Below are 72,089 nucleotides of genomic sequence, written 5' to 3' on the forward strand. Positions count from 1 at the left end.
AGTCCCTTGCTCCTTGGTACCCTGCATTTCAAAGTGCTGTGGTTTCAGCTGCGTGAACTGGGAAGATCCGTGCTTGGAAGACGGGTTTCCCGAAGGCGAACCCACCTCCCACCCGACGCCGTGGCCAGCTCTCCGGCTTCCCCAGGCGGCGCCTCTCCGGGATGGCAGCGGCGGGGAGCACCGTCCCCTTCGGCCCCTCCGGGGACATCCCCATCGCTCGATGACGGGGACCCCCGCGGCTCCCCTCCACGCAGGGCCCTCCTCGGCTTCTCGGGGCTGGGGCGAGGGCACAAGCGCTGGCGGGAGGGCGGGGAGGCTCCTCCCAGCACCGGGTATAAATCGGGGCGGCGGAATAGGGAGCGGGGCTTGCTCTGCGCCTCGCCCCCGGCTAGGGAGCCAGCCGCCCGCCGCCCGCCGCCACCGCGGGGACAGCAGCACCAGCGCCACTGGACAGCTCCGGAGGCTCCGCCGCGGCCCCAGGGGGCGGCAGCACCGCGCGGGGGGGCCGGGGAGTCCGGAGGGGCGAGGGCAGGCTGCTGTCGTGATGCCTCCTGCTGACCCCCAGGCTCAGGATCTCGCCCTCCTGCATCCCCGGGGAAGGGCTCGTCCACAGAGCTGAAAGGCAGAGGCGTAGTTCTCTCTCTCTCTTTTTTTTTTTTTCTTTTCATTTTTTCCCTATTCCCTCCCCCCCCTTTTTTTTTTTTTCCATTTTTTTTTCTCTCTCTCTCTCTCTTTTTTTTTTTTTTTTTCTCCTTTCTTTCCCTCCCTACTCTGCTGGCAAATGGTGTGCCCTTCACATTTCTGAGCAGACAAACGCTGACAGAGAAAAACGGGGAGGAAGAAAGGCAGAAGGGAAAGGGAATAAAGTTAGTTGACTTGCAGAGAGGTGAAGATTCTCAGTGACTCCCACTGCACTTTACACGGGAGATCTCCACTCTGCCGGGAGGTGAAGGATGGAGGCAGAGCTGCTGTCCGAGCTCACAGCTATGTTCCTTGAGGGGAATGGGAGTGCCCAGCTGGTGCCAGATGCAGTCCTGCTGCCCCCGGGGCAGGGCACAGCCATGTTCACCGTCCGCTGCGTGATCCCTTCACTTTACCTGCTCATCATCACTGTGGGCTTGCTGGGAAATGTCACCCTCATGAAGATATTCATCTCCAACAGTGCCATGAGGAGCGTGCCCAACATCTTCATATCCAGCCTTGCTGCTGGTGACCTGCTGCTGCTGGTGACCTGTGTGCCAGTGGATGCCTCCCGCTACTTCTCCGAGGAGTGGCTCTTTGGGGAGGTGGGCTGCAAGATCATCCCTGCCATCCAGCTCACCTCTGTCGGTGTCTCTGTCTTCACACTCACAGCCCTCAGTGCTGACAGGTAGGAAAGCTGGGCTGCCCTTCCCAGTCCTCTGTGTCTTGGCTAAAGCTAGCCAGTGCTGGCGCGAAAGGTAAGACACCCCTCTGATGAGCTATCCCTGGTTTTCAATCCCCCCAATCCAACCTGTGTTTCACCCATGGGTCTCCTTCCCTCACTGACTGAAGGCATGTCTTGTACTAACTGAAGTTAAAGTGTTTCTGGACATGGGTGTGCCTGTGGCTCCAACTTCCAGGATGCTGGAAGCAGGAACTGGAATTTAGTCCTGTCGTCTGTACCTCTGAGATAACCCAGAGCCATTCCAGAACCTGTGTATTGAAATACAGCCTGTGTATTAGAGGAAAGATTTAGGTCCTAAATGCCAAGCCACAGGGGTATGTCAATGGTCAGCAAGCAGCTTAAATCAAGGAAAGCACAGGGTGATTTTCAATAGATTTATTTCTTCTTGCTGGGAAAGTGTGTGTGAGAGTATGTGTGTGTCTTTGTGTGCTTGAGCCTTAAGAGAACACCAGGTTACCTGAGGTGACTGCCAGAAATTGTGCAGCCCTCTGGGAACTTGGAGGCACCAAACTGTTCTATTGGAATAGTCAGTCTTAAACTTTTTATTCAGACGATCCATTTTGTCTTCTTGGAACTTAAGAAAAAGGGGTGGAGGGCAACAAAACTAGAAAGGAACAAATCCATATCTAGTAATTATCAGTTTAGGAAGAAACAAAGACCTGGACCCAAAACTTTTCCTCACAATTAATTTAAACAGATTTTTAAGTGATTTATAGAAACTGGGTAGCTGTTGAACTGTGCTTCAGGCTCTGAAAGACCTAAGCTGGCAGCATAATTGGCAACCTTAAACTGAATTAAATTATCCTACCCCTCCTATCTAAACACTTTTATTCAGACAGAAATGAAAATGTTAAATTCCTTATTCATAGGAAGTACCCATTTTTTTTTTTTGGATTTTAAGCCAAACATCTGTGTTACATTAGTGCATGAAGTAAACTGACATATCTGCAAACTTATAGTAAAGTTTCCTCAAAACTTTTAGTCTTCTCTTCTCTTCTCTTCTCTTCTCTTCTCTTCTCTTCTCTTCTCTTCTCTTCTCTTCTCTTCTCTTCTCTTCTCTTCTCTTCTCTTCTCTTCTCTTCTCTTCTCTTCTCTTCTCTTCTCTTCTCTTCTCTTCTCTTCTCTTCTCTTCTCTTCTCTTCTCTTCTCTTCTCTTCTCTTCTCTTCTCTTCTCTTCTCTTCTCTTCTCTTCTCTTCTCTTCTCTTCTCTTCTCTTCTCTTCTCTTCTCTTCTCTTCTCTTCTCTTCTCTCCTCTTCCTCTTCTCTTCTCTTCTCTTCTCTTCTCATTGTAACTGTAATTTATTTATTTTTCCCAGACAGTTCAGTAAATCATTTGATTCCACTTAACAATACTCTTCAGTGGCCAACAATTTCACTGGTATTTGAATTAGGACCTGAAATGCTTCTGTATAAAGACTTTATAACTTATGAAAATGTTCTTGTTCTTGTTCAGGAATGTTCTTGTTCTCGAACAAGAGCATGCAAAACATACTTTAAGGTGAACACCTGTAACTCCCTGATTAGCTCAGTTAAGGAATATGTCAAAAACTGTCCTCAGAGAGACAAGCAGACCTTTCATTATCCTTTCTGCTCTATTTTCACTGTTTAAAAAGAATGAATGTGGCATATTACTTGAAATGGAAAGAATTTATTTGCAGAAGAGATATCTCTAGTGAAATATAATGAGAAGGAATGTTGGTGGTTTAATGTTAAGGATTCATTCATTTACTTTTTATAGTTTTGGAACATTTTTTCCCCATATAATTTTATATTATTCTTTTATCATCAGAATAAATTCAAGAGGTAATAACGCTTAATCTGTTTGCACTGAATGCATTTAGAATTACACATCCTACCAAACAGCTATAGATGGTGTGATGTGACCATATAAGCTCATAATAAATGCATTCCTCCAGCAGTTTGAAGTGCACATTATATGCAAGTACCAGAAATGGTTATACAAAGAATTCAGCAACTGTTTCTTTAACCCCTGTAGTTACATTTTCAGTTTTTGAGAAAGCAAAACAAAAAACAGAACAAAACAAAAAATCATCACTTATTTTTCAGTCAGGAAGAGAAGCCACTGACTTCACAAAACAGTCTTTTATCCTGGGGGCCCAGGTCATCTCTCAGTGAAGCTGGGATTGACTCTTAATGGAATTTGAATTGGACTCAGTGCTACTTTTTTAGTACAGCAGAAACTTGTATTAAAAGATTAGGCATTGGTGTGGAGGGGTTTTTGTTATGCTAATATTTGCCCAGATCCTAAGCTGCATCATCTCTACAAGATTCAGTTATGGAGAAATTATGTACAGGCAATTATGTTGGCACATGGGAAGCACTGGAAGCATTCTGCAGCTAAGAGCTGATGAGGAGGCAAGGCCTGGTGGGGACAATATTGTCTCCAGATAGGCAAAATAGGATTTTAGCAATTTGGTAGCTGTGATATGGCTAAAAAGGCTCTGTTATAATCTGGTACAAGTTTGATCCAGCAGACTATATTGTCTTCACAGTGGTTTCTTTCACAGTTAATATTCCAAGCAGGTTTCTATATATGATTGTTTCCTACTTTTTACTCAGTATTACCACAGAAATATATAGAACTGCAGGCAGTGATTGCACAAAGGAAGAGATTTAAAAATATTTACAGTTCTTTATAATTTGCCTGCATGTATTAGGATAACAAAGGATATCTTGGTTTCCACAGTGAATTTAGCATTTACTGTTTATGTGGAAATTTGGCATAGCAAATTACATCTATGTGATATGTTTAGCAGTTAGAGCTATATTAGAAATAAACTTTGATATATCACTTACTACAAACTGAAGCCACAAGGAAGAAGAAATAGCATACATTAAGTACGTCTCTTTTCTAAACTTTCTTAATTTCATATGGCTTTTTGCCACAGAAGCCTCTAGTCAATAGCACATCACTAGTGCTTTTAGTTTGACACCTTCTGTTTTTAAGCTTCATTACCTGATACTGAGATTTGTTTATTTGTCTGCTTATTTACTTATTTTGGTGTACATACATTATATGAAATTTGTAACAGTACTTCCTAGTCTTCCGTAAAGCATGCTTTCAGGTTACAGTCAATAGTACACAACAAATGTGCTCAAGTTTGTCTGTCCCCATCCGAAGACTAGCTGTGGGTTCCAAAGAGACATTTTGTCAGCCTTGGGTTTGTGCAAGCTGTCTCTCCATGTCTGTATGCTGTGGTGAGCAGTAGTGCCCTGCTGTGGCCCCACACTTTGGGGCACGGGAGGGTGGCAGCAGAGACAGTACAGTGTTGGAACTGTTGGTGCAGTGTGTTGGCATAAGAGGTGGGCACAATCTCCACCTCTGGCAGAGGCCTGGAGCTGCAGAATGTGATGCAGGAGCAGTATTGCTGAGCCCTCTCACTGACACAGATGAAATGCAGATGAAATGTACAGGGACAGCACCCCTTCCTCTCATGGCCATTGCTCCTATTGATTTTTCTCTATCACAGAGAAACCAAACCAGCTCTAGGTAACTTAACAATTCCCTATTTAAAACAACAACAACAACAAACACAACCAACCAACCAAACCAACAACAAAAAAACAAAGGTGGATTACAGAAAGAGAAAAAATAATAAGTAGAGTGGATGAAAAATTAAAAAAGTAAGGAGACTGAAGTACAAAATAAATAAATAAAAAATAATGTGAAAGAAAAACAACAACACAAGAGAACCAAGGGGCAAAACAACCCCAATAGCACTCAGCACACCCTGAAGATACATACAGATCTTGTGCATGATGGCCAGGGATGCACTTACTAGAGGAGTGGTGGTCTGAGGAAATGAAAACGGGACCCTTGCCAATGCTTCTTCTCCATGGGCCATGGACCAGTCTTTGACTGGGCCTATGAGTGTTGATGAGGAAGTCCTAGGACTCAGTGTGGTCTTGGATGAGGGTGTTAAGGATAAGTGGTGACAGAATTGTAGCCAGAGGGACTGCAGCATGGCATACATGAAGAAAAGTTGTGCCAGCAACTCCTTGCTTGAAAAAGGACAGAAGTCATAGCTCACCTGACCTGAGCTGTGCCTGACTTGATCTATGGCATGAACTTGTTCACTGTGTTTTTCCAAAACACATCCATGGTAGGACACAAAGTTAGCTCAGAATGTAAATTGGGGCTGTGGGGCTCTTCTCATGGGGCTCTTACCCTCTTCTCAGGGTAAGGGATCTTGCAATGTTGTGCCTGGGAAGTACTCTAGGGTAAGGGAGTGAAACACCAGATAAGTGTTTCCAAAATGCCTCTCAGAGCTAAGGGTGCACAAATTTTGAAGGAATAAATGGCAGCCCCTTACAACAGCTTTAGAATTGTCCCTTTCTCTTTTGCTGTCATTTATGCCTCATTCTTTATGTGAACTATAGAACTAGGATTAAATTTAACTCTGCTACTTTTTCTAGATTTAATTTTCTTTCTAATGAAGGTTTTAAATGTGTTAACTCAAATACAGTCCTGCTGCACTCTAATGAAGACAGTGAAGCTGAACAGTGAAGCAACAGGCCCTAGTGCAATTCAAATAACATCTTAATATTCTTCCCCAAAAATATGGCCTCTGATGAGACATTTACTTGAGTAACCAGGTCACAGAATTATTTTATGAGTTGTATGACACCTTTCCTATATTTTAATAAGAAAGTATTTTAAATATTTAAATTCATACTTATATAACTAGGGTGCCTGAATTAAATGCTTACAAATAAATGCTATAAATGTGAATAGCTGAAGTATTTGATTCTTTGATGATGACGATTATTATTTATTTGATTTAATTTTGGAAGATTGCAATTGGCATTTTTAAAAGTGTACAGAGATTCAAAAACATTCTGTTCAAGTTTAATATCGATGTGCTGACTTCTGACTGCAACAGATGACAAAAAAACGGTCTGGCTCAATTTGCACACCTTGTCTTCTTGTTACTTTTCTTCAGAACTTATTTAAAGTTTCTTCTTTTGTCAGGTGCTGATTAAAGCTGAAACAGTGATTGGAGACCTCTAAAATCCTCATTTCTTATTACAAGTTGTGGAGTAGGTGAAGCAGAAAAGTGGATATGATTTCCTTTTGAGTTCTAATAGCCAACCTCCAATGACTAAAGCACCTTGACGAGGAAAGTAGCATTAAAGGACATCCTGGAAACAACTTTAAATAATTAAAGAAGAAGAAATAAAAAAATATCCAGAAGTAGAATAAGAGTCTATAAGAGTCTATCTGTATAAGAGAGAAAAAAAATACCTATATATAATAGATACAGAACAAAATTATGTGGAGCTAGGAGAACTATGAAATCTGTACATGTAAATCCTGGAAACCCTAACATTTGAAATTAAAATATTGAATGAATGACTTATATTAAACAAAATTGATGGTCCAGATGTTTTTCACTGTAGGCTGTAGCAGTATGGTTATAATTATGTGATAACAGGCAAGGCAAAATAAGTTGAAGAAAGAATGGGTAAGCTTTTACTTTTTTTTCAGCTCACCTTTTAGTTTATATGTGCAAACGTGACTCACAAAATAAAACTTTCCAGACATGAAACTCTGGTTTATTTTGTAGGCATCAAAATGTATCAGAACAGCCTCAATCCTTATCAACCTTTTATTTATGAGAGACGTGGGGTTGGGACTGGACTTTTTCTCAGCTTTTCATACAAAGAAACTCCATCTGTTCATGTGGCTTCTGTCTTGGGAGGCTATATGAATTAGGAGAAGGTAGTGTGAAGCTCATGTAGCAGCAGCAGTCATATAAAACAATTCCTTGCATAAAATTCAAGCATCCAATGGACAATGGCATGATATAAAAGTATCGAATCATAGCACCAGTGATGTGGGAAGGATCCTCTAGAAATTACCTAGTCCAAACCCCTTCTCAGAGCAGAGTCATCTAGTACAGGGTGCTCAGGACAATGGCCATCTGAGTTTTGAATCTCTCCAAGGATGGAGGCTTCACAACCTCTCTGGGAATACCTTTTTGATCACCCTAACAGTAAACATTTATTTTCCTTATGTTTTGAAAGAGATTTTTCTTGTATTTAATCCATAGCTAAATGCCATCACACAGGATAAAGGATGTGTACAGGAGAAAACCCTCTACCTTCCAGCTCAGCTGCTTAGAATGAAGATGATGAGTGATGGGACAGTGTTGTCCCAATCAGAACAAGGTGGTTATCATTACTGGAGCTCTGCCTCTATGACCACCTTTATGTCCTTTGTGTGTTTACAAACCCGGAGGGTTCCTATTGGGCAGAGCTGGGCCTACCCTCTTTGAAAGCTTCTCTCCTTGCCATTACCTCACATATAGGACAAATATTTGTGAAGATGAGTAGCCAGCATGCTGAAAGTGGTGGACCAAGTAACATAGCGCGTTACTAATTGCCCAGCTTTGTGGTTGCACAAGGCAAGCAGGGGCATGGGATATTTGCCCTTAGCAGGACAATTATCATATTAGTCTCACACTTGCCTGCATTACAGTTCATGAGAAGTTTTTATAGATGGTCAGTTGTAAAAGGAAGTTCAGTTTTTACATGTATTGGTCTATTTGCTCTTCTCTGCCTTCTTGCATATAAGATGTCCTTAGGTTGAACTTCACCCAGAAACAGGAGCAATCACTTTTTTCGAGTTAACAGTGAAACCTGTTCTTACTTTTTCCCACCCCAAAATGTTCTAATATGTTTGTAACCATTCCATACAGATAAAATGAATACAATGGAAAATATTTCAGAAAGAAAAAGAGGATGGGAAAAAATGCAGGAGAAATTTTATGTTTGAAGTAGATTCAGGAATTACCTATTCTAGGATAAGTTAGTCTAAGCCAGGCAATTCAGATCAGCTGTTAAAGAAGTTCATCTTTGCACAGCTGAAAGTGATATCTCAAAAATAACATTTTCTACCCACATTAGGCAAACTATGTTTTTCCTATTCTCAAATTTCTCAGACAGAAGCATCTGTTAAACTATTTTCACTGTGTGTGTGTCTTGTGTGTGTTCTTCAACTCATACTGTCGCAGTTCCACTCCAGTGGGCAGCCGAGCTCCACTACAGCCGCTCTCTCACTCCCCCTCCTCAAAGAGGAATGGGGAGAAAATATGTGAAAAGGGCTCAAGGGTTGAGATAAGGACAAGAAAATTATGCAATAATTATTGTAATGGGCAAAACAGACTCAGCGTAAGAAGATAGTAAGATTTATTGCTCATTACTAACAAACTAGAGAAGTGAGAAACAAAGGAAAGAAACCAAAAGCACCTTCCCCCCCCCCATCCACCCTCTTCCACCTCCTCCCTCTGAGCGGCGCAGGGGAATGGGGGTTATGGTCAGTCTACAGCACTTCTCTGCCACTCCTTCTCGGTCACTCTTGTCCCCTGTGCTGTGGGGTCCCACCCACGGGATGCAGTCCTTGATGAACTGATCCGGCGTGGGCTTCCCACAGGCAGCAGCTCTTCCAGAACTGCTCCAGATATGGGTCCGTACCACGGGGTCCATCCCTCAGGAGAAAACTGCTCCAACCTGGCTCCCCCATGGGCAGCAGCTCCTGCCAGGTCACCTGCTCCTGCGTGGTCTCCTCTCCACGGGCTACAGGTCCAGCGCTGGAATCTGCTCTGGCAGGGGTCTTCCACAGGCGGCAGCCTCCATCGGTGCAGGGCCACCTGCTCCACCGTGGTCTCCTCCACGGGCTGCAGCATGGAACCCTGCTCCACCGTGGTACTCCATGGGCTGCAGGGGGACATCCTGCTTCACCACAAGCCGCAGGGGACTTCTGCTCTGGCGCCTGGAGCACCTCTCCCCCTCCGTCTACACTGACCTTGGCACCTGCAAGGCAGTTCCTCACTCCCTTGACTCTTCTGGCTGCTGTGTGGCGCAGCGTTTTTTTTCCCTGTCTTAAATATGCTCTCACAGAGGCACAAAACAACATCGCTTATTGGCTCAGATCTGGAAAACAACGGGGCCCTTCCCAAACATGGGGCGGCTTCTAGATCTTTCTCACAGAAACCACCCCTATGGCTCCCTGCTACCAAAACCTTGCCACGTAAACCCACTACACATACAAAAACAGATTAGTCCTCAACATGGCAAAGTGAGAAATGACTGTGTTGTTTATCCTAGTCTGTGATCAGTGCAATGCCTTTATTGTGCTGACAGCAGCCAACCTAGCTTTGATTAATGTAAATGCCGGTGTCCGATAGCCTTTTGTAGGTTGCAGCCTAAAACCTGGAGAACTGTTACAAAACCATTTTGTCCGTTTCCTGTTTCTTTGATCAGTTCAGTAAGAGCCTATGCCTCTGATGGGTAAAATAGCTACTGAAAAGCAGATCTAGCTGAATTCTTACTAAGCAAGGCTGAACATAGATCTCCATACATTTATTTTGTTTGTTTGCCTTTCCCAACAACATGCTGAACATGATTCCCTTATATACTTTGTTGCAATGTGTTTATCTCAATTGGACTGTTGCAATTGGACTGTTGGAATCCTCAAGTCTGCATTTATCAGGTGCTGAGAAATAATGTGGAAGATCAGATATGCTTTACCAATTCTACCCTGAGGGAAAAGCTTTCACTTGTTTTCTGTGAAGATAAATTTGTTAGAGAATGAGTAATAAATATAATTGTCTATTATAGATGTGCAGAGTGATGGATCACTCGAATGTCCTATCCAAAAGGGACAATTTCATTGAATCCTTGTTTTAAATAGTTTAATTATAGAAGACCTGGTGTATTTCTTACATAGGTTATTGCTGTAGGCCCATTCTTCCAGACTATATATTCCTAGTGCTAAATTTTGCGTGTGTTTTAGTATGTACTAATAAAAAACAACATGTGCAACCACAATTCCTAAGCCTGATTAAGTGTCTCCACTATTAACATTTAGTAGTCCATGACAAGACTGAGCCCAGCTTGACAACATGATCACAAATAGAAAGTTCTTACAAGTTCACAAAAAGTTGTGGAAGGCAAGAAGCAAATTTCTGTCCCTTAAAGAGAAGTTTGTTTTGTAATTATGTTGATAGAAGTTGTCAGATATTAGAGAAAGTAACAGAGACAAATAACCTGTATGCACCTTGGTGCAATTAATTTTGCTGTGTGTAGTATTAATCAAATATTTCCAGCTTTGCACAAGCATACTTACAAATAGTATTATGGTGTGTGTATGAATATGAAAGAAGTGGATTATTCTAATATGTTATCGTATCATATCATATTCTAATATCATTATTCTAATATGTTATCATTCTATTTTGTATGATTCTCTTCTGTCCTTTACATGTCTAACCCATTTTTTTTCCCCCAACTATTTTTCACAGTATTTTTTTAACTTCGTGTTATGTTGGTACTTTGGCTCAAAGTTTGTATGACTGTAATTTAGAGATTTCTATTTTAACTTTTTTTCCCCCATGATTTTTAATATTTAATGCCATCTACATTGATTTCAATGCCAGTTTACAACAGAAGTTACAAATTAAATGGAAATGGAAACAAGCTTTAAAGTGCCGGAGTGGAGCCTCCTAGATGATAATACTGGAACAAATCTATTAAATTGTAGTTTTTTGAATTTAGAAATCAGAGATTTTGGGTCTAGATTTTCAAATGGCAAACTCTAAATCTGTTCCAGATCCATTAATATGTTTAGTTTTTTAATTCTTCCTGGCTTGTATCATTTCTAAAAATCACCTGACAATATAATGTTCTCCTCAACTGCTATCTGCCATAGTCATGAGATATTACTGAATTAATCAAGGAAATAGGTTTTGTAACAACAACAATTTTATAAGGGCAAACTAGCACTGAGCATATTTTACATGTGGGATTTCTGCTTCTGGGCAGAACATTTCTTATTGATCTTCTGCTCCAGCATAAATGATTCTATGAGATAGGACTCATGTTTTTATGAGATAGGAAATGATCTTTTTCATTCAAGTATCTATGGATATCATTGCGGCAAGACATGCAATAAACATAGTTGATATGCAGATAAGTGCACAACTCTGTCTCATCAATCTAAAGGCACAAATATCAACAGGATTTGGACTGAGCCTCATTTGGGAAATGTTTCTTTCCTGAAAATCCTTTGATCTTTCAAGGTCCAGAATATAAACTCAGAAAGAACAAGAGAAAGTTAGGTGTGATTTTCTATGATTTTTTTTTTTTTTTTTTTTAAGAAATGGAATTAGAGAAAGGTAGAAGAAATATCTAAATGGAGAACAAAGAACTGGGAGACAAATCCAAACAGCACTAAGGGACAAACCCATACAGTATGTGAGCTTGTCTAGGCTAAACTTGGCAATGCCTATCCTCTAAATTAGGTGTTGATCTTCCTCTCCTCCTGCCTAACCCTCCCAAGCAGAATCCAAAATCCAAAACTCCAATTAGTGTTGCACTGAGGTAAGGGCTCCAGATAGGCACCAAAAATCAAGAGAAAATACATACTGAGCTGTTTCATACTTCCCAGGGGGAAATGCAAAATCTAGGATTTGTATGCCACAGCCTAGTAAGAATAAGGTTCTCTTGTCATTGATGAAATATTATTTTTACACCACTGTCTGGCAGGCCTGGACAATGAATCTTGGATATGCTGGCTGAATGAGTGCTCCATTTTCTTCTTGGAGAGGCAGGTACCAGAGTTGCCTCTGTCACAGTCACAGCTGTTTTATGAAAGCTGATGCCTTTGGTGGGTTCCAGGCATTATTTAAACCCTACTTTGAGCTCAGGTTCCTCAGCTTCCCTGGGCTTAGTTTCAGGATCCCAGTAAAGTTCAGATGCAAACTAAATAGATCAGAGTCAGGGGAGCTCTCATGCACAGCAGGGGAAATAACAGCTACTTGCATAATTTAAAATTCAAGAAAGGAGGGACAGAGTGGAAGAGGGTAGACCAGCCATTGAGTGAGTTTTTTGGGTGGTTTTCTTGGGATCCAGCACTGGAAAATATATATTTTTTGTTGTGCATGTATGTACATGTGTTCATATATGCATATAGACATATATACACATACAGACATATTCAGCAGTGCCAAAACATAAACCTGAGTGCTGGAAGTCAACTACCTTGTCAAACTGTTATTGCAGCCCACAGTGTGGGCTCCCCTCCCCTCCCCTCCCCGCCCCTTCCCTTCCTGCCCCTCCCTGCCCCCCTCCCCTGCCCCCCCACTCCCATCTCCTCTTCTTTTTCCCTTCAATTCTCTCCTCTTCTTTTCATTCGTCTATCTTAAAAATGTGTAAAAATATTTTCACCAGTGACTCTTTCTGGGCATTATCAAAGTTAAATATTAATCTATCAGAAATACTAATATATACTAACCCTTCTGAATAATAGTCAACGAAGTACTTTACTATTACTCTTCTCAGGAAGACAACTGAACAAATGAATGATGGTGTTTTTAACTAGTGCAGTTACAAGTAAATAGACAAGTAGAAGTAAAAAGCCAGATTGCAGGCAATGAGCTATCATTGCAGGATTTGTACTAGGTCATAATAAATATAGCTACCTAATGTGAGGGGAGTAGCAAGAGAAAGAAATAGCAAGAGATGGGAAAATTAAAAATAAAGATAAAACACAGACAAAAATCAACACTCTCATCTGAAATGCTGATTTGACAGGGCAAGTCATATTTCATGTGGAAAAACAAAAACAGAAACAAAAAACCCTCCAACATCCTGAGAATCTTCTGTTTTCATTATTTTCTAAATCATCATTCAAAAGGCTAAATAAGACTTTTTGTTGAAGTATTACTGACAGTTTTTGTTTCAAAACAGTGCATTTCTATAGAGTGGAAAAATCTTTCCCCTTCAAAAAATGTTAGGAATTTACCCCTGAGAGATACAGAGCACATGCCATTGAGATTCATTTGAATTGTGTTTATATATGGTCTGCTAGTCTTCACTTCAAGCACTGTTTATTATACTAAGCTATCAGACCTTATTCCTGGTGAATGCAATTCTCTGCACTTAAGAGATAAACAAAGAACAAAAATGTTAGCACTAATTATATATACATATATATGTACTTTAAATTGCAAAAATGTAAAAAGAATAAAACAGAATACTCGATAATCTCAGACTTCTTGTATGTTATTAAAGATGTTCCCACAACACTGGACACCAAATGGTTCCATCTTTTTCTCAACTAGTTATATTGTTCTGCTCTTTAAAGATCAACTATTTTGTCAACAGAACTGCCAATACTAGGGAAAGGGATTTGACCCCATGCAAAACTTCATTCTACTTTAGTGGAGTGGACAACTACTGGACATAACTTGAAGGCTGAGGTTTATGGAAAACTGAAGAACTGGGGGTTTTCATTCTGTCAGACTGATGGACTTTGCAGAATGTGAAACTTAAAAAGACATTTCTTAGAGATTAATATGAAAATCACTGTTCTTGGTGAGTATTGCAATTGTTTTCTTGTACAATTAGATAAGATGGTTTTAAGGTTCTACTTGTGTATTCAGTTACTCCCTCAGTCTTTAGTGGTATGAATTCAAGACCTACACATGCCAATTGTGTCAATGATAGAAATACTAGGAAAATTTTGGCATTGCATTTTTGTGAAAAATATTTCCTTAGGCTGGTGCTACATGAAGCAGACATAGCTGGGAAACAAGAACAAAAAGAAACATCACAGACAGATAGAGTGATATTTTCAGTTTATTCTTCTGTGTTGAAACAGGACACTCCAGATGACTGAAGAACATTGGAAAGCTTGAGGTTAGTATGCTTGAGGGCTTTATGAATAAACAGTCTAATCCAGCAGTTAAGAAATGGAAGCATGTAAACCAGCTCCATAACAAGATCTACTATATATCTTTGTATATGAGAGTACTCAGAGCAGCCTAGGGCACAAGCAAGGCATGAGTGCACCACTAGGAGAGGAGACAGACCCTTATGTAGAAGGTGGCTGCAATCGTTGAACCAAACATTTGAAAATGGCAGTTTTTGAAGGAATATATTCCCTTTCTGCTTTATCTTCAGCCAGTTAGAAACTGTTGCTTGGTAAAGAGTTGAAAACAATTAGGAGGAAGAGAAATAGATGTTGTTTTGTATTCAGATTTACTTATATTATCTGATTGATAATATATTACCTTCTACATTTGTTCTCATGGTTTTATGAACAAGAAGAAGAAAGTCACTGACCAAAAAGTTTTTTTATTTTTTATTTTTTATTTTTTATTTTTTTTTAAGTAAGAGAAAAAAAGATACATAAACGAGAGGACAAAGAAATAACCCAGGTTATTATGGTAAGTTGTAATTATAGTCCAGTGGCTTCTTAAGTATTGTCTGTTATTAATTAATTAATTAATTATTATTATTAATGTGTTTTTGAAGGGTATCAGAGCAAAGCACTCTAGAGAAAGAGGTCACAGTGTAATGGAGAGATGGCTTAGGATGAACCATGAAGCAACTTCTTATGAGAGGGGAATAGCATTATGGACTCAGTACAGACAAGTGCTTTTCCCAGTTAGCTTTACATGCTAACTGGGAACTGAGACATACATTTATGAAGGTCTTTGAATATACAGATAGAGAGGAATAGATAACCTATACTTACAGTTTATAAGGTAGCAACAAGTTATAACTCTGTAGGAAGAAGATATTCTTTCTTTCATGATTCATATTTTTTTTTTTTTTTTTGGGTGTGTATGGGAAGAGATTGCTTTGGAGTGAAAAAACACTATACAAATAAAAATAGTATTTGCAGAATGGGCAAATTTTTGCTGGTGTCCATTGGCAGAAACCATAGCTCCAAAGAAAGGAAACTCACTATAAAAATGTTTCCTGAATTGGGATGCCTTTGTCAGCAGCAATAATAACAGAGGATGTAGGAAGACAGAATTTACATGAAAGCATTTAATTAAAACCAAATGCATACTTATAATTATTTCCTGATCCTCATGACAACCTATAATTTTATTTTTTCATCAGTAAAGTAAAGGAAAAGATGGATTTTGCTTACTAATCTGACTAAATAATTTGCTCCTTACTCTGGCTTGCTTGGTTTTATCAGTTATAGAAAATACACACTTTCTAATTTCAACAGTAGGTGATAAGCTTTAGCCTTATGTTGTTTTTATACAAAGAAAGAGGCTTGGTATTCATTCTGGGAACACTTCTAAGTTCACCCAGTTTATATTTGATTTCATCTGTTGCCTGTCTCTACTCTACATCTTTTCAGGGATATAAACAACATGGTAGATTTTGTAAAGTGCTTAGTGCCTTTTTATTCCCATTGACACAGACTACCAAGACCTTAGAAGTAGAGTGCTGTCTTGCAGTTGGCTAGTCAGCTAAAGTACAAGTTTGAAATTTTTTGGACTGAACTGTTTTTATTTATTTATTTTACTATTTTTTTTTTTTTTTTTATATTTGCTGAAACAGCAGTATCTATGAAAGCACAGACATATGCCACCTTTTTTGATATTATAAAGGCTTCTGAAAAGTCTCCCATTTAGATACTAACCAGACAAAATACTGCTTAAACAATAAATTGTGACAAGGTCACTATCTTGAGTGATAGGACAAAAGAGCACAAAGTGGTCAAAATAGCATGAAGTGGCTGGTCACTTGGTTTGTGCAGCCGAGAGAAGAGGAGGCTGAGGGGAGGCCTCACGGTGGCCCACAGTTTCTGTATGAGGAGAATGGGGAGGCAGGCAGTGATCTCTGCTCTCTGGTGACAGTGACAGGACTCAAGGGAATGGCATGGAGCTGTGACAGGGGAGGGTCAGACTGGGTGTTAGGAAAAGGTTCTTCACTGAGAGGGTGGCTGAGCACTGGAACGGGATCCCCAGGGAAGTGGTCATTGTACCGAGCCTGAACCAGAGTTCAAGAAGTGTTGGACAATGCTCTCAGATATGTCTGATTTTTGGGCGGTTGTGTGTGGAGCTAGGCTTGATGATCCTTGTAGGTCCTTTCCAACTCAGGATATTCAATGATTCTCTGATTCTATGAATCACTGCATTGCAAAAAGAGAGAAAAATATTCTAGTACAAAACAGTATACACGTATATATATATTTAATCCAATGCCCTTCCCCTCTAAATTCCCAAACCAGCTCTTCTCCATCAATATAAAGTTTAAAAGAAATGAGCAGGACTTGACGTCACCTAAGTTGAATGAAATGAAATAGAAGGTCTGTCTTCATGTAATGAAATCAAGGCAGACAGCAATAGGAAGCAAATTATTGACTAACAAGGTCACAGTTTATGCTGGGGAGACTGTGCTTTGTGCAGAAGTTTCTATCCTTGCTATGACAGTATAAAGGATTTCTTTACACCTTTGTGTCCAGGGAGTTTCTCACTGTGTATTAGAAGAAATGCTAAACAGCATTTACGGCATTAACAGAAACACTTTCCTGAGTTTAATTTTCCATTTTTATTTTTTTTTCTAATTTTCTAAACTTCTAATTTTCCACAACTTTTCAATTAAAATGAAATGTTTTATTAAATGTTCAGTTTTTAATAGAAGCAAAAACATTAATTTACTTTTTGAAAATAAATAATTTTCAAAATCAGAATTAAAAAAAATAAGCAAAACATTAAGTTATTTTTGAAACATTTCTCTCAAAATACATCTAGCCTTTTAAAACAGACCTTTTCTTGTGGAAATTATCCCTCTGTGTCAACTTCTGCAACATTTTTTTTTTTTTTTATAGAAGAATTCCTAACATGTATCTACTTCTATTATTTTGCTTTACTGTAGTGTGATATTTCCTTCCTCTGCAATGTTTCCTGTTTTCATTGTAATGGTCATGAAATTATCAATACTCCCAAAGTTTATGTGTAATCATATATTATGGGACAGTTTCCCAAAATGTGGAGGCAGCAGTTTCCAACTGTTTATTTGAAAATGTTTACTTTATTTAAGAGTTTAATACTTCTGCCCAGGCTTTTGGGAGTCATTCCTGCCTGAAGAGGCTTATATTCTGAGTGTTGCAGTCAGGACAGTATATCCACGTATACAAAGGTCCTGAGGTGAAAAAACAAAGAGGGGGCTAGTGGAGTGGCACTGATATTGTGAGTGGAAACGAGGTGGTGTCAGGCAGGAGTCCTGGGCTGGAGGAGCTGATGAAGAAAACAAACCCTGTCACGAATGTGCTGGTAGGAGACTCAGATGTAAGTATGGAGGTAGGCTGTGCATTTGGGGATTTACTGGGACAGTCGCAGGAAAGGAAAAATGGAGTGGTGCCTGCTTTTGTGTTTTCACAAGGCTGGCACAGAATGGGCTCCTACAGCCACAGATTGCAACCAGGGCTTCATTTGGCACTTCTAATGGGTATATATGAACTGGAAGCTTAGAGATTTAGAAAATGTAAATTTGTTAAAGATTACACACCCCTTGATGTTTCAAAGAGGAACAAAAAATGACCTTTTTTTAACCAAAGGTATGAAGTGGCCTTATGCATCATACGAAAATATACCTATTAATTTGCATCTGCATTTTGATCACTTTCAGGTACAAAGCAATTGTAAATCCCATGGACATCCAGACCTCCAGTGCAGTGCTATGGACCTGTGTTAAAGCCATTACCATCTGGATAATCTCCATGCTCCTGGCAGTTCCTGAAGCAGTGTTCTCTGAGCTGGCCCATATCAATAACACAGATAATGCCACTTTCAAAGCATGCATACCATACCCCATGAAGGATGACATGCACCCGAAGATCCATTCTGTGCTGATTTTCCTAGTTTATTTTCTTATCCCTCTGACCATTATTAGTATCTACTATTGCCACATTGCAAAGAGTTTAATAAAAAGTGCCCACAACATCCCTGGAGAATACAGCGAGCATTCCAAAAGACAGGTAAGCAGTTTGCTATTTACTTTCCAATGAAAGATTTATCTGCTGTGTACACTTATAAAAAGCACAAAAACTTAAACATCCAAATTGTTGGTTTTTGCAGAGGATTAATTCAGTCTCCACATGTATGAGCTAAGCTCAGGATTATCTGAGAAATCTCCTTGTTTTCACAATTAATTAATATTAGGACCAGTATGTAAATGAATATGAAGAAAAACATAAATTCAATGCCATCAAAGCATATTCCTAAAAAGAAATAGGATTGGTGTACGTATATGTATGTGCTGCTTGTGCTGCTAGTGGAACTGTTGCTTGTGTTCTTACTGAATTCATCTTTTATTTGTACTCGGAAATTTTAAAAAAATGACATAGGAAGGTAAATATTTTCTTAGGGTCTCTGAGGTTCTTCCCAGACCAAGGAGTGCTGAAAATATCAACACAGAGCATGAAATGATTATTTTTTATCTTTCTGAGTAGATTTTTCCTAGATGCAATCCTGATCTAACAACTGAACTTTTCTTAATAGCCTTTCTATTATATTTGCTACAGAACTTTCAGTATAGATTCTGTACACCTTTGAGACAGAGCATTTTAACAGCCAGCTTCCCTGTAATGAGTATCAGGCAGTAAGATCTCAACAGGCTGTTCATTAGCAGGAACATTTGTATATGAACCACAGCTTTTGCAGTAAAGTACCTCAAACAGTTTACAAACACATTGGTATTGAGAGAGAAAAATACTTATGTCCATTAAAACAATTTGGAAGAGTTTTCTCTGACAATATTGTAGAAAACACCTTTTTACTCACTGAGACTTCTTTGCATATATAGAACATACACATTCTTTGAAAAAGAAAAACTGCATTCCCTCATGCCCTTTTTGTTCAACAATTCATTTCTACTCTAGCCTGTTTCTTGTCAAAATGCAAGCATATTAGCACTTCATGTACTATTTTATTTTCCTGTGAGATATAGAGAGAATTTTGGCTGAACCCTCAGGTTAGAAAAAATATTTAATTTATATCACCTTTCTGAACTCACATTCTGAAACGTATTTTCAATTTTTTTTTATCATTCAACTTAGGTTTATTTATTTATTTACGTATTTATTTAATCTATGAGACTCAGGAGAGTAGAAAATTCCAGTGTACTTCCACATCTCTCAGCAAGAAAAAGTAAATTCAGACTATCGTTTTCAACTCAAGTTTCTTTAGGCAATAGCACAAAAGTTTAATATTCACAAAATACCTCTATACCTTTTGGTCTGCTGTTGCCATCTGATATACAGTGCAAATCCTACAGAATTGAAATGTTAGAGTTTTTCCATCCTTTGAGAACTCTTCACTTTTTTTTTTTTTTTTAATGTGGAGCAGAGAAAACTGTACTTACAGATTTATTTCACAGATTTTGAAAACCTATTAAAAAAAAACACTTGATATTGTTCAGGTCACATTTGACAGAAAATTGAGGAAAGTCAGAAAAATTTCCTTTCTGGGAAAGTTTGGTACCTGACATACATAGTAAATATTTTAGAGGAATATATAGAAACGTCCTGCTTCCCTTTTGTACCTTCTACCTGGCCCATTTCTCTCTTTCAGTTTTGGAACCACTGTGTAGCTCATTTCCTTTCAGCTCTTCAACCGCTCTAAATATTTACATTGTAATCCAATTATACTTTAGCATTGCAATTAAGGTACATTTCTTTCAAGTCATTATTGAAGATTGGTCAAGCTTTTCAACTTACCCTGGAATTAAGATGCTTCAGTGTGTATGATGCAAAATTTTACTCATTTCCCTAGGAGACAGGTGCAAGCTGAGTCATTTCAAGCAAAATAATGGGATGCACCTTATAGCTAAAACCCTAGGTGTCAGACTTGCAATGTCTCTACATTTCAAAACCAACAGTTTCTAAATAGCTTTCTAATTAAAGCTAAGTTTCAAGCAAAGTACTGACATCTCATCAGAAAATGTTATATTTTATGGCACCCTTCGGTGCGTGCTTTCAGGCTATACACCAATGCATACTTGGGTCATGAATTGCTCTTGTTGAGTATATCACATAGGAAAACCAAACTTCAGTAACTGCAGACATCTAGGACATTTCTCTGTAAATAAACTGAAAATGGGGAAGGAAAGTAAATAATATAGAAAAATAACTGAGCCCTGGAAGGAAGTATTTTTACTTATGATAATTGTTAAAGTTAATATAAAGCGAAATGCTACGTTTTAATTGTCTGTTATATGCAATAGCAGTTCTATTCCTTGTTGTTCATTTGGGTTCTCTTCATCTTTTTAGATGGAAACTCGGAAACGTCTGGCAAAAATAGTTCTAGTTTTTGTTGGCTTCTTTGCTATCTGTTGGTTTCCTAACCATGTGTTATACATGTACCGGTCTTTTAATTACAATGAGATTGATTCATCAATAGGTCATATGGTTGTTACCTTAGTCGCCCGAGTACTAAGCTTCTGCAACTCTTGTGTCAACCCATTTGCACTGTATTTTCTCAGTGAGAGTTTTAGAAGACATTTCAACAACCAGCTTCGCTGCAGGAAGAAATCTCAGCAAGAGAGATCTGCCAGTTACTCGCACAACTCTTCTGCTGTTCAGATGACTTCCCTGAAAAGTAATACCAGGAACACAGTGACTAGTGTGACACAACTGAATGGGCACAACTTGAAACAAGAAATGTCATTATGATTTAATAGGTGTGATCTTTGACTGTGGAACAAATCTGAACTTTTTGTTTGTGGCTAGTAGCTCAATTTTGGCTTGCATATGCTTAGATGGTCTAAACAGAGGATCTACTGAAGTCTGTCCAATACAAGCTTGTTTCACATTTTGTTTTACTTTTAGACAGATGTGAAGAGAAGACAAAGCTGACTGGCTCCATTTTGTATGTTAAAGGAGATGACAGTATAGAATTAACATATAAGAAAAAAAAATAATGGTGTGAATATTAGTATAGCTTATTAAATGCTTGGAAAAGTATAGATTTTATGATCTAAAAAATATGTATTTTTAAGCAAATATTCATCCAGGCTTATGTCTTACCCTAATAGACTGTTGCATGATTTTAGTTGTGCTGTTTATAGAAGCATTTCTCATTGAAGACTTTTAGGCATTTTTGGGCGAATTAAGGAGCCATTTGAAGGCATAGATTCTAGTTTCAGATAAAAAATATTAAAGCATCAAGTGCCAGGTCTGTGCTTCATTTAAATCTGCCTTGTTTATTCATTTTGGCAGATATAAAGATGGGAATTTACTTTTTGGGGTATTTGTTTACCGTTTTCCGTAGTGGTCATAAGTTTATCTGCTAAAATTTCATTCTTGTCAAGAATAACAACTCAGAAGAAAAATGTTGTGTGTGACATGCAGAACTCATTGTCTGAATCCTCATTTCTCTAATTTGTCAATTCTACAACAACCTTGGCTTAGAGTAATTACGTGCTTTATATTTGCTACAAGCTACAGATCATTCTGATATCACCACACAGCTAAGAAGGACACTAAATGGAATGGAACATTCAGAAACGTAAAGTTCAGAGTGGCTTTTTCAAAGGGTCTGTGGCAAGGCTTCCTACAACTACTATAAACTTAAACCAATATTAAAATTAAAAAGCAATAATAAGATTGTTCTGAAATTAATTGGCCTGAGGACCAAGTCTAATTTAGGACAGTTATAACCAGGAAGTTAGGTACTCGCATGCATGTCTGTGTTTGAGCTGAAACAAGAGAAACTCCTTTAAAGCAAATTTCCCAGTCATCATTTATTTCTGGTTTTCAGTTTACATCTCAGAGTGGTCTCATTATATAGAAACCAGATCACATCCAGGCAAAACCAAATTAAAGGATGGCCTGCAGATACACACCTACATTCTCTGACCGTTAATGATCATCCAGCCCATGGGACCAGACAAGCTCTAATATGAAATAATGCCCAAGTGAAACATAAACAGCCAGCATTTGATGCTCAGTCCTCTTGCACAAGGTGTTTACCAGTCTAAACAAAATGTAAATACAGTTATAAATCTCACCTTTAAAAGGCATTTATTTTCCTGAAGACCCTTGTGTATAAATAACCAATGCACTTCTGAAAATTCTAGATGGGTTGCCTATAATAAAGATTTACATTATTATTATTATTATCATAATTATCATCATCATCATCATCATCATTATCATTATCATTATCATTATCATTATCATTATCATTATCATTATTATTATTATCATTATTATTTTGGAGAATCATTTCCCAGTGCCATGAACAATGCATACCATTTTGTGGTTAGGGAAAGCTGTTCTTTGTTAGTATTCTGAAAATCACCTCACAGGTCATGACAAGTAGTAAAATAGACACAATGACTGAAGTTTGTTGCTGCAACAAGTCAGGTAAGGGCATCTATATGAACGTTTCTAAACTGTAACATGACTACACGAAATCTTGTTCAAATAGATGATGGGGTAGGAGTTGATTCTCCCCTTACACAGCTGTGTACTATCATTCTCCATCCCACATGAAAGGTTAAGGAGACACTTAAAATGTTCTTACAAGAGGAGTCTGTAGTGGCAGACAAAGGCACTTTCTGGAAGTTTTTTTTTTTTTTTTTTTGTGGCTAGTTCATGAGGCAAAGGTGATTTTAGCTCTTCCTTTCAAATTGGACAGAACTGCTCCATCACAGATCTTCTGTTGCAACGTTTTAACCTGCACTTCTGCAGCAACTTTAAATTGAATAGTAGAAATGACACCAGAAGTTTTGATTGGTTTCAAAACTTGGTTTCAAAAACCTTATAAATTCAAAAGCTGAAGTGTAGTAGCTTACATTTCCTTTTGTCCTTAATAGTGCACTTGCTGTTACTTCCATCTGTAAATCCGTGGAATGAGCTGAAGTTCAAAATTTCTTCACTAGGTCCCATAACTTTAAGGATAGTCATCATCCAACTGCTATTTTTAAAACAACAAGAAGTATATTGTTATAACCTTCACATGGTTTGAGCTGGCAAAACCTGTAGTATGTAACAGCTGTAGCCAAAATTGTGCCCATTGTAGACAAGCTCCATACTGCTTGCCCTACCTGACTGCAGTATCTCAATAACTACAGTGGATCCATGCGAGACTTTACACGAAGATGCAGATTGACAAAATCTTGTAACTCTATCTGGAATAGTTAAGGAAACTGCCATCCATAACTGTGTGATACTGTTTCATCCTCCCGATATCTCCATTTCTCCTCTTCTCTCCCTCTATGCCTTAACTCTGCATGAGCTAACATGTTCTCAGGACTTGTCTTTACTGCACTAATTCCTGGATGTCAGCCAGAGTTTTCAGTTCCCCTATTCTGGTCAGTCTTGAATAAATTTTTAGCTCCAGATATTTTGCACCCACAAAACACAAAAGCTTGAAGCCTTCCTTTATCAATTTTCAATGGTTGCCATTGACATTGATTAAGTTTCCCTTTTATTTCTGAATTTTATTTTTCTGGTTCTCTGCCTGTCGTTTTATTTGGCAATCTCTGCACAATATAACATTTCATAGGACTTTTAAATCCACTGTGGCTTTATTTATTTATTTATTTATTTATTTATTTAATTAATTTCCTAGAGGCATTTATCTGATATAGACATTCCCAGATGATACAGATAGATACCCTACCAAAAAAAAAAAAAAATCTAATTTACAGTAGATTTGATGTTTATGTTTGATTGATATTCCTTTCACTCAGCACCTTAAATTGTTATGTGTGTTATGGACAGTGTGACTGTGCCTTCTGGCAGAACTGCAAGGTGCAACCTGTTCTTTTTAATTGTGTGGGAAAGGTACTCCCAGGTAGACTGTAACTCCTTCTTGTCAGGAAATCAGAACATAATTTTGCTTCATTATTTCCTAAGGCTAATATTCAAAGCTGGTTTTGATTAAGTAATCTGAATTGTATATGTCTCTTCTCAAATTCCTGTAGCACAATGTGAGAGAATTATTTAATCTGTCTGGAGCTTTGCTAGGCATATTGCTAATACAACTTGAACATTTTGGAAGTTACTGTTACTGTGCTTTCATACACATTGAGTACAAATACAGCTGTATATATGTTGCTATTATATTTCCAGAAAACACTGCTTCCTAACAATGAAAGAGATGGTTGTAGAATGGAGTACTAAAAGGAATATTTTCTTCTAATTTTGAAGTCAAACAAAGGAAATCTGTCAATCAGTTAGTTAATGGCAATTTTTCAGGTGTTACATTGAGATCTATGCCAAAATAGTGGTTAAAAGGCCATCTTATTCTTCTTCTATTGTGATATTTTTACTTATTTCAGAAACACCATTTCTCTTTTTGTCTCTCTCCTGAGTTTTGCTAGCATCTTTCACTAATATTGTTTTCAATTTTTGACAAAACTACCACACAGTCTCTGAAAAATAAGACAAAATAAGAAGTAATTACTCTTTCCTCTGTGTAAGACTTTTTTTTTTATTTCCCAGACTAGAATTAGTTCAAAGTAAGTCTGACAGCATGTTTTCACCCCACCAACTTGTAATAGAAACACTACAATGCTGAATTCTGAGGATGGCAGTATGGTTAAATTCTCAATAGACCTGAGACCTGACAGACCTCAGGTATGTTGTGAAGTGAAACTGTCTTCAACAGAACCACTTTAGTTATAATACAGAACAATGTATTTTTGTTTCATAAGACATCTGACCCATTTATATATATTTTTTTTTCTCTCATTGAAAACAGATTAACAGAAACATAGGCACAAAAAGAGTAAATTTGGGAGTAGGAGAGAAAAGATATTTTCTCATAATCTAAATAGACTCATATTAACTTGAAGACTTGCAGTGTTGATTTCCAGTACCATTTGTTTTGTCACTTATTTCTAAAATAAGAGTCTGTCACATATTAGTCAGCCTTTCAAAGATGTTGCAGTTGGAGCCTAAAAAAATAATTCAAAAATCCACCTGAATGCTTTTAGTACTTGCAACAAACACAGGGTTCTACACTGATGCTCAGTATTACCTGCTACTGCTTTCTTCCCTCTTTCTGGTACCATGATGAGTCTTCACATTCTCCTCCCTGAGAAAGACTAAAGGGACCCTATCTGCCAGGCCAAAAGACAGTATGGGAAGAGGAAAGAATGAGAACAAAGATAGACCAAAAATAAGCCTTCAAGTGGCCTTTACTGGTTCCAAGATTGCCAGCATGACCACATCTTGGCAAACACAGTTTGAAAGCATAGAAACTTTTAATAGTTAGAGGACCCTTGGGATCTAGGAATTATGAACAGGAAGAAAGACATCTAAAAATGTGGCTGCTGTAGCTCAAGAGATGTAGCTTTCCAAAAGAGAATGAAAGTTTTATATTTTAAGTTGTGGAAATACACAATGAAGGTAGAACTAACTACAATTCACTAGTTCATTCAGACACTTCTACAGCTGGTCTTGGTCCAGTGGAGAGGGGATCTTTCAAAAGCAAACCAACATTACAGCAATAAGTCAAATCTGTGAAGGGAGAAGTCTGAGCAAAGAACTTGATTCCATACTATGCATAACAGTGTGTTTTGTAGCTGCTAAACTGGCAGCATGACACCAAAAACATGGTTTAGTCAGATATTTTTAATTTAGACAACTGTCTAATTAATTTTGGACAGGTTACCTTCATTTCTGGTTGTTTCTGACTTATTTCTGTCTCCAAGTACTACTTCTATCTTGGCAAATAGCAGTAATGCAAAAGAATTATTTTTACTTTTAAATAAACATCCATTAATGACCTTTATGACCTAAGTCAAAAGGAAAATAAAAATATACTGGAGCTGAAAATGTTTTTTTTTTTTTTTTTTTTTTTACTCTTCTTTTTGTCTTTTAGGATGTACAGTTGAGGGATTGTCATTGAAGAAAGTAAATTAGAGAAGTTTGGGTTTTATATTATGCTGATACACTTTGTAAATTTCCGTAGCATTGGTTTTGAATAGAAAAGGTAAAATCTATGCCCTTACTCAACTAATATGTTGAACTGTTTTTAATCTATCAGTCAGGAGAGGGATTTTATTACTTCATTCTTTAAACAAGGGGAATCGTGTAAGTCAGAAGCTCTGTGTCATTACTGGGTCAATGCACTACAAAGTTACCTCATAATGGTATTTTATTCAGAAAAAAAAATGTTTTGGAGTGAACACGAAAAGGTCTTGATAATGCCTCACTCGCATGAGAGCATAGCATAACAGTTTTCAACACTTCCCACTTTTGAGCTGCTGTATGAACCAGTGTGGAGGGCTGTCTGTATTGCTACTGCCCCATGCCTACAGACTGCCAGTGCCATGCATCTCCAGCCATCCACCTCCAGCAGAATCGCTGTGCAGAGATAGGCCACAACATTCTGCCCTAGTTCTCGTAAAGCTGGAGGGCCCCATCTGTGCCAAAAACTGCAGACTGCTATAGAGTAGAACAATTATTTCCACATAACATCAGAGACAAGATATCCTGGTGGACATTAGCAATTTTGCAAGCCCTGTCTCTATAGCAGACAGCCCCTCTAGCATTTGTGCCATGTAATACTTATCTGCCGGTCACATAACATCCCTCCCATTACAGTCCTCTCACCATCCTCCCATTTCATGGCCAAGGCATGCAGCAGCCAGCTTCTCACAGTAGCTGGGGACTTGAAGGAGAGAGCAGAGAAAGGATGAAAGAGCAGTGCTTCAGCTGTATCTTATACATGTTTGTCCACTTCCTATACGCATAAAGGAAAACAAGTTCCAACAAGGGTGGACATCTTTGGAAAGATGCTTGATGTCACTAACTCTGTAACATCTGAACTACTAAAGAAATTATTGTATGTATATAATAGACATAAAGGGTAAATGTGTGAGAGTTGCTTGTGTCCTCTCTCCATGCATTGTGACTGTCACTCCCCACACTGCAAACCCCAGACTGATATGAAACCTATAAGCTTATCCAAAGATTCGTCTAATGGTGTTGAAAATCTTTGCAAAAGCTGGCATGGAAAACTAGTCCTTGCCTGAGTGTCAGGGCTGTTGGTTTTGGGGTCCTGCTATTCCCAGTGATGGTACTGTCTTTTGGCATCGCTGCAGCACTGCCCACAGCTGTACACGGCCCACTGCCCAGGTGGATCTGCAAATTGCATTCCAGTGTTCAATTACGCATAGCTTTTGACTGTATATATTTTTAGATTTGTGAGAGTCGAGCTATACTCAGGGTAGATGAGCTGAAGACAACAAAATAAAATCAATAAGATGGAAAGCACTGCCAGTTACAAAATGACAAAGTATCCTTATCTTCAAGCATCCTAATGCCTGAAACTAAATACTGCCAAGCCTCCTTCAGCTTTGCCAGTCTGAGAGCCGTTACCTGATTTCTGTAACAGAGCAGCCATTTCAGCAGAGCTCAGCACATCTTTGGGCTTAGGAGTCTACAGCAACTTCTCTGAGTTGATCTTGTAGCAGAGGAAATATCTGTAAGAGAGAATGCCAGCAGTGGCAAACATTATAAATTCTGCTGGGCACCTGCTGCAGTTAAATGCTTCTTCCATGTCTAGACACTGTGTGCTTTCATTTCCTCTAGACAAAGACAGATGTATTCACCATGTTTTATTGTTATCACTTTCCTACAGATTCAGCAAAGAAAACACATGGTTTTCGTAGCAGCATTTCACTCAGTGAAGGAACAAGTCTGTTTTAAACCACCTTTTTGCCCTCAGGATTTGTGTAGGTTCCCGTGCTTCAATTTGACATTATATCTATCTATGGATGCTCTAATACTCTGGCTCAGATTCTGGCTGAGCACTGACAAAGAAGGGAAAGCTAAAATCACCAATGCCTCTTTTTTTTTTTTTTTTTTTTTTTTTTTTTTTTTTGTGTGTGTGTGTGAGATTTCATTCAGGTAGTTGTTACTTCTAGGACCAGAGATTCTTCATTCCAATGGGATTTCTCTTTATTGATTGCACAACACAGGTCCTGAAGATAGCAAGGATCATTCTACATTCAACATTTCCTAATTTTAGAGTGCTTGACTTTGCTAATGACCTTTTACTATGATTTTCTGGAATGTTCTGTGTGATGTTTACAGGGGAACAGTATGTTTGTCTCTGTGTGTGGGGGTTTATCCTTTATTGAAATGAAGTGTCCCAATCACTCTAACAGCTTGTATTATAAGAAGTCAGCCTGCATTTTCCAGCACAATGGCCAATACTAACAAGCTCAAAAACATAACTCAATTAAACATCAAAGCTTCAAGCCAGCCTGTACCTAGGCAGTATTCAGAAGTGCCTGACCATAAAAGCAACTGATAAAGATGCATGTCCAAATAATATTATTAGAACCTGAGCAGAAGCAAATTTAGTGTGGCTCTTTTACCCACAAGTGAAATAGAGAGGAGAGAATACATGCAGAGGACAAAAATGGTACTTTTGCACCACAGATACAAGAAGGCTAGCATGCCAATGATCACACACTGCAAGATTCCTGAATGGGCAAATATGTGCTCTGCAATTAACCAATTTCACAACACCTTTTCAATTCTGAACTGACTGTAAAGGTGTTTTATGATGGTTTTATAAGGGCAATTCAGCCTGAACTGGGCTAATAAGAAGAATACACTGCTGTAGAGTTTTCTGCTTTTCAATAGAGTATAATCAAATATTGAATGCTGTAGAGTAACGGTTGTTTGCATGGGAGATCATAGAGTCCACCTCCTCTTAGTATTCCCTGTTACCTTTTTCTGGCAGTGTTTGGGTTGTATATACAGGTGTGACCTAAGAAGTTACAAGCTGGTGTGCCCTGTCAACATCCAGTGAAATTATTATTATATATATTTTTTTAGGTCTTATCTTTACAAAACTGTTATTTAGAGTTATTTAGTAGACTGATGTGGTATATTACTGCCATTTAGCTAGCCTGCAAAATCAGATTTTTTTTTTTTTAATTTTTTTTTTTTTAGATGTAGGTTGTTATCTTACAGAAATTTTGAAAATACAAAACGTCATCTGGAGAAATAGTTTGAATGTAACTAGATAGCCTAAGTCCACTTCAGAGTTATCTCACTGGAAATGTTAAGCTGTAACTAATTACCATTTGACTATTACCATTTCCTGTTAGACTTAAAAAAATTAGCAATTGCTACTTCTGAACTTTTGCTGAAAGTCATTTCGAGCATGAGTCAAAAAAGGTAATTTCTCCAGACCAACTTTACCATTTTTAACCTTGCTCATTTTCCATTGCCTCGTACCTCTTATTGTCCCTGATGTAGAGTGAGTACTAAGACAGCTTTCTGCTCTATGTTTTGGTTATGAAATTAACTAACAGACTCAGATACAAGTCCTTTAAAAGTGTTGGGAATTCTGTGAGATAAACATGAAAGAGGGTGAGAAAGTTGTCTGGCAAAATACCTCTGGGTGTTTGTTACTGGCCCAGAAGGAGACAGGGAACCTGGGCAGATGGTTTGATGCTTTATGGCTGTTCTTATAAATTACATGAACCTCTGCAAGTTCTGATCCTCAGAGTTACCTTGATCAGTCCTAGATCCTCATATGTCTGTATCTTACTGGCATTGCTAGTTGCAAAACCATGGAGTCTCAGAGCTGCAAAAGGCCAGATGCTTAGAAGGTGTGGTGGTTTTACCATGCTAGGCAGCTAAACACCACAACTGCTCTCTCACTCCCCCTCCTTAGATGAGGAGGGGAATAAGTAAAGTAAAGAACAACCCACGGGCTGAGATAAGGATAATTTAATAAAAGGGAAAAATAATAATAATTATGAAGGAAATATTATTATTAACTAAACAATTTAACTAAAGGAAAAAAAAAAAGGAAAGGGGGAAAAGGAAGGGAAAAAAAAAGGCTATGTGGAAGTGCAGAGGAAAGAAATTACTCTCTACTTCCCACAAATGAGCAATGCTTGACCACGTCATTGAAGCAGGGCCTCAACACACATAGCCAGGATCACGTGCTGCTGCAAGAAAAGTTAACATCCCAGCCAGACCCAGTACAGAAGGTGCTCATGGAAGTTACAACTTGGATGTACCCTCTTCTTATACTATTCCCTTGGCATCCTCTTTTGACCACTGCAGGAGATACTACTTTTATAGACTTTTGCTTTGGTACTGTAAGGATCATATTGTTAGCCATACAGCTTTAGAGATGTTAGACACCATTATAGCTTTGGAATAACTGGAAATGATGAGTTTGGAAACATTATTTTGGTCTTACATTAGTGTACATGGGTACAAAATAGGAAACTTTACGCTGCATTTTTTAGGAAGACTTTACTGTACTAAAGAATAAAGGTGATACTGTTGATCAAATATACACTTACTGTCTTTACCTTTCTCACATGGTTTATAAGGTTTGGAAATTTAACATAAACTTACGCAAGCTTATTTTTGGCAGTGTAAAGCAATGATAAATATTTAAGAAAGTTGAGATTCTTACATGACTTTATTTAAAAATCTTTCAAATAAATGCAAAGTTGTTCTGTACAGTTATCATTGATATTAATAGGAAGTGCATGTGAATACAAAAAGGACAATAAAGTGGTTCTTCAAATGCCAGTGGACTATAAATCAGACCATATGGGATTGAGTATTTGTTGCACTACCTCAGCAGTTACCTCAATTTCAGTATAATTGGGTTCTAATTAAATTTTACTTTTGGAGAAAGGCTGCTAAAAATTAAATCTTAAGAGCTTTATTTTTCAAGCTGAGAGCATGTTGGCAAGTGTTCACTGTAATAAGCCTGTTAAAAATCCGTTTATTTATCTCACTTGGCCTCTATAATTCCCATGGAAGTAAAAAAAAAACAAACAATGAAGAACATCTAAAAACCAAACCCAGGTGTCCTGAGCTATGATTTTCACTAGGATTGTCTGGAAAAAAAAATAAAAATTAAAATCCTTCCCAAGAAAACAAATCATACGAAAACAAAACAAAACATTTTTTCTTGAAAATGTCACAATTTTGTGTGATAATAAGGTAATAGAAAACCCATTAAAGTAAATGACAAACTTGTTTTGAATCTAACCAAGAAGCAGAGAAAAATGAGATTTAACTTCAGAGAGTCTTTGTTTTTGAGGAGAAGAACAAAATGACCAATTCATACTCTCTGGTGTTGGTTTTAAATCTAAGGAAGTGACTGACAGTTCCCATGCAGCATTGATGTGCAGTAAGCTAAATAAAAAATCAAATTTTAAAGGGTCTGTCCTGTCTATAGAGAATTTTTACTAGAGAATCCCCTTGATATTTAAGAAAATTACATGTCTTTTTTTTCATGTGAAAGATATTGATATGAACAAGCACAATATAGCAATTTGATGAAAAGTGCAGAAAGTTAAAATGTTTATTCCATCAGTGTGTAAAGTGAAAATAAAGATATTTTCTGACAAGTTCTTGTATCAGACACTGCTCAGCTGAAGACAGGGTAGACCATAACACTTAATCTTGTTCCCAGAGCTTGTATAATGGCAGAACAAAAAGAAAGTTTTAAATGAAAAAACATTTTCCCTTCTTGCTGTGACAAAAATTTACACAACAGATAGAGACCCTTCCATTCCTATTAAATATATTGAAAATTTTCCTGTTTTGTAAATCGTCTTTAATGAAATTTTGTTGGTTCAATGACTGTGCAGATTGCTCATAAAGAACATAGAAAATATTGTAGGTGGTGTGAACAATGGGACAATGTTGATTTTGTAGTGTATCTATTATATACTTTGCTTAGTGGCAAACATGTCTAGAGGGATAAAAAACCCTCACGATTTGTAAACACATAGATGACCAGAATAAGTTATGTAGCTGATACTGCTGAGTAGACACACACATAGTCCTGCTGAGGTCTTCAATATTCTTCAAAAAGTGTTTTATCTTAGGGGACTGCTCAGAAGTGGGAACAGCTAACAACACAAGATTTGTCAAAATCATAGAATCATCAAGGTTGGAAAAGACTTCCAAGATCATCTGGTCCAACCATCCCCCTACCACCAATATTGCCCACTAAAACATGTCTCTAAGCACCAGGTCCAACCTTTCCTTAAACAGCCCTAGGGATGGTGACTCCACCACCTTCCTAGGCAACCTGTTCCAATGCCTGACTGCTCTTTCTGAGAATAAATGTCTCCTAATTTCCAACCTAAACCTCCCGTGGAGCAACTTGAAACCATTCCCTCTAGTCTTATTGCTAGTTATCTGTGAGAAGAGGCCGACCCCAGATCCCCACAACTTCCTTTCAGGTAGTTGTAGAGAGCAACAATGTCTCCCCTGAGCCTCCTCTTTTCCAGACTAAACAACCCCAGTTCCCTCAGCCACTCCTCACAGGACTTGTGTTCCAGACACTTCACCAGCTTTGTAGACCTTCTCTGGACCTGTTCCAGGGCCTCAATGTCCTTCTTGTAGTGAGGGGCCCAAAGCTGAACACAGTACTCGAGATGCAGCCTCAAGAGAGAATCCTTAGGGGTAGAGGGGGACGATCACCTCCCTGGTCCTGCTGGCTACACTATTCCTGAAACACGCCAGGACGCTGCTGGCCTTCTTGGCCACCTGGGCATGGACTTGACAAAACCCCATGAAATCAGACAAGTATCAGTTTTCAGATGATGTAGTAAATTAACCTTTATATTAAAATTAAGTTAATATCCAATATATGTTAATTATGTTGATAGAAATATCAGAATTCTTAATCTGGCTGTAAGTATTCATTCAAATATAGGCTAGACACATCTTCCTGCACTGGTGCTCCTTTTAAATCCTAACCTCCCCTCCTAGCACAGATGTTTAATTCACCTTCTATGGAATGTGTTCCACTGTAGATGTTTTTGCCCTCATTAGAATAATGCAGAGCCTGAATGTCTGGTTGGTTATATAGTACTGCAACTAGAAAGTAGGTACTTGCTGGGCAGTCACAAGTGAACACAGGTTTCTGTACTCAGTGCTCCTTTGTCATCATCATAAACATAACTCTCTATTGTAAAAAATGAAATAATAAAATAAAATAAAATAAAATAAAATAAAATAAAATAAAATAAAATAAAATAAAATAAAATAAAATAAAATAAAATAAACCCTTTTTGCTCATCAAAACCCAATAACAGAGGAATTCTATGACCTGACCTACAAATAATAGTGGTGGTTTTTTGTTTGTTTGCTTGTTTTTTTTTTTTCTTTTTTAGTGGAGGAAGGTGCAGCCTCTATAAGACCAGTGCTGAAATTAGAAGTGGTGGGATTTCTCAGAGAATACTGTAACATGACCATGATGACTGATTCATTTTCCAGAAAGAGAATTTTCTCTGACATGGGATGGGGAAATAATCTAGGAGAAGACAATGGGAAGGTATCAGAGAATAAACTCCTAAGGATTCCCAAAACAGTAAATAATACTCTGGAAACCTGACTTGGTTTCATCCTTGAAGTTACAGTTCAGAAGGAAGTTGTCATGTACCTCATCAAGGACCTCAGTGTACCTCAGTGTATTTTTTGGGGTATGGTGGACTATAAAAGGTTAATGCCATGAAGGTAGGCATACATCTTCCTGGTAGGTGTATTGAAGTGCTCTCTTTCAGTGATCACTTCAATGTCATGCTCCACAGATGGATTTTTTCATTTTATTGGATATTCTGATATTCCATACCATAAGAAATATCTAGACAATTTTGTATACTGCAGTATGTTCTATAGCAGTTGAGAGATTTTTTTTTTCCTATTTAAATTCAGTGAGTTTTTCAGTTCCAAGAAAGAAGGAAAAAAAAAAAAAAAAAAAAAAAAAAAAAACACCAGAAATTAATCTTTCATATAGTAGTGTGATAGAAATGCCTTAAAAGAAAAAATGAGGAATATGATTTTCTCAGTCTGTTGTTACAGCCCCAGGGTATGGTGATGTTATAAATGGCTCAGGATTCAAATTAGGATTAAATAAAAAAATAGGATTTATTAAAAGAATATAAAGGAATAGAGGTAAGCAAACAGCGCTGGGTGCACCGGGAGTCTCCGCTCCACCAGGACGCACACCAGTTACATCAAGCAGCTGATTTTTATGCACCTAGACTAATACATATTCATTACTACTTCTAAAAAAGTAGATTATTATAATTAGCTTCCGGGGTCCAGTTCCTCCTACTGGAGCATGCACATCAGTCTCCTCTGGGGGTCTCTAGGGGTCTTTCATGCTGAAGGCTCGTAGTCTTCCTCTCACCCTTTGTACTTACTCGGCACTATTCCAAGTTTATGGAACACTCTCTGTACACTCTCCGCAGGTCTTGTCTCCCAACCGTCCTTCAGCTTCTTCTTTCTTCCTCTTAATCTCTTGGCCCCCCTGGCCAGATACCAAGGATCCCATAACAGTCACCAGCAGTCACCGGTTATTATCAGTTGTTCTGAAACTCCCAAACAGGTTGGCGATTCACAAGCAATTAAAACATTCTTTCCCAGCTATTCACAGTCATCTACATAACATCTATAGCAGTGTTAAATCAATCTCGACAGAGAAGACAGAAAAGAAAAACTGTAACTGTTAGAACTAGAAGTCAGGAATAACAAAAGCAAACAGGTTCATAAATTTAAGGAGTGTTTTCTGAAGACGTGATAAACTGACTGGAATGAGGGGGAGACCGGAGCACACTGCATCTGTGGTTCAAGAATTAAATTGCCAGTGCAGGGCCCAGAGGCAGGCAGGATTCAAACAGAATTATTGCAATTATTACATTATTACAGACTTATTTATTTATGGACACGAATTTATGGACACGAATTGGAATTGTTAAAACATTCCTCACAATCCCTTATCTTCTTTTTAATATCCCCAATTCGTGTCTCTTCTGTTATTAATAATTGGATTTCATCAGTTTGTTCTCGGTTTGTTCTCCAATCCTTAAGCATCATAATTGACATATTCCCTTCCTTTCTTAATGAAGTTATTACCAATGTACTATTTATCACCCGGCATATTAATAATGTAAAACAAGGTATCATACAAGGTACAAATAATAACGTCATTACACCACATAACAAAAAAAAATAACATTCTTCTAACCCATGGTCCACCAGGCAGCCATGAAAATAAATCCCATTCCATATCCTTCCAGGTTTGTGTTGGGACGTGGGCTAATTTTCTAATTTCCTTGGTTATCTTTTTAACTACTTTTCCATTATCGTCAATTCGTAAGCAACAATTAGAATAATTTAGTTTACCACACACACCCCCTTCTTCTGCTAGTAAATAGTCTAAGACCATTCTATGTTGGAAAATAGCATTCCTCATCTGGGTAGATTGGTCAGCTAAGAGATCCAGAGCTGTTGCTGTTTGATTAGTTATTAATTCGAGAACTGCTTGTAACCTAATTATGCGATTCAAATTATAAATAGGTTCTCGAGCTCCAGATATTACCTCATTTGGATTCCATGTAGCTGGTCCATAATACTGTATGATTCTTTCAGGAGGCCATTCGTTTTCTCTCCATTTTTGAGCACTACCTCCGGCTAAAGAGGTATCAATGTATCGTTTCTCCCTATCAATATCAATATCATCATATAATTTTATTCCCAAGTGATTCCCTTGTATTTGAGATAATAAAAAGAATAAAGGTCTTATGTATCCCACGTAACATACTCCTGATCAATCTTTTGGTAGCCTTTTGTAGGCCCGTTTGCCACATACCCAATAATGTCCTTTTAAAGCCCACACCCCATTTGGAAAAGGACCGTCCCACTCCTTTTTATTCCTTGGGGCATGAAAATACAAGGTGTTCTTATTACCAAGAGGCCCCGTTACAATGTTTGCCTCATTAATGCTTGTATACATACACTTCCAAGCCCCCGCACTAGATTCCCACTCACAATTACAACTAATTTCTCCTTCACGATTTGTCATATTACGAGCTGACCAGAAATGTTTAAAAGAAACTTGTGTCCCATTCTCATTTTGCCACCTCCAGCGGTAGACTTTTACCACATGCTGTTCACTGGTGGTGTTATCACGCTGACAACTCAAAATTTGAACGTCAAATTGTCCTTTTGATTGTGCTCTTGCCATGGCTTTACACCCAGGCCCAAAAAATTCCTTAGATGAGCATCTCAGCCAAGTCCCGTTTTTTAGCTGGACATGTGTGGTATTCCATTTCCCTTTACTTGCTGTACAGTTTATAGGTCCACATTCAGGATCAGTACATTCATATCCAGGGGACAGAGTCCATTTACAAATGCTTTCTCCTACTTTTACTGTTCCTGTTCGGTTTAAACAATATATACCTTTTCTTGATGAATGCAATTGCCACGGGTCCTCCTCCTCTTTCCAGAACTGTGTTCCATCATGAACCTCACTCAAATTACTAACCCACCACTTAGGTTCGACTGGGCCAGCTACCCAAGGCCAACTTTCAGCTTCTCCTGGTCCTCCACAAACCCAGCAATTGCTAAGATTAAAAGCCTTAGCCACTTCCTCCCCCAAAATAAAAAAAATTATTTCCATGGCTCAATTGCCCTTGTAAGAATAGTACCAGGAAGTATAACATCCTTCTGCGTCGTCCAGCGAGTATCGTAAAGGTGTGAGAAATGCCTTGGGGTTGGATCCACCTCCAGAATCTGTTTAAACTCGTGTCACTGTTCGGCTTTCGAGAGTGATTCAGCTCCTGGAAAACTAATTACAATAGGTTAAAAAAAAACAACAAAATCCTTACTATATACATACATTTTCCGTTTGCTCATTTGTTTCTTTCTCTGGGACAGCTTGATTTCAGTGCGGGAGAAGTCCGGTAGAGGCCCTCACACTCGGCAGTCAATACCCATAGGGGTTGCCTCCCTCGGTAGACTATACACACCGCAGTGGAGAATCCTGCCCCGGTCTTGCCTTCTCACCTTTCTTCATTGCGGGCTTGCTTGTCCCCTTCTTCTGGTGTTTCATGTAAAGCATGCCCTATTTCCGGAATATTAGTTCTTTTTAGTTTTAATTTCAGTTCCCCAGGAGCGGACTCAACCCTCCAAGTTTTGGTATTTATTGGTCCTTTTACTCTGGGTGCATGGGTCCAACCCCTTTCTGCTGTTCTCACAGCTGTTTCAGTAGTCAGTAAAACAAGGTACAGTCCCTCACACCCATGCCCTTGAGCCAAAAGCAAAAAGTCAATAGCAGCTTGATCCTGTAAGAGCGCATGTCGCAGACTATTTTGATCTGGTAACATCTCCTCAAGTATCTCTGTCATGGCATAGGCTTGCTTCTTGGCCCAGCATACCAATTTTTCTAAGTTGTTACATGTGGCCGCAGATGCCACTCCAAGCACTAAAATTGCCAATGCTGCTCTAGCTGCAACCCCACACAATTCAACATTATCATTGCTATCCGGTGCAAGCAATGCCCATTTATGTCTGGTGATCTCACGCAACTATAACAAGCTAGGAGCAAATACCATGAGTTTATCTAAGTAACATGGACATCTGATAGCATTTGCAGGGATACCTTGCCAGGCCCCATCCCCACAAATCAGAAGCACATCAGGAGGTAAGGCCAAAGCTGTACAATTGTTCCAAACACTGTAGTTGTTACCCCTTGTCTCCATGCTATAAACTCCTAAACCCTGCTTAGCAGCGTCATTGTAATCACAGGTGTTATTTGTGTTTTTGTACCGGTATGGCCCTTTCCCAGTTCCTGTAGCAGGATTCATCTGATAGCCACGGCTACGTTCACATTTGTAGCCACCTTTCAGATTGATACAGATTTGACTACAGATACCAGGGTTTTGACATTCATCAATTCCACAGTTTCTCTTTTCTACAAAGTCAAACCCAGCTGGACAGTCACATTCATTTATGTTGCATTCCTTCAGGGGCTCATCACCCCAGTCCTTGCAGTCTCTCTGCTGGTTACACACTTTATTGATATCTATGCACACAAAGTCAGATTCAGTACACATCTTCTTCACACAAGCACTCTCATCACTGCCATCTGAGCAGTCTTCACATTTTACTCTAGCACCGTTGGCAGCAGTGCACAGTCAGGTGAAGGCGAGCAGCAGGCAGAGCACCCCGCACCGTCACCTGTGTCACTTATACTACTCCTATTACCCATGCTGTTGGTGTCAGTGGCATCCTCCTTGTACCGTTTCTGTCTTTGTCCCCTTTTCTTTTTGTCACTGGCCATTCACCACAAATGCATGAGACACATGATTACTAGTTAGGAAAGAGAGTGTAACGTCTGCTATACGGCTGCAGGCAGTGCCAGCTGCAACCTTAGGTTTGTGAAAGAGCCTGCCGGTGGTCATTTGGCAGTGTAATCTGCGTCTCTGCACTCCTGCCCTGCAATAGAGCTAAGTCGTCATTAGTAATAGTTATAACACCGATCTGGGGACGAATAGTCTTTTTTTATATTGCAAGATAAACCTTTTATAAAAAGAATGCTAGAGTGAAGCAGCACAGCCGCTGCTGCCGCTGCCTCCATGGTTATGTCAGACAGGCTGCAGGGTCCTGATGTCCGTCCCTCTGCTCTGTGCCAACTCGCCTCACGGTGAGGGTCAGCTACCGGTGTCCACTGACGCCTCTGGTCTCCCGTAGCAACTCGATCTCGGATGTTCTGCAATTACTTCAATTTCCCCGCGTTTTGCAGCTTCTGTCAGGTCTATTCTGTGTCTCTCAGAGCCGTCCGTGGCTCTGCAGCGTCTCTCAGGGCTCTCTCCATCCAGCGGTAGTCCCTCCGTAGTGTCTCGGGCCTCCCAGCGCCGCTCCGGTCTCTCGGCCTGTTCAGGTCTCAGCGAGTCCAGGTCTCGGCCTGTGCGGGCCTCATATGTTGCAGGAAGCATGTCATGTCATGCTCCTGCCTTTTTCTTGTCACAGTCAAAACATTTAAGAGCAAAAATAGGATACACAAGATACACAAGATACACCGGGCCCATATATTAGGCACCACCACTCAAAACTTGGATAAAACAGCACTTCTTTTCAGTCTGTCAAACACCTCGTTTGTCTCTGCCCACTCCCTTGCAGAGAGTACAGAACCACGGATCGGAACTCTGTACTCGCTTTGCAGCAACGCTGCGTCTCACTCACACAGCACACTCGCACACGGAGGCCTCCAGCACATCTCATTCATACCACAGGAATATAATTTAGAATGATAACCAACCAAACAAGTATTGTCTCTGACTGTGTTCTTTGTGAAGTGACTTGTAACACTTTGTTTCAAACCCTTACATTTACAAAAATACTTTCAACACAAAATACATATATAAAAACACATACAATTATTAACACTCCAGATAGTATCCCTCCAGCAGCTGAAAACATACCGTTTGTTTGCAGTTTCAGGAGTTTCTTTGCTCCTGCGGTGAGCAGCCGAGAGTGGAGTCCCCTCTGAGCAAAAACACTCAGGGTGCACCTAGGGGCGTCCACGCTGCAGCCGATCCCGCAGCCGAGCAGAGTGTCTCCTGCCTGGCTCACCAAAATGACTCACAAAAAGCTGACTCCACAATCAGTAAGATTGTAAAGTAGGTATGTTTACTCAGTTCTGTGCAGCATGGGGCGGGTAGTCCCCCCAAAGTCGTGCAGGCCTAACGTGACAAATTGCTTTAGTAAAAAGTTACATATACATAAACATTCCTATACATATGCATAACCTGTCCCTTTGTGAACACTCCTCCTTATTTCAGACACCTTGGTTAAACTCTGAACCATGAGGTTTTTAATCTGGTTCTCGGGGCCCGAGGGGCTCCTGTTATCTGGTGGTATAAGTGCAGCACAGGCACAAATGTAGCACATATTCATTCTTAATCAATTGCTCTCTAATTTCTAATTCCAATGTTTCAGCTTGCTCTTTTCCGGATCCACGGGTATTCTACTATTAATGTTCAAAGCCTGACAGACCCCGTCCTCCGTGGATCAAAATACAGGGGGTCTTAAGGGTTCTTTTGGTCATTCTATCAAATAATACTGGATCATTTTTAATTTACTCTTTAATTTTCTGGGGCCCCTATTGTTCCAATTTCTAATCATTATTCATAATGGACTTTTTGGTCATATATCTGGTAATTTGCTCCCTTTCTGGTCCTTGGTCTTCGATTTTATCTGACCCATCCAGGAATTTTACTAGTGGCAATTCCCACAGCCCTTGGCTGCCCAGTGAGAGTGTCTTGCAGGGGGTTTAGGACCTATCACCCACCCACGTATCCCTCTTCTCACCAGTCCAGCCCCCCCGACAGGAGATTAGAACCAGTGAGAAAACAAAAAGACCTCCACGCTGACTTTAGAAGTCTCAGTTACACTCACACACACAAAAAATGGCAACCGTACCCTTACCCAACCGGACGGTATCTTACGAATCAGTCGTCTTCGTCCAGACTGTCCAGACTTCAATCGGACGGTATCCACCAGCGTCTTCGTCTGGGATCGAACCAGACGGTATCCAAACGACTGTCGTCTTCGTCCGGTTTGATCCCGGACACCGGAATCCAACCAAACGGTATCCAAACGACTCTGTCGTCTTCGTCCGGATCTTCGCGCGCAGAATTACGGGCAAAAAACAGCCGGCAACAAGGGAGCTCAAAAAAAATCAAATTCTTTGCTTACCTTTATTCAGGTTCAGGATGGCATTAGTCCCGATCTGACTCAAACAGGAGCCACCAAATGGTGGGGCGCCTCTCCTAGATTAAATCAGAATTCAGGAACTATAGCCCTCCCGGACGAGCCCCCAAATTGTTATAAATGGCTCAGGATTCAAATTAGGATTAAATAAAAAAATAGGATTTATTAAAAGAATATAAAGGAATAGAGGTAAGCAAACAGCGCTGGGTGCACCGGGAGTCTCCGCTCCACCAGGACGCACACCAGTTACATCAAGCAGCTGATTTTTATGCACCTAGACTAATACATATTCATTACTACTTCTAAAAAAGTAGATTATTATAATTAGCTTCCGGGGTCCAGTTCCTCCTACTGGAGCATGCACATCAGTCTCCTCTGGGGGTCTCTAGGGGTCTTTCATGCTGAAGGCTCGTAGTCTTCCTCTCACCCTTTGTACTTACTCGGCACTATTCCAAGTTTATGGAACACTCTCTGTACACTCTCCGCAGGTCTTGTCTCCCAACCGTCCTTCAGCTTCTTCTTTCTTCCTCTTAATCTCTTGGCCCCCCTGGCCAGATACCAAGGATCCCATAACAGTCACCAGCAGTCACCGGTTATTATCAGTTGTTCTGAAACTCCCAAACAGGTTGGCGATTCACAAGCAATTAAAACATTCTTTCCCAGCTATTCACAGTCATCTACATAACATCTATAGCAGTGTTAAATCAATCTCGACAGAGAAGACAGAAAAGAAAAACTGTAACTGTTAGAACTAGAAGTCAGGAATAACAAAAGCAAACAGGTTCATAAATTTAAGGAGTGTTTTCTGAAGACGTGATAAACTGACTGGAATGAGGGGGAGACCGGAGCACACTGCATCTGTGGTTCAAGAATTAAATTGCCAGTGCAGGGCCCAGAGGCAGGCAGGATTCAAACAGAATTATTGCAATTATTACATTATTACAGACTTATTTATTTATGGACACGAATTTATGGACACGAATTGGAATTGTTAAAACATTCCTCACAGGTGATAAATAACATTTTGCTTTTCTTCTCTTCCCCATTACTGTGGCAGTGCTAGTGTTGTTCCTTCTGGAAAAACTCCATGGTACAAATAACAAGATAAAACCACTTTCTCCATGTCGTGAGCTGAACATAGAACATTAACTTGAAAAATCAATGGTCCTCATAAGATTATAGTTTTCTGGGATGGGGAAAGGAGACTTTTGAGACCAGCCTCAAGTCTTAAGAAGTAATATATGAGACTTCACAGGCTATGCAGTACTAACTTTACCTACAGAAAGTTTATGGTGCTTAGGAAGGCAACTTAAGCTGGTGCTTACATACATCTGTGCTTACAACCCTCTGTGATATGCCCTATGTGGCGACCGGAGAGTGTAATATATGCCAGGGTCTTGTGCTGTTATAAAGTTGGGATAAGGGTAGGGCATTCACCCTGACCTGGAAGCTGGAATGTGTCAGGTAATACAAACATACTCCTACAGCACTGGTATTTTGGTATTTATTATTTCAGGAAGAAATAATACAATACCATTGAGGCTGGTCTCTAAAACACTAAGACTTATATATATATATATATATATAAAGAGGGAAATTCTCTTGTTTTGTGATCATGTTAGAAAGGAATGGTAGGTATTTGTGGTAGGACCCTTACTGTAATTTGGATGAGAACTTTATTGTAAGTATGACAGAAAGAGAGAAAAGTAGCTGAAAGGAATCATAAAATAGAGTCATGGTAAAAGAATCATAAAATACTCTTATTAAGTTTTTAAAGTAAATCCTAGCATCTTATATCAACAGAAGAGATCTTATATTTGTTTTAAAACCTTGCTGAAATAAGACCAAGCAATCTCAGCCTGAGCAGATAAAGAAAATTTCAAGGGCAGATTGCATGTCTGGAATAACTCTGAAACTATTGCTGAGAAAAAAAATCTATCTCTTTTATCTCTCTCTTTCTTTCTCTCTTTTTTTTTTTTTTTCCCCAGTCTTTACATCTGAAAACTGACTGGAGGTACCACAAAAAATTAAAGATCCTCAGGCTCCCCCCCCCCATGTCCGTGTTCCAGCACGAACATGGACATGACAATCACAGCAGTGCAGTTTCTTCCTGGCCATGACGTGTTTAAAGATAAGTGGTCCTCCATTTCATTTCCTCTTCTTTCATATTTATCCTGCAAATATGTGTGTATAAACGGTATTTTTGAAGGTGCCCACTCTTTGTTGGCATTTTAAGTAGCACTATGAAACCTCTGTTAATAAAAATAATGCTGTGTTATGTATTTCTGAACTCTGGGTATAATGCTAGAGGAATGTTTTTGTTACATCCTACTTAAAATACCTCTTCACAACTCTTTTCATATCTGCAAATGCTGATGTATATAATGGCTGCTTTTTGCGTACTCTGTGACCCTTGATGTGTGATGATGTGCTCCTCCCTGACATTGATCTGGCCATTGCTTTGGTCAAACACCAGCCTTGCTCAAGCAGATAGTGGCTAGTAGATAGAGTACTAGTTATGCTCGAGGCCTTGCTCATACAGAGAGTAATTTGCTGTGCATGCTTTATAGGGAGATCTTAGCTAAGCAACATAGAGGACTGCACATATAGAATCCTTTAGACATAAACTGTTGACCAAGTCTGGGACTAAGATTGGATTCAGCCACACTTATGTTCCTTACCTCCTTGTCTCAAGGAGTTTAGGAATCAAGGGCCGATGGGGGGAGGGGAGGAGGATAGGGTGGGGGGACGAACAACACACACATACATTCTGAACTTTGTGGCTTAATGGGAGGGCTTCCCTAACAATCTTATCTATCCCTATCCTCTATGCAGTAAATTATCACATGTGCACCTTCCTATCATTGAATCTTTGTGAACTCATGTAAGCTTTACTAAATCAATACTTCAAATAAATAAACCATGTGGCTGTTTCTCTCTTCTGAGAGAACTGTGTTTCTCGTCTGTGACACAGTGGCCCCATTTGGGCCAATAACATTGAGGATTGAGAGGCTGAATTTTACTCGTCTTGTGGTTTATTTCTGAAAGAACATTTAATAAACTCAGACTTACTGTCTCCTGTACTAAACAGAAAAGTAGATGTATCATTAAATTGTATAGACATTGGTTTACATTGCTTTTCTGGGACATTTCATTTTTTTTCCCCTACCTTATCATGATAAATACAATCTTAATTGGAAGGAATATTGTTGGCCAAACTATGCAGCTTAGCTATCTTTTGAAAATATTTTTGATAAAGCTGACACAATATGTGGTGCTTGATTCCCCAATTCTCTCTAAAACCATTTAATATATCTGTTAAAAAAGGGTAAGAACAGTGTGTACAAAGATGATTATTATGGGAAAAAGAAGGGGATAAATCTGAAGCCTAATCACTAGTTTTGTTATATTAGCCTTAGGCGAATACTATGCTTCTCCCCTAATGACAATATTCAATACCTAATACATATAGTAAAGCATTTGTCTCTGGTGTACTTTACAATATGCATATCCCCAAATTGTTAGCAGCTGCCTGGTTCTCAGACTTCATGTTCATTCAGCTGTTGACTTATCTGTAATGACTGCCAAGAAGAGGATTAAGTAGTACATACTGTAGTAGCTGTTCTAATGAAGGCTTTTCTTGCCAAGATTTTGAATTTTATATTTTGGTTGCAAACCATAATGGATTGGGCTCTTTGGTGACACAGCTGAACAGAATGTGAGGTTACTTTAAATTCCCTAATGACTGGCCTCTCAAACTTTTGCTAGTTAACTTCCCTAGAATAATATTTCATGATACACAATTTCAAACCTCACTTTTTCCGGGTATTTTCAACATAGAAGGACTTTTAGGCAGAGTTGTTACTTTGAACTGGTTCTTAGCAGATATTCTGGTTCTGCAGAATCTCCTGAGGTACAGGATGTCCAAAGGATTCTTACACTAGAAACTGACCAAATAGGTATCCAAATATATATTTCTCTCGCAGGTAGTTCTTCCTCTAGCTGTTTGTCTAAGACCAGCTATCTTGTTATGCAAATGATGTCACTTTAATATAAACACAGAGAAGGCTTAAGCTTATTGGGAGAAAAAAAAAAAAAATTGAAGTTGAATGGTTGAATGATAACCCTTGCTAAAAGAGAAAAATTCTCCTTCTTGGATAAATGTGTGCTCTTTAGGTATGTCTACAACAATGTGATTGACTTAAAGTAGCAATGGCTCAATGCAGCACTCGTGAAATGAAGTGGCTGCAATTTTGCAAGCCACACACAAAAGGACTGTCTCACTTGAAAGAAAGTATTCTCTGAATGACATATTTGGCGTTTTGAAAATCAGGAAAACATAAGAACAAGTATCAGGTAAGTAGACAAGAAGTTGAAACCTATGAGCTGAGTTTCAACATCTAAATCTTACTCACTGATATACCCTACCAACCCACCACTTTCTCTGGGATTCACAATGAATTTAAGTATGGTAATTCTGCTGTTATATTCCTGCTTAATGTGCATAGCATATGCTCCCATCTTATCTTCCATCTGCTGAATAGCTTTTTAAAAGTGTGTGTTTCACAAAGTCTGCCAGAGAAGTCAGTAATCCAAGCAGAGTGTGGACCACCAGCAGTTTCCATGCAATGTACTAAACAGTGTATCTAAAATTGGAAACAAGACATATCTGCTAGAATAAAGCCAACAGTGTGTTCATGATCATCTTGACCTTTGAGAAAATGACAAGAGCAAATGGGATGAGAAGGAGAGTGAGCAATTGATTAATCTGCTTGCCAGCAGCTACCTAAAATTGAGTAGAGAAGGGTTTAGAAGACAGGAAAACTGCAGAGATTGAGGAGATGCCAGGAGTCTGTCATACAGTAATGAGGAAAAAGCACACAGGAAACCCTGGGCTGGACAGACAAACCAAGCAGTGACTTATCATCTGTTGGCTTGGAAATAAGGTACCTCAGAGGGAAGAGGCAGCAGGGAGTTGGGAAACAGGCTAAGGAATGCTGAAGCTACTCAGTATGTTTGTCAGTAGGCTGCGGTCTCATGTCTTCCGGCCATGCAGAAGCTCTCTTCAAGGAAGACAGCTGTACTAAGAAATCATGGCTCAGTGCTAAACTGTGTAGCACCTGTGGGACCTCTGGCAGCTGCTGTAACAGCTTGATTTGTTTTCAATTTACTGTATATTGTGTTCTGTGAAAAAGGTCTAGCTGGGAAACAAGGAGGAAGGTTGCTTATTTCTAGGTGATGCTGTCTGACTCTATGGTGAGAGTCAGAACCTCAACCTCTCTTTTCAAGAGAGAAAACCACCACTCTATGGTGGTTTTCTCTCTTGAAAGAAACTGTGCAATGCCAGGAAAGAAAATCTGTGTGGGTCAGAAAAGCAGACTGCAGCTAGAAAATAATTCAGAGGAGTGAGAGGAGCTCTTACAGCAGAGAGCAGACATATAAGTGACAGAGAGAAGGAAATTCAAGGGAACAGAGTGAAATAATGGCAGCTTCTGATGAAAATATCCTGTCCTTTAAAGAAACAATGGGAACAGAGGACGTTTGCTTTCACGCAATTAGTTTTAATTTGCTTCACCTGACCTTTGATCTGAGATTTTCTCTGTATGAAGAAGTATTTTTTTTGCAGCACTAATGTTTCCTGCTCTAATAAAACTTAAGTATAAGCGGGAAACACTAATATAGAAATATATAAAAATATATATTTATGTTATATATATACATTAATCAGCAAGTCCAAACCCTCTGGGATCCATGCTCCAGGTAGCATCCAGGTATTTTCCACAGCTGCTTCCATGGTGGAGACAGAGGAAAGTGTGTCAGACAATACCCCTCAGAGAAGAATGTTCAAATAACAAATTGGGCAGAAATCTTGTCTTTGGTGTATGCATTAAATCCTGACTCACTGGCAACTTCTCACTATTAGTGCCTCCTACTCATTTCCCCTGCAAGAGGAAGGATGTGTTCAGAGAAAGTCTCTTGGATGAGGCTACATTGAGAAGAACAAAAATAGCCAACTGGCAAATCTTTCAGATGTTTAGATCCTGATCATTTTATTGTTGCCAAGGCATTTACTGTTGGAAGGTCCCAGACACACTTCACAGAAGAAGTGTAGATATTTTGGAGTTGAATGGTGATCTGAACTTTGTGATCCTGGGACCAAAACTGTAGGTAATTTAAGTGGCAAATTTGGGTTCCCATGTCCCGTCTAGGACTTAACCTTGAAGTTTCACATTGCCTTTTGTTCCTGTACTGGCAAATTGCAAAGTCATTTAAATAGCATAAATTGGTTGGCCTTGTACTCATCTGTCTAAAAAAGGCCTGCCAGGCATCTAGCTAATAGCTAGCTCATAATCTTTGGACGCTTTGCAGGATCTCTTTTCCATTTCAGCTCATTTGTTGAAGCAGTACAAATTAGAAGAAAGAAGCTTCAAATGAAAATTAGTTTAAACCCAATCTATGTAACATCTCTGCCACTGCATTGAAAGAAGGTTCCAGCACAGGAGACAAGTGTGTTGTGCCCTATGAGTTCCTACCTGATACAGCCTTAAGGCCAACTGACATCAGCTCACAGCAGCCAGGAACCATAAATGACACCTTATATCTTCTAGTCATCAATCCCTGAGTAAACACTTCTCTGTGAAAGAGGAAAAAATTCTGCTAAGCATAAGTGTCAGGAGATTATTTTTACTAAAATAATACATAGTATATTCTGGCAACAACCCAGCAACAGTTGTTTCCTTTTGCTTAAGGAAAGAGTATTATAAACACAGAATTATTTCTAAGGTTCAGCAAAAATCAGCACACTAATTAAATACCAGCTTATATAAATGATTTTTAAGGTTCAGCAAAATTCTTTTGACTAATTAAATACCAGGCTATGATAATTATGGTATTGATACTGTGGTAATGAAATTTTCTAGTTATCAATCTAATGTCAGTGTGAAAAAAATATAAACATCGTTGAACAGAGAAAAGTGAGCTTTTAGCAGAAAAAAGCATGCAAAACAAAGCATGTGGTGTCATCAGTGGACTGGCTCAATTATTTAATAGAACAATTCATTTGAAATGAGCGTTTGGGAGTTCTGTTTAAAAATTATTTTCTGTGTATCTGCTGTGTTGAATTCATTCACTCCAAAGCTGGTGCTGTCATCTGTGACCATGAGACTCATAAAATAATAAGTGGATAAAAATTATCTAACAAGTTATTTTAATTCCGTGCATTGATGCTGATATTTCAGTCTTCATTATTCCAGTTTTGACATTTTAACACCTCAGACAGAGGTTCCAATGAAAAAAAAAGTCATGTTATCAAACCTTAGAGAAATGACTGGAAATGAAGATAGGTAGTTGTTTGACAGAACTAAATCAGGCCAATTATTTACTTAGAAATGAATTAATGATTTTGCAGGGAAGTCTTACTGCCTTCATGGAAGACAAACTTCATCTCTTAATAACAGAAAATACATTTCCTTGCTCTATTTCACTCTAGCTACTTTATTTATTTATTTATTTTCTGTTGTGGACACTGAGTTGGGGCCAAGGACAAAACCTCTAAATGTTAAAGAAAGTCATGTAATTTTTACTAAAATGCATGGCATATTCTGACAACAACCCATGAAGCAAGTAGTAACATACTTAGTTACATAGGAGTAACAAGCTCCTGTCAGCATATCTGCACAAGGTATATGCTTGGTTTCCTATCATTCTTTACTACAGCCTGCTGATTCATATGACAGCTACAAAATCACTTTTCCTTCACAAGGATTAGTCATGTTTCAGCTGTGAAAACTGTGAAAATGCCTTTTTCTCCTGATGAAAGCAAGGCTCAAGGAACTACTAACTCAAATGAGAACTTAGGTGTTCATTCCTCACCAGATTGCTTGCAAATGATGACAGAAAGATGGGAAAACTCATTTTCAGTAATGTGATAAGAAAAAAATAAATTAATGGATATACAATTAGAGAAAAGAGGAGATGATTATAAATGAAATATCTTTCATTTAGATCTGAATATGTAGATCTGCTTTGATGAGTTAACAAAATGTATTGCCTTTTCAGCACAATATTTGTTCATAATAATATTAAAGGGATTTGATTTCTTTGACTGGGAAGAAAGCCAATCCTAATCACAGGCACAATAAATTTGCTCTAATCCCCTTCCCTGCTTTTTTTTTTTTTTTTTTTTTTTCTCTCTCTCTCTCAGATATTTATTTAACAACATTTCTGCACTGTCTAGTCATTTATATGTATTGTTAATCCAGCACAATGTCCTCTACAATGAATATTATTTTATTCTATACAGTCCCTAAAATGGCTGCAGCAATCATTTTCTTAATTACATTATTAACCACATGGATACCACATTTTTTTTTTGAGAGAGCATGAGTTTCTGTTACTCACTACAGTTATTGTAGCCAATAATGAATAGAAAAAGATGAAGGAAAGGGGAAGAATTATCAGAAAAAGGGAAGAGAATGAATTAGAGAATCATCCTAAGGGAATGAAAATAAAATTGATTTTAAAAATCTGTTTTATCTATTTTCTCTGTTCTTTGGCTGGAGGTAATCATCGTAGCTACTTCAGAAACAATTGAGCTATATCATCTTATGAGAATTTGGGCATAAGGGTAAATCATGAGCAAGAATGATTTGCTTAAATATATTTAATGAACCTTTTAACTTCCTGAATGATTTGTGTAGTCAGGAAGTCTCTAATGCAGAGGCTGAAATAATACTGTTTATGTTATGTCTTGGAGTGAAAAGAGAGACAGATAGAAGAAATCTGAAATAACAAAAATTAAAATGAACTTTAAAGGACTTCTTAGTCTATTATCTCTAGCAGCAAGTTTAACCACTGATATTTTATCTCTGATAAGGAGATACGAAGTCTAGCTTGAAATAAAAGGATGAATCCACTCACTATGATTTCATGATCTGCTTTGCCAATAAGCACCATTGACCTGATGGTTGATACACTGCCATTATCGAACTTTTCTTTTGATATTTAGCCTATTGCTTCCTTGTATGAAGAGGACAGTAACTTATTTTAGTCTCTAAAGTAAATAGAAAAACTGGTTTCTGTTCTATCTCAAGCACTGAATCACATGACCTTTGTGAGATTAGTCTCCCATTCTTTTGTCTCTGAATAAAGAAATAAATCAAAGTGTCACTGTAAAACCCTTTGATTTATTTATCACTCCTTAGGAAGATATTGTTAGCTTTCTGAATTACATTCATTAAAACATCAGCTTACATTCCTCTTCTATATTCTTGAATTTAATTGAAAAAAAGCAGATGATTTAGAGGAAATTAAAACAAAACAAAACAAAAAATCTTATCATGATTTAGCTTAGTTTTCATGCTGGAAGATCCAAAAGTGGTTTTCATGTTGTTTTCCTAAAAGTCCCTTTTATGAGTAGCCAAGGATTAGGACGCAGTCTAAGTGCCATTAAGCATTTCTACAATGTCACCCCATCCCACAGCCTCACATAGCCTTCTCAGAGGAGATGTACCTTAAGAAAGAAAGAAAAAAATTAAACTAGAAACACTGCTGAAAAAGGACTATCCTATTAAATGCCCTTCCATTCTTAAGGGTTTCTTTCACTGTAGTTGCAGATATCCTCACAGCTCCTACAACTTTGTATTTCCTTGTACAAATCTGCTGATAGCTTTTTGCATCATGAATACATGAAAATGGAATTCCAAGGAACTGCATGTACGGAAGAAAAGAATATTAAGGCATGAGAGATTATCTGAATTAATCATTATTTTCTGTTTCTCAGACAGTGAAATGGAAGTCAGCATGGACTTAACATGCATTTGGCATCTCATGTTAGAGCTAAAAAGCATTTGTGAGGATCCAAACCAGTAACTGCAGAGGGAAGCATGCTGTGGTGTGACTCAGGCCAGCCTGGTTTCCATGATGGATACATTTCTATGCATCTACCACATGATGCATGGTGAAAAATGAAGGTCCCTGTACTCTTATTCAAGAGATTAGATTATATTTAAGTAACATGAGTATTCCCTCCCAGTGTGCTGGGTCTGGCTGGGATGGAGTTAACTTTCCCTGTAGCAGCCCATATAGTGCTGTGCTCCGCACTTGTACCTAGAACAGCACTGGTATCACACCACTGTTGTGTCTGCTGCTGCACAATATTGACACCACATCAGGACTCCCTCCAACCCTGCCAAGAGCCAGCAGGCTGAGTGTGAGCAAGAGATGGGGAGGGGACATCACAAGGGCAGCTGACCTAAACCGACCAAAAGGATATTCCATACCATATTATGTCACACTCAGCAATAAAATGTGGAAAAGGGGAAAGAGAAGGTTGGGATCTCGTTATGAGATCCCATCTTGTTATGTTTGTCCTCCCAAACAACCACTACATGTATTGAGGCCCTGCTTCCCGGGACATGGCTGAACCTCGCTTGTTGATTGGAAGTAGAGTAATTTTATTTCTCTTTGCTTCTGTTGTGCAGCCTTTGCTTGTGTTTAATCTTGAGTTCTTTTCATTGTATTTTCTCTCCCTTCCCTTCTGAGGAGGGGGAATGAGAGAGCAGCTTGGCTGCCCACCCAAGTATAACCACAATACACAGTAACAGGAAAGATGTAAAGTTTTAACCATGATTTTAAAGGATATGTCTTATCTTCTCTTGTTATTTAGTACTTTTTTTTTTTTTTAGGAAAGCTTTACTCATATGATTATGTTAAATACAAAGACAAAACAAATCATGTGGGTGCTCTTTCTGCTCTGATCATAAAACCTGTGACTTCCAGAGATACTTATCTTGAAATATGACAGGGATGCCAAAGAAAATAGACTCATCTCTAGCTTTCCTCACTCCAATAGACTCAGCATTTGTGTTTGTCTCAATAAAGAAATTATTATTATTATTATTATTATAATCCCCATAGGAGGCGGTATCTCCAGCAGCAAAATACCTTTTAATCTTTTTTTTCTGAACACGTTTGTGTGGAGTTTGAGGAACTGAGTAAGTGGAGATTCTTCTTACAAAATTAAACTGTGAATGCCAAATCAGACTACAAGTCTGAATTCTGGATTACACTTAATTACACTAATCACTGCTGTTTCATTACTCTCTACAACAATGATAAAATCTTGACTTATCTACATGAATAATTGCTGGTTGTGATCAAGCATTTGACTGAGCTTTTAAAGAAGAATACTTTTGTACATGAAGCTCAGGTGGATGTTGGCTCTTATTGATGATCATGCAAAGTTCAGCTCATGAACAAGTGCTCTCTGATTTGCTTTCTGACAAGGGAACTAGTCTTAGGCACAAATGCTCTAGCAATGTTTTCTAATACTGTGGGGCTTGCAGGTGTTATGAGTCCAAGTCTAGCACTGGAAATTAATTTCAATAACTCACATGGACAATTTAGTTATCAGATTTTCTTGTTATGATTCTAAAGACAGCATCTCTTTCTGATAGCATGGAATAATAAGCAACTTCATAAGCTACTAGGAAGACACTATGAAGAATGATTTTAAACATTTTGGAATGCACTAATACCTCCCAAATTACATTTAGATTTTTTGCTTTTCTACTTAACAATCAAAATGCCAGTCAGTAATACAGCTTTTCCTTTTCTGGAGATACCTTCTACCTTCATCCTGTCTAACTTCTTTTGCATGACTGTCTATTAGAAACAACACTTATCTCACCTCTAGATAAAGGTTGCAACTCCACATACTAGCATTAGGACCTATTAAAATCAGGAGCAGTGCTTGCATTTTACCCTGTGATCAGCCGGTCCTTGCTTCCCCATCTCCAAAGGAGAAGGGCAGAGGGAAGACAAGGGCAGCGGAAGTGGGACCCAGTCACTCAAAAGTCCATTTTTTGTTAAGGCACGGGACTCAAAATGCTCCTTTATGCTTTGAAAAGCAGAAGAAAATGGTTACCTTGTGTTTTCTTCCTCATACTGTTATTCTGACCATTTTTAGGTGCAACTACAATAAGTGCTAGCATGTTTGAGATATTAATGTGTGAATGGAATAGGTGGGTGTGGCTTGAAATATGTGGTTGTAAAAATGTGATTAATTTGTGGGGTCAATATTCTCAGCTAATGCAGCAGTAACATTTTCTCTACAATATGGTTTTCAACATGAGCAATTCCTTCACCAAAAGTAACTTATTACAAACTGAACCTAATACTTGCTAGAGTGCAGGAGCATTAATTTGCAAGTATTAAGCATCAAAAAGTGAATGAAACTCCTTAGAGTATCATTCAATTATTTCCCTTCCATTTCTGTATACCTGGACGTCTGTTGCTGCCTCCTGCTGTAGATGATATAAAAAGGAGAATCACAGAATCACAGAATCTCTAGGTTGGAAGAGACCTCAAGATCATCGAGTCCAACCTCTAACCTAACACTAACAGTACCCACTAAACCATATCCCTAAGTTCTACATCTAAACGTCTTTTGAAGACTTCCAGGGGTGGTGACTCCACCACCTCCCTGGGCAGCCCGTTCCAGTGCCTAACAACCCTTTCAGTAAAGAAATTCTTCCTAACATCTAACCTAAAACTCCCCTGGCTGTCCTTCTATTCAAAATATATACACAGTTTGTTATTTCCTTTTTATGACTAAGTTCTTATTTGTTGTAACAAACAAACAAACACAAACAAACCACCACCAACAACAACAACTTGAAGTGAAAATAGAACTATACAATCATTACTGCAGATAACTAGAAGGATGCCCATTGATTACCTGGAATGAGCAATGTGAAGCTCAACCTTGATGCAGCTCAAGGACATAGTTTTAGTGCCTTTTGCATCGTTTGCACTACAAGAATTATTGGCTTATCAAGATGACATTTGTTGTTAATCTGTGTTTGTAAAATGCCTTAAGTTGTGCCAGCAACAGCATCCCAGTATGTGTGGCAGTACGCACAGAAAATCCAGTCTCCTATGAGCTCCAGTTCCAAATCTGGTCATCATTTGTTGAGGTCATCTCTCTGTCTACACATACTACTTATATGTCTACATATATACATATATACATGTAGATGACTTGGCATCTTCACCTGGATCCTGGAATGAACATAATTTAGATTTCTGGGTTGCAGCCTTTTAATTCTAGGTTGAAGAGCTTCTCTATAGCAAAATCATACCCCAGTAATTTCAACAGAGTAACAAGCACCACATTTTTTTTTGCAATTGCAACATTGTTCTGTTTCTTGTTGTTGTTTTGTTTTGTTGTTTTTTATTGTTGTTTTTTATTGTTGTTTTGTTATTTTTATTGTTGTTTGATCATAAATTTGGTCCGTTCATGAGATGTAGACATGTAGACATTTCACAAATGTTATTCTTTAGTCCATAAATTAAACACTTTAGTTATATCTGATCTTATTAATGTTAAGTATATCAGATGTTGATGTAAAATGTTGGTCTACAAAATATTGCATAGCAGCAATAGCCTATTTTTGTATTTTGAAGCTTTGAAATGGTCAATCTCAGGTGAGAACCTGAAATATTTTAAGGTTTTTCCTTGACATCTGGGTGATTTTTTTCAAATAGTGAAATGTGGAAACAAAAACAATTGGAAAGTTTATGTATTACATCACACCTACTCTAATGGCTTAGTTCTTTCCTTCTTGTTTCTGTAGAAGTTAAAACATGGTGGAGAGAAAACTATATTTAAGGTTTTAATACACCTTTATAAACTGTTAAATAGTATGATGTGCTTTGTTTGATTCTTCTTGATTTTGTTAATTTGGTGATATATTTATTACATTTCACTACAACACTTTTATAAAGAATTGTACTTGTTTGAAGAAGAACCTTTTATTTTTTTTTTCTTTGTTATTGTCCTCTCATGTAATGCCATAATCCTCTGTGATTTTAAGATAATGTTCTCAGCAAGAGACCGAAATATCACAAAGAATAATCTCCTGATAAGCAAAAGCAAAAGACCGATTTCTCTTTGCAAAAGGTAAATTCTTTTCATGGGGTTTTGCTCAGCATAACAAAGGAAGTCATAGCAACATAAGTAAGCATAGACATTCTTGTTTCAAAAGCTGTAATTGACCAGTAGGGTTGAGACAAAATTAAAGACCAAAATCACTAGTGTTCAAAGTTTGCAAGCAAAAAATGTGATGCTACGTCAAGGTTTGGATTCAGACTTCACAAAAATTCAGGGATAAGCGTCACAGATAAATACATTCGAAATCCCTGGGATTTATGTCTACTTTACAGCAGACTTAACAACTAGAAGGGTGTGTTGTTAAATACAAGACTTTTTGCAGAGTGCAGGTGATAACTTTCCTAACTTCTGGAGGTTCAATGAATTAGAAAGAAAATCTCCCATGTTGGCTATTATTGCTTATATTACATTTCTAACTAACAATCCTGTTTTTTTCCTATAGACAGGCTGTCATGACACCAGCATCAAATACTATTTTACACCTCCTGCAGACCAGATATTTTATTTGGAGAGTCATGGTCTGCCTGCGGATAATAAGAGAAAAATTTGGCCTAGATTCAATCCATAAAGACTTAATGGGAGAGAGTATTATCAATGGCAGCCATTGTAGCTTCCAGTAGGGTGGTAGTGGTGGGGGAACAAAGAAAACACAACCAACAAACACACACAAAACAAACAAAGAAGTTGGAAAAAACAAACAAAACAAACAAACAAACAAAACAGAGTACTGGAGTATATCAATTTTGCAATATATATATATATATGATATATATCATCTTCTTAACTTGAGATAATAATTTTGTCTGATTAAGGAAAAAATTGTAAAACATAAAGCCTTAGGTAATCAGTTACAATTGTATTTATGACCTTCAGATTGAAAAGTGACACTTATGTTTGTGATAATTAGATGAGTGCTGACAAGCAGTTCTCAAACCCTGTCATTAATAAGAAATAAGCAAATGGAGTTTGTAGTGCTGGAATTTCCACTGAGGATTTTCAAGGAGCACTTTTTAGCATAGTACGACACAGTATTTTCATCAGTAATCAAGAACCAGATACAGCAACAAAACAGAAAAGAAAAAACAATGTACAGATTACACAAAGCTGATTCTGAGTGGTAAATAATGATAGCTAGACAGTCATACTTACAAGTTTTGTTAAATAGCAGCCATCCAAAGAAAAAGATGCATAAGCAATACCAACTGCAGATACAGAAGTTACCACCATGATTCTTTCATGGCAAAATGTATTTTCTAAAAAGATAAGTAACTGAGGATAAAATTACAATGTTATGGTGTAACAGAAAGTCAGTGTTATCCTTAGTGCCATGAAAATGGAATTATTGAGTAGAAGCATGGCTTCACCTCTATAAAGGGCTTTGTTCCTACAGTATGGGTGTACTTTATGCTGTGGTTATCCATGTTTTCAGAAGGATGTTGAAAAATTGCACAAGACTAGAAGTGATGAAAGGTCTGTATGGCTTTCTTTTAAAGAATGGAAGAGTTCACTTTGTTTAGTATATCAAAAGGAAGTATAGTATATCAAAAGGAAGAGTGAGAACTGGTATGATTCAACTGGAAGTTTTTATCCTTCAGAAGGTGAAAGGACTGGGATTATTAAAATTATTTCCAGCTCACTAAAACAGAAAATGTGAAGAAAGTCAATGATCTGGAATCAAAGCTGAATAATTTAGATGAGAAAATAAATACATTTTAATGAAAGACATAATCAATTATACAAATTACCAAGATACATTAAATATAAACATTAAGAAGAAACAAGGAAATATAAGCAAGAACAGTATTTTTATAATCAGAACTATTATTGATTAAGGTCTTTTGATTGGAATTAAATACTTTATATGACAACATTTGGCTTAATATTAGAATAACTATGAGAAATTCAAGATGTACTCTCAATCAAATAATATAGCAGTTCTTCCTGGCCTTCAGGTTTTGCAGGTTTTCTATCAACATTTCTATGTCTATCTTTTTTTTTTTTTTTTAAATACTATATATGTAGTAACAATGCATGAAACAAACATAAGGGATGTGTATAAAGAAGTAGTGATGGAATAGGAAATCTACTTCTGTACATCTCCTGCAATGTCTTTTTCTTTCCTTTTCTCCCTTTCTTTAAAACTATCAGGGTTGTTTCCTGATACTGAGGTTGTATAAATAAGGATTTATCTTAGACGGATAAGAAAGCTCTATAGAGATAATACTTAGCAAAATGCTTTTATGTCTCAATTGCACTTTCCAGTTCAACAGATAAATCCACAGAGTGCATTGGAGGAGGCAGGGGGGAGGTTGTTCCACATAATCATTCAAAACTGGCTGTGATATCTAATAAAATCTGGAGATTGGTAGTAAAACATACCTTTCCTAATTTCTGTTCCAACATGTAGTAAAATGTAACTTTCAGAACCAAAAAATGACCTGAAAAACAATTCAGAGAGATGAAGTAAACAGATGAGCTTCAGAAGAACTGAGCAACAGTTCAGAACAACACTGTAGATGACGTAAAGATCAAGCCATGGGAAAGTGTGTGACGGTGGCTTGCTAAGTAGAATGTGTGCAATGCAGAGTTAGTATTTATTCCCCCCAGAAAATACTTTTAGAGCAACCTTGGGCTTTTATTTATTCTCTCTCTCTCTCTTTTTTTTTTTTTTTTTTTCCAAACAGAGTTTCAGTATTCTAATCATTTATGAATTCCCTTATTTTCTGAAAGTTTTGTACATGAAGGAGGGCAATCATTTTGCAGTGTCTCATCCCAGACTCATACTGGGATACCTCAACCATGGATATCATCACATGTTACTATGATTGTGATGAAACACTTGATTATCTTAATATCATTATTATCAGTTGATATCATGGAAAATTAATGCTTAGGATGCTTGAGAACATGCTTGCACTACAAATGTAGACCAAGGCAGAGAGTCCCTAATTTAACAATGGATACCAAGGTAACAAGTTACAACAGAAATTCTTTGTGGTATAGCAGTTCAGATCCAGAAATAGTCATGAGGTGATGTCTCTTAGGCAGGGCAAGGCAGGCTTAGGTGAATATGTCTTTTAGGAATAGCTTCAGTGGACTGGAGTATGGTAGCTATAGTCTGGTGGTTCTGTTGACATGAAAGTTTTCTGGAAAATTTTACCTCAACAGTGTACTATATTGAAGCATCAGAATCAGTGTTATACCACCTACAATCTTGATAATTATGGTGAAATTAACCTCCTAAATGTGCATGTTCATAAAATGTATTATTTATAATGCGGCTTTTACCTGAAAGCTCCTTGCCTTTATCACATGCTTTATAATATAAATGTTGTTTCTTTTCAGATCAGTACCAACATTATTTTTTAAGTGTGTTTTCCTTCCTTTCTTTATTTTTTCCTACTCTGTTTTTCCATAGCAGGGCCAATTCCAAGCTGTATGAAGTCAGCAGAAAGACTACTGTAAACTTCAAAGGAACCTGAATGTGTTTTTAAGAACATTTTAACATGAGCCCTCTCCTGTGTTGAAGGATCATTTAATCAGTAGCATAGGAAATACAAGCTGACAGCTCCAGGCTCTGTCATACTCCACAGAAAAGGACAGCTCTTCTGAGCAGAGTATCTCATTAGTTCAGATCACCCGTCATGTTTGGGGAGGCATGCTTAGTATGGCATTGAGTAGTCTTGAGAACATAGAAGACATTTTCTTGACTGGTGACAAGCCAAGACCAGTTTATACAATTAAAAACCTGCTGGTTCCCAGCACCTGTTTGCACTGATACCATATCCTGAATTAAGTCTGATTTGATTTGATTTCAGTGAATCTGCTAGTGTTAATTTGTTTGTTCCAGAGTCCCACACTTTCCCACATACAGCCTGACTGATTTCCAAAGCAGACACTAAACACTTCTGTTTACCAATGACCTATTTTATAAATCAGTGTGAGACAGAAATGATGTCTTAAATAATGCTTTGCTGGTAGAGGTTCTGACTGTCATATCTGGAATTGAAGGAAACATTGACAAAACAGGCTTAATTTTTTATTACTACTATTATTTTTTATTTTACTATGCAAAGAATGATGGCTGTTTATGTCTACCTGCTTTATGCATTGTTGGAATATCCAGATATAACATGTTTTTTCTCATGCAAGGGAAGATGCTCTCTCACTGTGCTCTGCAAAATACATCCAGATCGATCCTCTCTGCAAGGCTAAAATTCATGAAAATAGGGGCTTTTGTTGATTGTCAACAAAACCAGCTAGATTTATCCACATTTCTCTTTTGATTATTGATTTATCTTTTATGATTGATATAAGTAGCTTTGCACATTTTGCCTTGTACTTTCTTTATCATTTGCCATTCATCCTGTCTTATGCGGTCTCAACTTAGATCTACAAATGATTTATGAAGCAAGATCCCACTAAGTGTATGTGCATACTGATTTCCTTTCTTTCTCATCACGTCTCCATCTCATAACAAAAGGGCGCAGACAGTGCTGGGAGGACTACTGTGTAATTATACATACATGTAACTGAAGGGAAATAAAACCTTTTTCTTTATGCACACGGAGAATCTTCCGTCTTCTAAGAATGCATTGGAACTTCTACAGAAAGGATGTCTTAGGCAAAGTTAGTGAGTATTTATGTTGTGAACAGAATTAGTATCTAAATTATACAAACAGAAGCACAACTTGCTTGAACAATTAGCATAAGGATAATGTGTTTCCCTGACTGGCTATGTGACTCCATGAGCTCTGTGTTTTAAATGATATTATCCATATAATTAATATAGATTGAGGAGATGTCCAGAATTATAATGAATATGGTAACTCTTGAGCTAAACAGATAATTATATCAGGAGGAAAGAATTAGCCAAATTGTGTTGGGTTTTGGCAGACACTAGCATTGGATAAGTATATTCACTTTCATTTGTCCCTAGCTGATACAAGCAACCCAGTCTCCAGAGATGAACAGATGTACAGAGCTCACTCTGTCACCTGGTTCACCATCTTGTCCTTTACTGTGTTCTGTCAATGGCAACAAGCTGGTACCGGCAACAATTGGCACGGAAATTCAGGAATGAAGCATCTGAATGAAGATTCACAGAAAGCATTTAAATTATAGCAACACCCTTCCATCCCCCTGCCCCCCTTTTTTTTTCTTACTTTATGTTCGTTTTAATAAATCAAATGTCTCAAAATCCAAACCATTAGGGCTTAGCAGAAAGCTCATTATTTTGGATTCAGTGACTATAATTTTAACCTCTTGGAAACAGTTAAAATTACTGTAACTGCTCTTCATTTGGAAAGCTTTTGAGACCGATAGTCTGCCTGGTATCTCTCACTTCTGCCTTGGCAAAGTATACGCCAATTTAGTCCTTGCCAGTGTGCCAAGTAACTAAAGATTATCACCAGTGATAATGTGAATTATGATTATTCTTAAAAACTATGCCAAAAATATTCGTTATTGGTCAAAGACGTTTAGATGTAGAGCTTAGGGATATGGTTTAGTGGGGACTGTTAGTTTTAGGTCAGAGGTTGGACTCGATGATCCTGAGGTCTCTTCCAACCTAGAAATTCTGTGATTCTGTGATTCTGTGTGAAAGACAATGTACATATATGTTATAAAATTATAAAGGTCTGAACCAACATTACAAAATCCCTAGGATATGGGATTCTAAACAGAGTCAAGTCTTTTCCAAACAAAAGTTTTTTAAAAAGAATTTCATAGATGCTCAAAACAAAAATAGTCAAGAAGTAAAATATTAGAAATGTGTTACCTATACATATGAGTATATACATGACTCTCTCCTCTCTTCCCTCCTCCCCATTTGTATATCACATATATTATGTTATTGTATATTATTTGTTTGCAATGTTATATAGCATATAACATAATTAAATTATATATATACGTGCATACAAACATATGTGCATGCGTGTGTATATTATGTGTGCACTTTGTATGTAAAAATATAGGATGAATAATATATATTATATATACCTACTTATAATATTATGAACAAAACATTAAACTCTGAATATCTTTAAGGTTTCCTAAATTTCTTGACTGCTTCCATTTTTGTATCATTTCCTAACTTTATTCAAAATCACCTATGAAGCTAATTTTTCTACCAATCCTAATGAAAATATATTTTATTCTCATTACTATGAACCACTACATGACCTTCTAAAGTCATGACCTTGTCCTTTTCAAATGCTGATTGTGGGGTGCAAATTTATGCATGGAAAAATTATCTGTATTAAGCTTACACTCATCTTCTCCTGTTTATGCTTTTACACCTTATTTGGTGAGACAATTTTTGTGGTGTTAATTTTCCTCTTACTACTTGTATGTTTTCCCTTCTAATGCCTCATATCTTTGTTATAAAAATATATATATTTTATATATATAGCTGAAATAGCTGTAGTGTCCTACAGCTTCCTTACTCAGGGAACTGCTTTTTGTGGATTCATCTTACTTGTTCCGAAAAGAATAGAGATACTATGAGTGAAAATGAAAACAAAATTAAACCAAAATCTGAAAATGAAAGCAAAAAGGAATTATCCATTTGATACATGCAAAGAGTCATTCATCCTTGGCAGCTATTCATAGGAAGTAATAATATACATGTGAAACATGAGCCCCCCTTGTGGCATATTCTGTTTCTGTCAGGTTTCTATTAGAGCAGTGTATACATGTATGTACTTTCTGTAGGCAAAACAATGTGAACTCTATTTTGTTGCTTAAGATTCTTATTGCATCTATGAAAAGAGCAAAAAGAGACAGATTCATTTTTTACATTCTCAAAGAATATTAAAAGTTATTCAGAATAAGAAATGGTTTTATTAAACATTTTCCAAACTAAAATTAGTTTATCATGTTATGAAGACTTTTTTGTAATTAATACTATTCTGACATCTCTTGCTTTTATTTTCTGACTGCAGCATTGCAGGTAAGACAGAGCTGTGATTTAAAACACTTTGTAGATGAAAGATTTATTATCTTCCAGGACAGTACCACAGAGTTCTTATTGAGTGTTAATACTGCTGAACAAACTGTCTCTTAGAGTGTTAAATTCTGTGTTTTCAGACAATTTATGTGATCGAAGTAACAAGAGATTCAATTCTGCTTTTTAAATATAAAGCAACTGTGTATAAATTACTGCTCACAAGTTATAATTCAGTAGTTAGGACTTTTCTTCAAGATGAATGCAGATAATACAACAAAGCCATAGATTGCTCATTTAAATTTTATTTTTAAATTTATTGCATAAGATAGTATATAACATAATCCACATGAAACATACTTGTAACAATACTAAGTCATTTTTCAAATTCGTAGAGCAAAATAGAATTATAAAACCATGCCACATGGATGATGCTAGAGCATTTCTATATATCTCGTACTTATATTGTCATTCAATATATGAGTAGGGAAAGGAAAATCATGACTTGTATAAAATCTTAGACTTCGGCCTACCTGTCAAGACTAGTAAATGACTGTTGACTTATATTACAAGCCACTGAAAATAGAAAGGCCCCTATTACACCACAAAAGTGTATTGTTTCTTGCTATGGAGCTGTGAGGCCCAAATGATACAATGCAGCTCTATTTGATATCCTCTACGTCCCAAGCAAACAGAAAAGTGTCATCCATGTGTTCTTTTAATCTTTTTTTGTTAAATTATTATTTTTATTTATTTATTTTTATATGCTCTATATTGGTTTTTAAATGGAAAATATTTTCAATTTCTTTTTAAAAAGAAAATCTATGACAAATGAAAATTCAGTATTATGTCTATCTACAATTTGTAACTGAGAACTGTGACATCTGCTTTTCATGGGTTTTCATGGATTCTGCAGAGCATGCCTGGAGGTCCCTTTGGACGTCAAGACAGTCACTGATATCCGACTCATTAGCCTGTGCCTGGTTCAACAGCTACCACAGCTGCTGATATGAACAACTTGGCAACCTGCTGTCACCAAATCTCATTGCTAGCTGCGTGACTTTGCCCTGGGCTGGGAGCTGCTCGTGAGCTATTCGTGAGCCACAGGATATTAAAGGGCCACAGAGCAGCTGTACTGCACCATATCAATCAGTTGCCCTAACTCATATCTTCATCTACTTTCCTTGGTGACTGCTAATGGGAAAAAGGAGTGTTCAATTCCTAATCCTCGCTTGATGGAAATCAGTGTCACCGATATGAATAGAGCTGCACCAGTATGTGCTGGCCCATGCTGTGTTCTGCTCCTTAGAGTGTATTTTTCTCTACATTAATTTTTAGGGAGTCTCACCCCCAAGTAGTGTTGTTATACTCTACATTACTAAAGGCATGTTTTATTTATATGATAATATTGTCCTAGATAATTTAATATAATGGATCCTTAACTTGCAGTATTGGCTATTTAATGCAAATAATGTAACCATCATAAAGCAGCAGACATAATTTTATGCAAAGAACACTCTAGCTGGCTATTAGTATCCACATGAAAAGCTGTTACTACGATAAGTATTCTGGGCTAAATTTTGTTACATATTTCAGAGCCACTTGTAAAAAAAAGGGCAATGAAATATATTTACTAAATTTAGATCAATCACACAGATTTTTCTCAAGATTATTTTAGAATATACAGCAAATTTGTGATGTTCGGTATTTCAAAGGGTAACAATGATTTTTAAAAACTTTATATTTCTTTATTGTTTTCATTTGTAAACGTATTGTGTATCTTGAAAACATTGTCTTGATTGTACAGGAAATTATTAATTTCCTCTGTCTGTTTCAATTTTTTATATGCTTGTTCTGTCATTTTCAGGCTCTGTTTCTTCCTTCTAGTTTCTTTGTCATTTGCAGGGGAAGAAGGGAAAAAAAAAAAGCTCTCTTGTTCTTATATACTTTTATTTCATTATCTCTGTCCTGTTACCTTTGTGCATCTCCCATCTCATCAGAGGTTCGTGATATTTCTATCAGAATTTAATTGATATAAATGTTATGAGTGTCATTTCAATATTTTTTTTTCTTAAAAGAACAGATTTATTGCAATGTAATCCTTTTACTAACGAAGTAACAGGCTTAACAACCAAGATCTGGTCTTCAAACGTACTTTCTAACAAAAGGGTCAGATTGAGGGCAACATCCTCACAATAAAATCTGTAACAATGACCTGTACTTGTTTCTCACTAAAACTACCACTGCAGAAGAATGAGTAGGGGGAGAGTTTAATGTATTTCCCCTTACCCATTCCCAATTTCTGCTACAGCGGTGCTTTGGAGCTGATCCTGACAAAAGTGATGGTGATGAAGGATATATTAAGTCAGGCATCCTGACTGAATGTACCAGTGTGCAGACAGCTGATTGAAACTGAGCAGCCATAGAAGTCTTAACGCCAGAATTCCAGTTGCATTTTAACTGCTCACACATGGAAAAACGTGTTGAGCCATCAAGGATGAGATCATATTTAGTTTTAGTACAACCATTGTAACAATGTTTTATAATGCTGACAATCCTATGTAACTGCAAGTAGTTTGTATAATGTTTTACATTGTTGTTATGTGAACATTTTATTTATCAAGACACTTTTTCAAGAAGCCAAAAGAAATGAGCTTTACAGAATTTGACTCATAAGGCAAATGTTCCAGTTTGTAACTGTTAAAGAAGAAATGATAAATACATGTGCAACTTGCATCACAAACAAAAACTAATTCTTGTAAGTGTTCAACACATTGGGTGATTCACTCTCGGACACATACAACATCAGAGTTGTGGCTCTTATTTTGTATATACTGAGGTCTACCTCCACAAAGAACTTCTGAGTAACATCTTTCTGAAGCCCATTTCCCACCTGGCCATCCCAGCACCCAGAGAGCCCCCACTGCTAGAAGAAGCAGTGCACTGCATACATGCAGCAGACCACCACTGAGGGTTTGCTGGGCATCCTTGCAGCTGAAGGTGTGTGGTTGTATGGGCTAAGCATAAGAACATTGTGTATGAGAAAGGTGTAGGGCCCGAACAACCAGCCTCCTTGTCATCTTGTTCATAAAATATGTAGTGAGGATTTATGATAGAGTTGTCTTTTGATCCTGCATTTTACAAGGAAGTTTGTATAGTGAGGCAAAGGACAACGACTTGAGCTGCCTCCTCCAGCTTCTCTAGTCCAAGACCACTCCTGTTCAGCTGTTGGTGCCCAGCCCAGTACCCGCAAACTGTGTGTTTCTTATCAGGATGTGGGATACAGCTTCTGCTTTTCCCTTTGTAGGCTCAACCAGTAGCAAAGCTGAGCATGTGTCCTAGAGACAGGACTGTGACATGACTGGCCATACACGCAGCTCTAGCCAAAGGCTGCCTTCAACAGGATTCACATAAAACATAGAAAGATAGTTGACCCTCCTTCCTCCTCTCTGGCTGACACACAGACACCAATCTCTAGGCTCAGAAGCATGCACATATCCACGAATCTTTCAAGTACGTGGCATGGTCCCTCTGCCTGTCCAGCAACCCTCACCTGGATTTCAAAGTACCAATGTGGCCACTTTGTCAGCCCAGCACCCCTGCCCAGTCCCTGGCCGTTCCAGCTTGAAGTTTGCTGCAATGTGCACACGCTCACACACTTGACCCTCGTGCACACCACATTTATAAGTCCCCTTGGGCTTGGGATAAGTCCCATCACAGACCTACCACCCACCTGATACTCTGGCCAGGAGCCATAACCCCTGCTACTCGCTGGCAAGTCCAGCTTAATGTTTGCTAGTGAATACACATACACACCCCATGCACACCGTGTTGAGGAAGATACACTCACCTCTGCTCAGCCAGGCACATGAGCTATGACACATGGCCCTGTTCCAGCTGCTGGTTCAGAGCTGGTCACTTGCCTCACTCATGCCAGCCTCACCCCTACAGAAGTAGCTGAACTGCTCCCATCCCAGGTGGATGGAAGTAAAAGACACTGCTCACTCAAGGAGGTGATGCTAGGACCCCACTCACTCTAGTATGAGACACCACAGTCTGTGGGCCTACACCTCCTGGTCTGACTCCACTAGCTGTCACCCAGTAGCTGGCATTCTGGGCATAAAGTCTTTGGAAAACTGTGTAGGTCTAGAGAAGAACCTTCAGATACCAATGCTAGGACCCTCACTTGCTCCAACAGCAGACGCCACAGGCATGGGTGCCTACACCCCTTGTTCAATTCCAGTAGCTTGCACTAGAATTCCCCTCACACCAGTACCTCCAGAAGCTAATTTTCTGGGCTCAAAGTCTGTAGGTTCCTTCTTAGATCCAGACTGCTACATTCCCTCCAGCTACTGATGCTGGGACTCCCACTTGCTCCAGTAGCTAGCACCACAGCCTGTGGGGCCTACACCCTCAGCCTGACTCAGTAGCTGGCACCAAGTTCACACAACAATTTACCAGTAGCTGTTTTTCCATGCACAAAATATGTAGGATGTTTACTAGATTCAGAGAGCTATGCCCCCCACCCTCACTACTGACACTAAGATCCTCACTTGCTCTAGTAGCTGGCATTATAGTCCACAGGCACCTACACCCCTGGCTTTACTCCAGTAGCTAGCAGCAACTCCATTCACACAGGTTGCACCAGTGACTGGTTGAGACCCCCACACTTGCTCCTGAAGCTGGCAACTCAGGCCCTTTCCTGACCCAATTCCAGTTGCTGGCACCAAAGTTCACTCACCCACATCCAGATTTCACCAATAGCTGGCACTTAATCCTTGCAGCTCAAGTACACGTAGGAGAGAAAGGGCAGATATGCAGAGATAGCTAAGAAAACATTTAATGAGAGAAAAACAGAATACAGGACAGACTGTGGTGATCAGGCAAACAAGCATACTGACCAGTTGTGCTTTAGATGTGACTGGCCCTTTTATACACTCTTCTACCTAGCAGCTGTCTTTGTTGCTGTTGCTCCCCCTTCTACTTGCCCACCTGGGGTCTGGAGGGCTCTGCACTCTCTCAGCCCTGCCCCTCCCTGGCTCAAAGTCTTATCAACTGTGAAGCTGTTATTATCAGCTGCTGATCTTCCTAGAAGTGGTGCCTATAGCTTGATAGCTCCTTAACTAAGTGTGACTGGGAGGTTCGTTTCTTGTTATTGTCTCCATATTTGCTTTGTAAGGTCTGTGTCTCAGCATTTTGGTTATTCTTTCCCCTTTACTTCTTATCATCCTGATCCATGGATTCTCACTCAGAATTCTCACTTGCTTGAATTAACAATCCCATATTCCATCTTTCCCTATCAATTAGTACAACTCAAGGGCTTTTCTGCCTTTTTGTCTTCCAAATTAGAAGTCCTCAAACAGATAACCCAGCTGGAAAGACTGGGTTAGATGAGGCCCTGAGCAACCTGGCATCCCTGCCTATGGCAGGGGGGTGGAACTAGATGATCTTTGAGGTCCCTTCCAAACCAAGTCATTCTATGATTCTATGAATAAACACTCTCACATTCTCACATGCCCTCATCAATTAGTGTGACTGATCAGACTTGGTTCCCATCACTTCCTCCTCTTCTTATTAATCCTTTGTTGCACTGGAAAAGGTTCTTGACCAGATATTCTTAAAATAGCAGACACTCTCCTATACGCCTTTACAAATTTAATGAGGTAGGCTTTTTGACATCTCCACTGTTGAAAAAGAATTAAAGCTGCTGCTGTGCTGAAAGACTGTCTGCAATGGAGGAGGCCTTTTCTTGCCTGGAATCAGAGAACTGCTAATATCAGGAGTGAGACACTTCATCCTTGTAATACCGAGGATGAAAATTTGAAAATTTCTTATACAGTCTTGTATATGTGGACCTCAAAGATGCAGAAACATTATAGATCTTCCTGTCTTCTCATCAGAATGTGCTTTTTTTTTTTTTTTTTGTACAATTTAGACTGAGATTAATGTGTTTGACTATTATGAAGTCAAGATTTTTATTATGTGTTAGTAGTTAATAAAAACACTATGTTTTCTAGATCCATTTGAAACTCACACATTTATCTCAGCTTCCTTGTAATTGCTATGAAATAGAGTTTCAGATTATTATTTACCTGCTGTGTTACAATTAGCATGTTTCTAATAGCTTCAAGATGGAAAACTAAAGCTGAGCATCTGGGTCTAATTATAGTCCTTGTCACCCATTACAGGAACTGATACTTGTTGCTCTTGACAGAGTTAACAGCCAATAGAATAAAACATAATGGTCTTATCAGGGTGCCAAGCCTAAAACTCTAATTAGTCAAAAATGAATATAATTTGATTTGTGGAGAAACGTATCTGAGGAAGATGGGGATGCTACATTATGTTTGTGTGTGTGATTAATAGGACAGAAAATGAGCCTGTTTTCTTCAAAGTGCATATTCAAAACCAGAAGAAACCCGATTCATTTTTTATTGGCATTATTTATAAAGTTTATAAACAGGGTACATCAACGGAGCATGAAAAAGCTATCGTTTGGATTTCTGCAGCCATAGTCTCTCATCCTCGTGTGGAATGATGGTACAGATGTCTCTCTGGGCTGGCTGCCAGTTGCCTACCAAGCCACTCTTACACTTTTCCTCTTCAGCAGGACAGGGGGAGAAAATAAGATGAAAAAAGTCATGGGTTGAGATAAGGTTGGGGAGATTGTTTTGCCCATGAGAGTACTTGGTGAACAGACTCAACTTGGGGAAAATTAATTTAATTTTTTGACAATTAAAGAAAATTAGGATAGTGAGAATTAAAACCAAATTAAAACACTTTGCCCCAATCACCTGGTTCCTAGGCTGAGCTTCAACCTCAACTTCTTTACCTCCTTCCTGCTTGAGCAGTGCAGAGGGATGAAGAACGGGGGTTTCAGTCAGTCCATAACAAGTCTCTGTTGTGCCTTCATCGTATCTCTCTTTGCCTGCTCTGGTGTGGTGTCCTTCCCACAGGATGCAGTTCTTCAAGAATTGCTCCAACGTGGGTCTGTACCACAGGGTCTTCAGGAACACATTGCTCCAGCATGGGTCCCTCATGTGAAGCAGCTTCTTTCAGAGTTTGTCTGCTTGCTATAGTGGGGGTTCCTCCATGGGCTGCAGAGTGGAGATCTGCTCCGCCGTGGGACCCATGGGCCGCAGGGGGACAGCTGGCTCCACCAAGGGCCTCTCCATAGGCTGCAGGGGAGCTGCTGCTTCACCACCTCCTGAACAACTCCTCCCTTCCTTCCTCACTGACCTTGTCTGCAGAGTTGTTTCTCTCAACATTTTAAATCACTCCTCTCTCCCAGCAGCTGTTGCACAGCATTTCCCCCCCTCTTAAATATGATCTCACAGAGGCACAACCAACATCACTCCTTGTTTTGGCTCTGGCCAGTGGTGGGTCCCTTGGAGTCACTTGGAACTGAGTCTTATATAACAGGGGGGCAGCTTCTGGACTTCTCATAGAGGCCACCCCCACAGCCTCCCTGCTACCAAAACCTTACCTTTATAGATCCAATACACTCATGTATAAAATACTTTGGCAAGGCTAAGTAGCATTCAGTTAATGTTGATTGTGGGAATGAAAATCCTGATTCTTACTTATCTCAGGGTTTCTTAAAGGGTTAATTAAACATCATGGAAGATCATCTAGATCTCTGTCTGGGAATTGTCAGCCTTGTTCTACTTAAACAGGAGCCTTGAAATAACATAATCTTGAAAATTATTATGAGTGATTATTTTATTCCCTTTCAGCAAATAGGTGTTCTTGATCCTGTCAGAAACTCTTCTGTATTAAGCAGATACCTACACTGCAGTCCATGGAGGAGCCCACAGTAGAGCAGGTGGATGTGGACTGAAGGAGGCTGCAGCCCATGGAGAGCTCCCACAGCAGGAGGCTCTGTGCTGGACCTGACACCTGTGGGGGACCCCAGCTGGAGCAGTCAGCTCCTGAAGGATGGATCCTGTGGTACGGACCCATATTGGAGCAGTTATTGAAAAACACCAACCTGTCGGAAGCTCACATAGAAGTTTCTGGGACTTGTTCTATTTTTGTTGTTTTTGTTTCCCACAAATGTATGCTAAGTCCTTCAGACAAAAAAAAAAGATAAAAAAATGGAAATTCATCAAAATGTTTCAAGTACTTACGTGCCTAGAAAACTCTATGTTTATCAAATAACACATATTTGATCTTGTTCTCAAGCTTACACTTTCCAGTCAGTCACACATTTACACACAGGCAAATGAATGGCACAAACTCCAGAAGAATTCTGGATTTTTCTCTGCAGGTGTAAGTGAGCTTGGCTTGCCATAGCCCAGCTATTCTGGCACTTGCCTCTTCATGAGCACAGTGTGAAATCCTGTTCTACAATCAGCTCATCAAAATACAGGACAGTTTAGGAAGGAGGTCTATTCACCTCACAGTTGTAGATAGCCTCTTTCCCTCTACAATTACTTTGGCCTTCAGCTGCTGTTCCAGACTCTCTCATACACTTGCACCTCTTTTCACTGTCTATCCTTCCAATTTTGAAGTTTGGCAAATCCATAAACCTACATGGCTTATCACTGATGTACAATGAAGATTACTGCATTGAGCTGCCCATTCATTGTGTTTACTATTTTAAGGAGGCCTAACTTCTCCATCTCCTGAGCCAGAAACACAGTTTTAATGTGTTTATTGGTGTTTATTGGGTTAAGCCTCTAAACCTTTTAGATCCTAGTGAATCTTGGTTTGCAGTCATTAGCAGCCTGGAGTATAATATTATTTATAGAAAAGTTACCTTTTCCCCACATTTTTTCCCAAGAAGCCATCTAATTAAGGTTTTTATCGTTATTATTATTAATTTTTAATGAGGGCTTCAATAAACTTCAATTGTTATTTAATTTGTAAACCTACTCAGATTTGCAAAATGTATTAAAAGAGAACATTTTAGTTCAAATATCTCCCAGAGAAAATTGGAGCCATTCCAATCCTCCTGGCTTTCCCGACACACATGACAGCTTCCATTACATTGTTTTCAATTCTCCACAATAGTTATGACAAATTGTAAAGACTACATTGCGATGCCTGTGTTATACTTGCCAAACTTTTAAGCAGAACTGGTTTCTCAAAAAGTAGGCAGACATATTTAATATAATCAGTGGCTTTCTAAAGTCAACAGGCTTTAACCTCTGACAATGTAGCCATGGCAACCTTTTGTGAGATGACTACTAATCAGTAACAACAATTAAAGAAAAGCTGATATGCCAGCAGCTTTAATGTGGGTGACATTGCACAGGTCTGTTTTGATGCTAGACATGAAATATACAGACACAATAGGGAGAGTGAAGGAAACAACTTGTAGTTCAGCTGAAATTGTCACAGAAGGTGAGGTTTGATTCAGTCATTGCAGAGATGTACCAAGTAGCTGCCTGCTGGAAGGCTGCACCTCCATGTGTCTCCAGTGGAAAACCCACCCTGAGACTGCAGAGAAATTACTCTGGATTCCTCTCCCTGCATAGATACAGACTGGCACAGTAAGGCAGCCACTGAATATTTCTTAATCTGTAAATGAATGAGTAATTTACTGCTTATGTACTTACCATGGCCTGTTTGCAAGGTTTGTGATTCCTCTCTACATTAATCTACTTCTCTCCAGTGGTGCTTTCCAGCTTGGCAGCTAAAGCCATACCCCTTTCAAGTATGTTCCTTTATTGTAATACTCTGTTGAATGCCAAAATGTTGAAAAGAAAAAATCTGTTGTTTCTGTACTCATCCTCATGAATAAAATGCTCTCTTTTTTCAGAGTGGTTTTCCTAATTCTTCCACAAACTAGTTCTAGAACATCCACAACATAACACATTTCCACTGTTTCTGAATAATAGCATTATAATACACAGTAGTTGCACAGAAAACACAAACAAAACAAAACAAAACAACAACAATTATTCTCTAAAGGAAAGAAAGACAGCATTGTAATGCTGTCAGAGAAGAGCCTGGGGTAGAGCCAGGGCATCTCAGTGCTGTACCAAGGTGAGGCAGACTTCCCTTCCTACCTTTCCAGAGTCAAAGGCACTCTTTCACTGTTAGCGTGAAGAAAGGATAAGATAGACACATCTCTCTTTATGAAATAATAAAAAAGAGCTGCTGTATTTCTTGTTTTTCCCTAATTTCTTTGTCATTATATTACTGAATTTCTCCTCTGAGTCCTTTATCTGGATTAATATTTTTAGTTCCAGAAGTTTCCAATAGCACCTGCTGTGCTATTCACCTCAGGAGTAATCCTTCTCACCTCAGATTTAAAAGCAGGTGAGGTATCACTGGAAAACTAACTATTTTTTGCCTTTCAGTATATAGATTAAATGGGTGAGGGTGAGTAAAGAGGTCTTTCTGGATGAGAGAAGAACGTTATTATGAACATGACTATGGCATGGAATAT

General features: G+C 38.4%; 1 protein-coding gene and 1 long non-coding RNA gene across 2 annotated transcripts; one reads left to right on the forward strand and one right to left on the reverse strand.

Moving 5' to 3' along the window:
* The first annotated feature begins 297 nt into the window (after positions 1–297).
* On the forward strand, positions 298–24,184 carry NMBR (neuromedin B receptor). Its single transcript, XM_068677245.1, has 3 exons — positions 298–1,369; positions 17,891–18,239; positions 20,532–24,184. The coding sequence occupies exons 1-3, from the start codon at positions 954–956 to the stop codon at positions 20,931–20,933; spliced, it is 1,167 nt and encodes a 388-aa protein (XP_068533346.1). The 5' UTR covers positions 298–953; the 3' UTR covers positions 20,934–24,184.
* Positions 24,185–34,132: 9,948 nt separating this feature from the next.
* On the reverse strand, positions 34,133–41,786 carry LOC137854170 (uncharacterized). Its single transcript, XR_011094997.1, has 2 exons — positions 40,497–41,786; positions 34,133–36,861 (listed from the first exon to the last, which is right to left on the reverse strand). It is a non-coding gene; the product is annotated as an uncharacterized lncRNA (long non-coding RNA).
* Positions 41,787–72,089: the final 30,303 nt, after the last annotated feature.

The sequence above is a fragment of the Anas acuta genome, chromosome 3 (assembly GCF_963932015.1).
Source record: "Anas acuta chromosome 3, bAnaAcu1.1, whole genome shotgun sequence".
NCBI classification, from domain to species: Eukaryota; Metazoa; Chordata; class Aves; order Anseriformes; family Anatidae; genus Anas; species Anas acuta.

Excerpts from the sequence above, each read along its gene's own strand:
- NMBR (XM_068677245.1), top strand. The coding sequence starts at position 954 with ATGGAGGCAGAGCTGCTGTCCGAGCTCACAGCTATGTTCCTTGAGGGG. Across the intron at positions 1,370-17,890 it reads ACAGCCCTCAGTGCTGACAG|GTACAAAGCAATTGTAAATC; the intron begins GTAGGAAAGCTG and ends GATCACTTTCAG. Across the intron at positions 18,240-20,531 it reads GCGAGCATTCCAAAAGACAG|ATGGAAACTCGGAAACGTCT; the intron begins GTAAGCAGTTTG and ends TCATCTTTTTAG.